General features: G+C 28.9%; 2 protein-coding genes across 6 annotated transcripts in view; one reads left to right on the top strand and one right to left on the bottom strand.

Annotated features, from left to right (window-relative positions):
* Positions 1-14,191: 14,191 nt before the first annotated feature.
* LOC111624724 (leucine-rich repeat neuronal protein 2-like) lies at positions 14,192-51,533 on the top strand. Of its 5 annotated transcripts, none has more exons than XM_023367653.1 (4): positions 14,192-14,317; positions 16,839-16,945; positions 17,092-17,161; positions 49,334-51,533. In XM_023367653.1, exon 4 carries the CDS (start codon positions 49,362-49,364, stop codon positions 50,907-50,909), a length of 1,548 nt encoding a protein of 515 aa, XP_023223421.1. In that variant the 5' UTR covers positions 14,192-14,317; positions 16,839-16,945; positions 17,092-17,161; positions 49,334-49,361; the 3' UTR covers positions 50,910-51,533. The 5 variants fall into 5 exon arrangements, with proteins under 5 accessions (XP_023223421.1, XP_023223412.1, XP_023223428.1 ...); XM_023367644.1 differs by having other exon boundaries at positions 17,092-17,176; XM_023367660.1 differs by lacking the exon at positions 17,092-17,161.
* Positions 51,534-70,277: 18,744 nt separating this feature from the next.
* LOC111624711 (F-box-like/WD repeat-containing protein TBL1XR1) overlaps positions 70,278-72,089 on the bottom strand; it is a 50,727-nt gene continuing 48,915 nt past the window's right edge. Inside the window, exons 11-12 of the mRNA XM_023367620.1 lie at positions 70,957-71,058; positions 70,278-70,889 (exon numbers count right to left, since the gene is read on the bottom strand). Coding sequence (XP_023223388.1) covers positions 70,860-70,889; positions 70,957-71,058 — 132 coding nt within the window. The 3' untranslated portion in view covers positions 70,278-70,859. The remainder of the gene's footprint in view (positions 70,890-70,956; positions 71,059-72,089) is intronic.

Here is a 72,089-nt window from a genome sequence, read left to right as displayed (position 1 = left end):
ATATTAAGTTTTTCTTTGTGTTTTATACATCACATTTGTATCTTCGCTTATTGATTATCCTAGTTACAGTTCATTAAATATTGTACGGCGCCAGTCGAACAAATTCAAACTTTTATTTATTTTAAAACGTAACACTTACGACTTACAGTAGGGAATTTATTTTTCGGAAAGAATGTGATCCATCATAATTAATTACGCTTTAAAATAAACTCCGTACTTTAAAGCGAGAGAAAATATCCTAGTTAGTTTTAATGTATGCAGTTATTACTATTCTTCTATTCTTTGTAGATCATATAAGTTTAATCTCAAATATTTTCAAATTTCGATTTATAGATCATTTGTCTTAGAGAGAGTGTATTTGACTTTTAAGTCTAAATTTCTTAAATTTCTTTTCTTTCTGAAGGCATAGGCATTATCGAATTCAGATATATTCGTTTGATCAATTCTTCCCCATTTCTGTTCCAATAACTACTTTCATCTAAGATCAACTCTATATAAAAACACTTATAGAATATTTCACAGAAACAATCTAAGTTTACATTGAAAATTTCGATTTAAAAACACTCGTTTTTTTCTAATCCCAGTTGATTGTACTAATATTCCATTTTTACTTTGCGTCGAAGCATTTTTCCCCTTCCTGTTTCCTTTTTCTCATCTTTATCCAGTGCTTATAGGATGGAAAACACTGTTTCATTCTAAAATACATTCTAAAAATGAACAGAATCCAATCCTATTCGACTTTTCAAACGATTGTCACAATATTTCATGCAATTCGCCTGTTCATGACAGCTCTTCTCATTTTCTGTAATGTTACTATGGCAACCATCCTTGTTTTTAGATAAGTTGTAAAGGACCTCAAAATATCTTTGGATATATTTAATAATGATTCTATTTTAAAAAAAGAAAGATTGGAAATACTGAATAGCAAATAGCTAAAGAAAGAAAATGCATATACAGTATTTATTTGTAAATACACAGCTTATATATAAATACTACTTTTTATGATAGAAAGATGTAGAGTAACGTGCATTTAAAAACTTAATAACAATAAAAAAATTTATCAAATTATTAAATTATGCGAACAGATATTCATTAAAGTATACATTTCGAGTAGCGCTAGTAAAAACTTCAAAGTGATCTTCTGGGTGTTGTCTTAAAGTTGCATCTCTGACTATAATAATAGCTGCCCTCGTGTACAAAACCTTACCTGTTCTTAGAATATATCGTGACATCTTTGTCACGTGATATAACGTGCAAACACGCCATCCCGAATAGTAGTAGAAGTGAAGTATAAGTCACCGTTGCGACGATCCAGTAATACATCAGCTAACTAGGTTGACTTTACCTGGTAAATGTGAACTCGGCTATTAACTCTATTTTCTTACACTTTAACAATTGGTCGTCTGTTGGTGTCGAAATAAGAAAGATATTTTTGTCATACCAGTCTCTGTGGGATTAAACTGTGCTTTGATGATGTGAAGGAATGCTGTGTGCGTGCAGCCTGAGCTGTGATCATATATTAAATGTTACTCAAAATAAAACAAGAAAAAGCGGTAGTTCATCACACTAAACACGATTGCCCCGTTTATTCGCATTTCAACGTAGACATAAGCTTTCGCTTGATTTACTATTGAGACACTTCAACATTTAGAAAAATATAACTAAAGCTTACACATAACAAATGTAACTGTCAGCGATGTAATGTAAACATAAATGTTTTGCTAATAATAGGTCTAACTTTAGAAAGAATTTGAGATTTTAACGTTCTGAAGACGTTAAGGTTAAGAAATTCTTCTCTAAAACTATGATTTAAACTTAATATTTTCTATATCTAAAATGTACTGTACAGCTTTGGTTTTTAACTTAATGATTAAATAAAATAATAATTAATTTGAAATTAGAAAAACCACACAAAATTATTCTAAAGAATGAAAATGGAATGAACCTATAATTTCGATCGTCTTCCCTTCACTTATGATTATTTTATTTAACTCGGATTGGGAGGTCCTCAAGTACCTTTACCTTTCATTCATCTTTAGTAGAAACATTCATAACTTATGTAGTGGAGCAGGCATATTCCCAAATAAGATAAAATTCCATTTATTCGCTTGGAACGATAGTCTATATTTATATTTGATAATTTAAAAAGTTTTAAGGAGGAAAAGTCATTGAGAGTACGAATCACTCAAAGAAACTCGTCTTAATGTTACTATATAAAATCCTTGATTTTAAAAAGGACAGAGAAAGAGGAAAAAAAGAAGAGATGTACTGATATCAAATGAGTTAAAGGTGATCTTGGTAAATGAGCGAAGTTCTGATTGCTTCCCGCAACCAAACTAACGAGAAAAGAAAAAGAGGATACTGCAGTATTCCCAAGTTGGAAAGTCTTCCTTCCAAACCGCAATTCCCCTCCATAGACTACTTCCTTCCTGATGAAGGTAAAGATGAAGTGGGTCTCGGGAGTCAGGAGACTTAACGCTGTTACGTAATTCTCCAGATGAATGTATTACAATCAATCGGAATTCCAGATTTATTTAGGTAAAACTATACTTAGCCTAATAAAGGAAATATTGCGATAAATTATGTAGTGCAGGAATGAATTAATTAATTGTAATAATTGATGTATGAAGAAGATTCATCCATCTCTTCGGGAATGTATTCTCTAGAGGAGAGTCCTTGAGTTGACTTCAATTACAATTGGCATACGAATTTGTTCATTTATTATCTCATTTTAACAATTTACATAATTGGCAATAAATAATTGTATTCGAATCCTATAAAAAAATTATGATACAAGCGTATATTACTTGTATATTTTACAAAAATATACGTATCTTTACTAAAATTTACATTTGATTGTATGTTTTTTTAGAAAATATTTAAAAATAAGTTATAAAATTGATCGGACTTACTGTTGTTAAGGTTTTAATATTAAAATATATCTACGTATATTAATTTTTACATGGGAAAGCTCAAGTAACACAGTAAATGAAGAGAAAAACTTACCAAAATAGGCGTATACTTCACGTTCATGGACATTTTGAGGCCAAGTAACTTATCATTTGCTGTGACGTATGATCAGACGGAAAACATTAGAAAGATTCCCTTCAAGGTATAAGTGTGTGCAGTCATTTACCGCTCTTTAATTGCATCGTGGGTGGAGTAAGATTTGGCCTTATCCTCTCCATTTATAGTTACAATCTCGGTGACAAACTAGCCAACCCTATGTGACGTGTGAACGATCGAACCCCCTTCGTTAGTACTTTTCATTAAGTTAATAGCATTCTTGTCAGCGGATTGAAATGACTTATGATCGATGAAGTCGTCTATTGTTCTACCTGAATATCTCCAGGTGTGTCCACTTTAAACACGAAGTAGATATCATGAGCCTATCTACTCGTGGTTATTGCTCCTGTAGGATTTAATAAAAGTTATAACTTTAATTAAACGTGTTACTTTTAACCTATTTATTCCATTCGTCGCTAAGTTTAATAGGGAAGTAAACCAACTTAGTATGCATTCTCTCTTTCTTACAATTAAAAAAAATACAAAACTATTTGTAATTCCTTAATTAATTTACAATGATTTAGGTAATAGGGAGCATGGAGAATATTAAAATAAATTAAAAATAGTAATATTTAAGGTCAGAATAGATTTTATCATTATAATAATCATAAAGAAATAATTAAAAAGGGTATAAAACTTTTAAGTTTTAAAGTAATTATGGTCATCGCGATTATTTTTATGCACAGATTTACTGAAAATAGAGTTATTTATTTATGCGAAACTTAACAGTTAAGTGTTGGCATCAGTATAGGAATCAGCATAGTCGCCGTTTCCATATTGAGATTTATATTATCAAGATGTCACCCTTTATATCTTTAGCACGTGAACTGCATTAGAAGCGCTTAAACTCAATAGTGAGTGCGTATCCCTGCTTCCTATCCCTTGAGGAAGCGACAGGTTGCAGAGAGGAAAGCCAACATTTACACTAAAGCGGATCCCCTTAGCAGCTATAAATGTGACGAACAACGAGAAGCTTGAAAGCTACAATGTGCGGTTTACATTAGTCGTTAACGTGTAAACTTTTATAATTATCTAAACTTGTATAAAATTAATAGAATGACACGGATACAAACTTTTCCTTTTTTGTTATCCTCTTTTTAAAATTTTATTTAGAAACCATTAAGTATATAGAAAGTAGTAAAGACTAACTCTTGGTTTCAATAAATCAATTCTTCTCTCTTTTATATACATTCTTGATCTGTAATCAAATAAAAAATTGGAAAGAAATGTATCCTTTCACTATTACGGAAAAGATTAAAGAGAAAATTACTGCCATATGTCCCAATGAACATTCCTCTTTTTGGTACAATGGTCGACATGGAGTTTATCAGTCCCCAGACCAACACTTAGCCACAAGCAAAAATAAAAAAAAAAAAAAAGTTAAGCTGAAAGTCCGACGGTTTCCGATAAAGAAAACTAGTCGTCGATTAGACTTAGCTGGATACTGTGGACATTTCTAGGAGCTTATCGCCTTTTTTTTACTTGATATATCCTTCGAGTTTTATCATATAAAAACCTTAATATTCGTTACAAAAATTATATTTCGGCATATTTTATCCTTAAAAATATATTTTTGATAAAACAATTTCTATTAATATTTAACTTAAGAGCATTAAAATGTTCTTTTTAAGTAGGGATTTTTTCTTATAATAGTTAAATAGCAAGTCAACCACCGATAATTGTGTTATTATAAAGTTTAATTAGCAATTTATTCGTAATGAGTCAATAAAGTATTTTGATTAAATTAAAAAAAAAGAAAATAAACTTTTTCTAATAACTTTCACTAAATCTCTCTCTCTCTCTCTCCTCCAAATGTACTCGTATTATAATAAATTAAGTATTATATTGATTAAAGTCGTAGATGAAAAATTAAGTAAAATACTATAAAACGAAATAGAAACAAACAAATGGTTTTTATTTTGTGGGATGTTCTCAATCCAATTGCACAAAACGTCTAAAAAAATGAATCATAACTCGAGATATTTTCTCCGGAGAGCTATCAACTCTATCAGAACAGAACGTTGCTTTTGTTTTTACATCTGAAGATAGTTACTTCAATGCCAATACTTCTGCCTTTCGTGTATTGCGGTTTCCAGTAGGATTTAGTTTCTTTGTTTTCCTAATTTATTTCTATATTGTCTCTGGCTTAAAGAAAAGAGGAAAAAAATAATATAATATTACCATTGTTGTAATCCTCAGCAGTATAAAAGAGCCACAAATTCTTCTTACAGTAATCTTTTCTTTTAATTTATTCACTGTTCCATAAGTTTCTATCTTCTATGGACTACTGCAGTAATTTAATTTCTACTTCTATTTTCGTGTGTATATTTGTAAATCCGCATGCAATCTTTTTCTCCTATCCATTTATAAGTTTAATGTTATTTTATCCATTGTCTTTTATAATTTGTAGCTGAAATCCCCCTTTTAGATGGCACACAGTAGTTGAATATTCTCTTCAATCGTCCTCCGGTTGATTTTTTCTCTTCCTCCTCCCGTTACCATGGTTACGACGAAACCATCTGCCGTTGTATAGAGCACGTGGTCATTCCTGTGGTCAGCAGCTGGATGGTTCATTTCTATGGTAAGGGGAAAGAACATATTCTCACAAACCAACAGACAGAAAAATATTATCGACATTGTCTCCTTTGTATAGATTATCAATGAGTTGCTTCCAATAATCTCTGCTACTCTTCATTAATTCTGTACGTTATCTTTTACTTTTTCATCTCTTCTTTATATTATTATTAATTAATTCTTGAACGTTGTCATTGAAAGTCATTAATAATGTACTTATCCTAGGAGATCATTTAGAGGATTAGTTTAATAGAGAATACCGTTATTTTAAATATTTTTTAAAAGAAAATGCGCTTAAGCTTAAGTTGAGTGAATATAAATTAGCACAAAACTAAAAAGAAAAGAAAAAACTTGTTAAAGCTGACAAAATTTTAAAAGTAGCATTAAAACTGGCTTCATAACCATCTGATGTTATCCATTGCACATTGACGAGAATATATTTTTCTTACGTAATATGTGCAGAAAAAATTAATAATATGATAAAGTTCGACGAAATTAACCTTTTACAACTAAACAGTGAACGCAAAGAAAACTTATCAAAGATTTGAGAGCGTAAGAAGGTAGTCAGTGTCTTCACCACCTGGTGCCAAGAGTTGTGTTGTTTCTACGAGAGTTAAGTTGGCATTGATTGAAAGCTGCTGTTAATCGGAACATCGATTTGTGTCCAAAGAGGAAGCAAAGTGGGAAAAAACCTTCTACCTCCAAGTTTTGTTTAATAGACCAACTGCATTTTGTGGTCGAAATTAGACACCAAACACAAATTAACCTATTGGATGTTCACAGCTCATCGAAAACTATTTTGATTAATTACTTTGCGTTTTTTCCCTTTGATATCGCCTATCGATAACTTGATTCAAACTTTTCTGTCTTGTAACTTGTTTTCTTTATTCTCTAAACAACTTCATTACATTGTAACTAGTAAAGTTGCATCAGTATCACGAAAAAAAAAAGCAGAAATTAATCAGTCAAACAGGTGAGAAGTGCCTAAAAAATCCACCCCCAGCAGACGCATAAAAGAGAAAAAAATGGGTGCTAATGTCTCCTCAACATCTGTACACAGCACGTGTGTGCATCACATCCTATAAGAGTATCTCTAGTGAATGGGTGATAAGAATGCAGCCATTAGTACTGTTGATGGAAGGTGCGTGCTATTTTTGCTAATTCCCTCTTATCCATTTATTTAAAAAGGGAATCTGTATACAAATATTATATTAAAAAAGCAAGAATATATTCTAAATTTCTTTTCTCCCATACAATAGAGCTTATTACAGAAAATTATATATTTATGCTTACAAATTCGACTTTTTCTTAACTTGTAAAGATGTTAAAAAAGCATAGCTTATACAGTATATATATATATTTTCCCAAATAAAACGTATGAAAGTTGTAGAAAATTTAACCGTTACACAGAAAATGAACTATTTAGATAATTAAAAATCGTATAAATTGCCCATTTTACGATTGAATAATTACAATAACGCTTGATCCTAATGTCCGCCTTATTTGGTTTGGATGCGTTAAGAGAGCAATACTCCAGGGATGATGAGCTGATTAAACCTTACCTTACAGATTACAGAAGAGTGGACACGCTTTCTACACGTGCTGTGATCACGTGGTACGGACAGAAAATTGATTGAGTCGGTATTTGCATATGCAAATGCAATACCCCGTTTTGGAGTAGCGCAGTCAATGATGCTGCAGGAGACAATAGCAGACATTGTTAGTAATTGGTGAAGTGAGAATTTGCTCATACGGAAATCTTTATTTCTGTTAGTAATTTTAAATTGCGTTGTATTAGATTAACTTTTTTTTTCTTCTTTTAATATAAAGGTATATAAATATCGATGGCATTTTGTATCTTCTAATCATTCGAGGTTTAATTACGCAAATTTAGTTTCGCATTTTGTTTTTTTTTTTTTTCTGATAAATTGTTAAAAATTTTTATACATTTAGATTATTCAATCTACCGTAAATAGTTTCATAGTATTTAAATTGAAAAAGTACAAAATTACATTAATTTTTCCTTTGCAAATAGAAGATCCATTTGTATGCAAATTATTCAATGTAGATATCGTTTAAGATCTGTTATTGCTCTAATAATTTAAAAGTTTAATTATTATTTAAATATTTTCGTTGCTCATTCTTTAAACAATTCTTTATAATAAAATTCATCTTTAAAATGATTGTTTAAAACAAATTTTTACCCGTTTTTAAGTTAAAACATGATAAATTTCTCTTCAACTTTCTTATACGGAATATATTTTTTTAAAAATAAAATAAAATAAACTCTAAAATCGTAACAATATATATATATATTTATTTATTNTGGCAAATTTGAGAGACTTTTTATTAAAGAATATTCGAGATTACGAAATTATTTATCAATTTTATTTTTAAATTTAATTTTTTTATACCTTTTTTTTTTAAATTCGGATTTATTTTCCTAATTCTACCAGATTGGGCGGAGTCATGAAAGCGCAAGCGTAATTTGGACGGAGTAGAACCGTAAATGAATGTAAATTACAAGGTTTAAAAAGATTAATAAGAATAATTAGAAAAATTTTCTCCAAACTATTAAAAGTGCTTTGTGTGTATAATTATAGGTTATCTTTAACTTAATGATGAGCTAGTCTATAATTATAGTTTAGTTAGTAATCAATTATTACTTTTGGATAATAAGTTGTTTAATTACTTTTTAGAATGCTCAAGAACAATTTTAGGAAAGTTCATCCGTGTAAAGATTCGAGATACGGTTGAGAGATTGCAATTATTCTACTTTGTCTAACTATACAAACCTTGAGGCTTCTTTCGGGAACTTTGCGATTGTAAAAGACTTGAGGCAAATCTCTTATCTTTGTTGCATTGTCATCTACTCTTCACTGTTTGTTGTCTTTCTCTCTAGATCTGTCAATCTGTTTGTTTATATTTCTCAACAATGTTTATGTTAAGGATTGTCACATACATATTTTAGTTATAAAGAATTAAAATATATTTTTTTCAAAAACAATCATTCTTACATTTGGTTTTTATTGATAAATAAATTTATATAAAAGGGGAGGGGAAATACGTTGGTAAATGGTGGATTTTTCTGTAAATTAAAGAAGTAAATGGATGATAAAAGAGAGAAGAAAGAAAAATTTAAAATTAAAAAATTCATAAAGGATAAGAGGGGAAAAAAGAAAAGAATAATATGATCAAAAATTAAAAATTTAGCAAGTAAAATGAAAGATTGAAGAGATGTCTAAATTTTTATTAAAGGTGTGAAATAAAGTAAAAATGAAGGATGAAAGTAAATGTATAAAAAGGATATTTATGGTATTGTTTAAGTACGCGACGATGCGGATAGGAATTTTAAGAAAAAATGAAAAAAATATATATATATATATAAGTATGTGTTTGTGTGTATATATAGGTGCTTTGATAGTATAAAAAAAGTACAGGAAAAACTTAGGAAGAGAAGAGAATGAAAGAATGAATAATAAATTGATCAAAAAATGAAGGAAGGAAAAATGATGAAGGAAGATGCAATGAAAGATGAAAGTGTGAGAGGAGGAAAAAAAAGATAGAAAAAAGACATCGACGTAAAGAATAAAAAAACAAGTAGGATAAGAAAAGAAGAAAAAGTTAAGCACATTTATATAATCAAAATATTTTTAGGTAATTAAATAAAATGCATAAAAAATAACTGCATAATTTTTTTTCCTTCGAAGAAAGTAAGCAATCTCGTTATTTGTTCTAGGTGTAATTAGGTGATCAGCTTCAGTTTAATGAGGCGGAGGTGACCAATAGTGTCGATATTATAACACTCACATCTGGCCAGATATTGAAAGTCTGCCACAAATGACCGTAAAATGGGACACTAGAGATACCTTTTGACCATAGTAGTGCTCCCTTGAGAGATTCTTCTACTTATGTCACATGAAGCAGGGCTGTAGAACAACTTACACCTTCTCTAACTCACTTCAATAAGTTTGTTTTAACGAGTTTTTTTGTTTAAAGAGCTGTTAAAATTAGTTATAAATCCGCAGTATTATTTTTATTATTTGAAGTTTATCCAGGAAATTAACGCTCTTAACACTTTTTAGGTCTAGTATAAAAATGAGTTTAATATCAGCTTATTTATTTATGAAATTAAAATTTTTTATGGTTTTAATTTTAATAGATAATGAATTTATATTATATTTTTAAGAAGAGCACTTTAAAAGTTTTAATGCACGAGATGATGTAGGATCGAAAATAATTGCGTGGGAAGAAGAAGAAGAAGGGGAAAAAAAACTATTATTTTAGTTCTATGTAGGAGTACAGTATCTATTACCAAGATATATTGTATCTATTACAGGAATCTAACGTTAAATTCTCTTTTGATAAGGAAAATTAGTGACGGAAACAATACAAAATTAGGAATAAATGAACAATCTGCACGAATTTTATAAATCAAGATAGTGATGAACCAGAGTTATGATTGCAGAATTTTTTTTAAAAAATCACGATTATAAATTTTTACAACGTGGTCTAATCAGTTCAATATAATTAAATTGGTTGAGAAATCCAATTTAACGTCAGAATTTACACTTTAATAAAAATTCACATCAAAGATAAAAATCATTTTCTGGAATCTAATCTTTTTAAAATCATCTTTAGATAATTTGATTGAAAATTTAAAATTTATAAATATATATATATNATTAAAAAGAAATATATATATATATATATATATATATATATATATATATGTATATATAGAGAGAGTTTTTTTCTTTTCTTCTTCTTCTTCTTCCTTTCGTTTTCTTCCACTCTCCCTCTCTCTTCTCTCCATCTTGTAAAACTTAAATTACTCTACTTTCGAACTACATTAAATCAAGGCGTCTAGACTGAATTTAATGAATCGCTTATTTCATTTTACCGAGTTTACCCAAGTTGAGAACGACTTCATCAAAGATATTTGATTTTGTTTCCTAAGGACATCATCACCTATCAAACACTAAAACTCAAAATTTATTTTAATTGCGTTTCTCGTACGGATTTTGACTTTCAAATATTTGTAATCAAGTATCATTTTATTGACATTAAGAAATATATCTGGGGAAAAAGGCCTCTTAACAATCACCCCATTCCAACGAAAGAAAATATGGTAGCAACAACACGATAAAATGTAGTTAAATATCGCGTGCTATGGATATTGGTAATTTTCTTAACTACACGTAGAAGAGGAAACGGATACTAGCATGTAGGGTGACTAATTTTAACATGCGAACTTATGCTTAAATATTGTCGATTTCGTAACATAAAAATTATTTATTTAATAAATAATAAATATAATTTAACAATATATTTATTTATTTATTTATTTATTTATAAATGCCTATATATATAAACGTAATTAAAAAAGAATGATGAGACGGGTAGCATCACGTGATGACTAAAAGAGCATCCTGACAGACTGAGACAAGTTTGAATGGGCTGAGGCAATCCTTTCTCTCTATTCGGTTTGCTAGGAATCCATTACCTTCCTTCTGAGTCTAGAGACTTACAATGGGAGAGAAAGCTAGTCAAAGAAAGGCCGACCATCTTTCCTAATGAAGGCGATTCGTCTCGGCATTCCTTTGTCTCGTCAACCGACCACTAAGGGGAAGTTTAATCTGCCTGTTTAATTGTCAAGTTTTGAATCATCCAAAACGAATTTTATCAAATATCACCAGTCAACCGAAGCTGTATAAAAGTATTTCGATTTTCCCCCTTCTTTCAGGTATCTATCTTTATATTAAGTATTCCTTAAACATACACGAAATATATAAATGTGTAAGTCCATAACTATGAATATCTTAAAAGTTAGATGAGAGGGGGGAAAAACAAGCAAATTTTTATCGTATATAAATATTTATTAAGGCCAATTTGTTATATATAAATGAATATTTTATGAGTGAAACACATTACATTGGACAAAGTTTTCATATTCATTATTTTTATATTTTAAATTTCCATGCCTAATACTTGTTCAAGTGGGTTAATTTTGGCATATCACGTAATAGTTTAATATTTAAATTGATAAACTATATAATACATTTAAATTTATGCATACGAATTAATAAAACATATTGCGCTTATATTAAAATAATGAATTCTTTACCTATTTGTTCGACAAATAATTTATTTATAATTTTTATGTTTTACTTTCACGCAATTTTCTAACTTTAGATAAATTACGAAGCTTTTAAATAAAAATTTAATGCTCTTTGGATTATTTTATAAAAGTCATTTTGAATTTATATTTAAATCTTGTTTAATATAAATGTAACTTATTATTATATAAAATGATATAATGCTTAAAATATTTTCTGTTTTTTTTCCTTTACAAGTTAAGCGCTTTATCGAGAGTGAGAGTATTTCTACAGATTATGATAGAACATACAAGCAACTATTTTCTGAAAATGCCCCGAGAAAAAAATAGTAGAAAGTAACATAAAAAAGAATCTTCTCTACTATACTTCAAAAGATGCTTTAAGATACAAAGATGGGTTGCCATAGTAACAAGAACTATGGTAAGGATTAAGTTCTGGCGAAAAGCATTAACTGAAACGGTTTATTTTCTCGTCCTGTTTGCTAAACCTTACGTTGTCCAAACAGAAGTGGGATGTTGCACACCTCACTTCACAATTCGATGAAGAAGTGGGATACTTCCCATCACCAACAGGAATTGATCTGACTTGCTTGTTCCTGATTGATTTGAATTGAAATCCTTAAAATCGCATTCGAAATATTTTATAAGATTAACTTCGTTCAACCGAACCAAAAAATGCAAGTCGCAAAGTAAAAAAATGTACTCTTTAAAATGGTCCAAAGCTGGGATCACCTCAAGCTTCCAGATGCGAGAGGGAAAGAAAGATTTACAGGGGCGACGTTATTTTAAAGCACTTGTCTGAAAATTTTAAATAAATAAAATATACACCCATCTGTTAAAATGTATATACAACATATATATTCAATGTAATATAAACACAATGTGGTGAATTTTATTTTTAAAATATAAGATTAAAAAATCATTTATTACCTTTCGCTATAACATGAGAGAAAATGATTCTTCTTCGCTGAAAGTTTATTAAATTTCTGTATGGACGATTAAGCATAGCGAAAGATAGAACTATCTACTTTAACCCACTGAAAGATTTATATAGTACTGTAAGTTGACTTCAATATTCACTATACTTGACTTCTGTTTTACTCATATTCCTTTCTGATACGAAGATGAACAACTTTATGATATATTGAAAGATTTCCCTGAACTTTACGGACTGTTAAACATAAAATGATTATTACTAACGCGTTTTATCTGAAAAAATTTTAAAGTTATTCGTCAATATTCTATTTTCTAAAACAAATTATGCATAAATAATGTTTTAATGCTTTAAAAAGTGTATAATATCGATAAGACGTTTAGACTTTAATTTAATTTAATTTTTTTAACTTCTTAAAATCCAGACGTAGGGAACAGATAGGTGGATTCTAAATCTCATCTGTAGCTTTATATATTCGTTTTATGGCACCAATTCACATACATTAACTAAATAATGTGTGTTTGTCTCCTTCTCCTAAAATTTATATGTCTTGATCATTAACGATTTAAAACTCGTCCTTACAAAGTGTCGTGACAAACATAGTTAATCCTTTTGTATTTTAAAAGATTCTTAAGCATCTCTTAATGCGTTCTACTTAACAAGAAGAATCAGAAAAGAGGTTATATACATGTTTATAATATGTTGATTTTTAATTAGTTTTAATGTACGAATATCGTGTCATTTGTGTGAATAATGTGATGTGCTGGAGGTATTTTATTGCCTCGGAATCATGTTTATGCAAGATATCCACTTTAACGAGTTAAATATAACCTTTCCCATATTTAGAAATTACATTTACTTATCCAAATTAATTTTTACACTATTAATTAATATGATAATGTCACCATGACGAAATATGAACAGTCTAGTCAATAAAATTATATATTCTTATAATATATTGAGTGTGCTTAAAATTATTCACGCACCAAAACCCACAGATAGTGAGTGCTTTTAGCTTTCATCTTTCTTGTCCTCTTATAAATTTCCTTAAACGACATGTAGTAAATTTACGACCAGAATACACTCTAATTCTCAGATATCTCCTGGAGACATAGGAAAATTATGAGCCCACATTTTCTCTAATTTTTATACAGTCATAAAATATGAATGGAAGGCACAACCCTAATTAACGCCCCAAGCTTTACACTATCTCACACTGTAACCAGTGATTACGAGAAGAATCACTTTACAGAACTTATTACCCGGATTCTCTCACAGATGTCGCTTAGTCAATTTTTTCCCCCTCCTTAGGGTAATGATGAATTAAAAGTATTCCTTAGAACAATTTGATATTCCAATGGGGATGAATGACATAAATAACTTCGATATATTCCTTAGAATATTAAATAATATTCAACACGTTTCAATTTCCAGTCAATAATTTCGCTTCACGCGACTAACGGTCCACACCCTCTACTAAAATGGAATAGTCTGGAGGAAGAAGCAAAGCACGTTCGGACTTCGTCGACGTTGCCAGTTGCCGATCGTCCTGCAAGCTAACGACTACGTCGTCCTTACGTCTCCTTGCTCAACGCAGGGATAACGCAACCACAATTCTTATAAAGGTAAGTAACCGTTCTATATTCTTGCCTTAAATGCATACACTTACATTTGCCTATACGCTCCTAACCATGGCTCGTTTAGTGTTATACACCAAAATGCAATTTTACACACCGAAGAAAATTTAAAGAGCCATTTGCACGATCCTAAATGCAATTGTATATTAGCCAATTTACGAAAATTACTATTAAGCGAATTAACATAAGATAATTTCTCAGAAAAGTATATACTTTGTATGTTTAATTGAGAAATATGTGCTCTTAAATGATCTGCTGTCACTAACAGACTTTTGACTCTTAAAGCTTTCATAAACTAATATAGGCCTGTTTATATAGTATTTGGTAATTGTTAGCTATTAGATAGAAAGAGAGTTTGAATTCCTGACAAATGCATTCCAGGAAATGATGCCATTAATATTAATAGCATCTTTCTGCTAATGATATTTAATTACAGAATTATAAGTAATATTATTAGCTATATATGAACCCTTAAGAGGGTAATTTTGATATAATATTTTAAACGGTGAAATTTTCCATTTTAATTACTTTACTGAGAGGGGGGAAATTAAAAAAGAAAAAAAGGATTGTTTATGAGAATGTTATTATATCTCGATTGTCCTCAAAGTCGACTTTTGATACAGGCACGACAATATGTCACAACATAATGTCATACCGTGTAAGGTCCATCCCACGCGTTATTCACTTTCTTGCGTTGTAACACGCAATACACGTTAGTGAGATAAATATATGCCATGCTTTTATGATATCTTCGTTTACGTAATTACTTAGTAAACCATTCCATTTTTATGATTTAAAAAAGAATTAGTCGCAATTTTAAACTTAGTAAATTGCATATTTTCACTTCACTTAAACATTTATGAGACTGTAAATGTCTTTATTTTATTTTATTTATTTTATTTTTTATTTTTATTCCCCCTACTTTAAATCGATTTCATAAATCTGTAAATTACAAAAAACGGGGCAAAAACAGGCACAAGCACGATTTGCAAATTTGAGAGACTTTTTATTAAAGAATATTCGAGATTACGAAATTATTTATCAATTTTATTTTTAAATTTAATTTTTTTATACCTTTTTTTTTTAAATTCGGATTTATTTTCCTAATTCTACCAGATTGGGCGGAGTCATGAAAGCGCAAGCGTAATTTGGACGGAGTAGAACCGTAAATGAATGTAAATTACAAGGTTTAAAAAGATTAATAAGAATAATTAGAAAAATTTTCTCCAAACTATTAAAAGTGCTTTGTGTGTATAATTATAGGTTATCTTTAACTTAATGATGAGCNTGTAATTGGGGTTCCATAATACCACCTTCTCCTCTACTTTTAATTACGTTATTTTAGTCTAATAGAAAATAAAAGAAATATTTTAGACCAGCAAAATAAACAACAGTTCTTTTAGAATAAATAATTTAAATATTCCAATAATCAAAATAAATACATTTCTAATATCCATATCAACTTTTGACAAACATTAAATCACAATTTATCAGATGAAGGTAAAGAAGAAAGGAAGAGAGAAAGAAGAAAGAAAATAAACTTTTATTCATAAACTAATTTAAAATCGACTTTCTAAGAATAATTCCAGGAAAAATAATTTTTCTTTCTTGGCATTAATGTTACGTTTCCAATCGATTCTCCTATTTGTCTCTATATTAATCACAACACTCGCTTTGCATTTCCAATCTCTCTTATTTTTTCCGAATCAGATTCGCTTTACTTTATATTTGTATATAAATATACGTTGTGTAAGGTATGCCGTAGGTATGCCAGTGCGTCGTATAGGTAAGTTTGAAAATTTACAATTTTCCTTTCATTCCAAATATTGGCGAACCGCAAACGTCTTTATTGCCTTGAGGTAACTATTGCTTTGTAATCATTTCGTTTCTGAGCTAACAGTTGATTGAATTAATATTCTTAGAGAGATACCATCTGTTGGAAGACAACCAAACTATCCTCCCGGCGATGTATAGAGTATGGTTATGTAAACAACAATTTAATTAGCCTAGTTCGTCAGTGGGAGACGAGTTGCATTTGTTAGTTTACTCCACAAAATAAAGCCGACTCGATGCTTTCTCCCGTAGAGAAGGATCGTTGGCGATCTCTATGGTTCGGAGTCAGAGTCTCTGTCAATTTCCGTTCTTTCACTCCATTCACTTCCTGCCGGAATTACCCATCATTCCCTGCGGACTAGTATCCCCTTCTTGCTCATGCGTCGATATTGCATAGTGGGCTTTTCAATCTTGTTCTGTGTGCAACTTTCTTCAATATATATATATATATATATAACATACATACACTTGTTTTCATTTTGAAAAAGTGATTCCGGTGAAAAATTTATATGCATAACTAGAACGGATATCCTATGTAAATTTTATGATATCGAAAAAATTGTTTTTTTTTCTCCTTTCTTTCTTCCTCCTCCCTTTCGCCTTTTCTTTTTACTCTCTCTTATCCTAGTCATTAAAATGGAATTTCTATAACACAAAATTGTTTATAAAATTGCAGAAGTTGAAGATGAAAGAAGGTATGATTTCCAAATCTTCTTACTTCGTTGAAGATAAATTATCAGATATCATCAAATTAACCGGAACCGGGCGATAAAATGAATCATCGTAAGTTTTTGATCGATTAAATACAGTAAACATCAGTTATTTCCATCAAAAGTAAAATAAAATGATAAATAAAAATCATCCTTGGGTAATATATAAATATGATAATGCCCATTTTTATTTGTGATATTAAATAAAAAAAATTATAGGCCTAAACGTATCCAGAATATTCTTATTGAAAACTGTACGAAAAATGAAAGAAATATATTTAGTAACGAGGTAAGTATATATTAGGTAGGTATTTTGAAATATTAATTTATAAAAGAAATGTGAAAATAATATAATATATATATTTTATATTCTTTATTCATTGTATTGATAATGTAATAAGTGTTGACAGTATTGTTTCCTTTCTATATGACTGTGATATTTTGTTTTGTGGTTTGTATAAGCAGTGATTGTTTTCGTGTATCGAACTCGTAACTAAATGACCACATATTGTTACTATGACAACATAACATGTAATATTCGTTCAATGATTGTTATAGAATTATCAATGAGGAATGTTCGATATCACATCTTTCCCAATTGATTATTAATGTAACGTTCAAAACTTAAATTACAGGTGATGATATATAAAAACAATACTCAATTCTCTAATAGATATATTAATTTCTATAATATATATATATGTATAATAAATTGAGTTTGTGTATTATATGAAAAATTATAGTTTTATATTTATGTCTAAAAATCATTTAATTATTTGTTGTATAAATGTTTTACTGGTTAAACTAAATTGATAGATTATTTATTGATAATAGTTTGCTAAATAAAGTAAAATTTATTTATTTATTTATTTATTAATCACATTTCTACTTTTATCTTAGTAAATGTTTTAAGAATATCTTGTATATTTTATTTTATAATTGGATTTGTTTTATTCTAGTTGGAGTCTTTAATATATATATATTTTTTTTCTGATTTTTAATAAAAATTTCCTTTACAAAATAGTCTCGGAATTGATAATTTTAATTAATGTCAATTGAGTTTTTAATAAAAGGAAATCCAATCTATTTTAGAAAATAGATTATTTTTAAAATTAATTGTAATGAACAAAAAATAAATAAATAAAAAAAGCTAATCAATTGCAATAAAATTCAATCAAGTATCATGAAAAGACAAGAAAAAGCAATCGATTTCAACAAACGTTAATAAAAATCAATTACAATTAATATAAATTTAAAAAACACATTATTTATAAGAATTTGATTAAATATTAGGACAATTTCAGTAAATTTAGATTAACATTTGATACTTTTTATATTTTTCAATTTTTAAATGCTTTAGGATGATTTATTTCCAAAAAACTAAACTAAAAGTAACACGAAGAGTAGGTCGTGTCCCAATTATATAGTCTGGGAGGGGAAATATGGGGTATAGCTAGAGGCAGAAGAGACTCGATTCACTACTTATGGGGAGAGAAGGGTCCTCAACTGCACAATTTGCCCCGAGCTTTTTAAAACCTCTTGCTTAGTTTTGTGATCTGTAACATGCTGCACTCGACGAGTTTAATCCATACAATTTCTTGAGGTTTTTTTCAATGATAGAAACCGGTCAATAGTGCAAGGATAATTATACGAAGATCTAATTTACGAAAATTTGCTAGTACACAGACTAATCGAAAAAATTACGGTTGGTGAAGAATTCACCACACATTCATCAACAGCATAAAATGTTAATTTATCAATTAGTAAATTGAATGTGATCAATAAAGAGCCGAGTAAGCTCAGGTACGATGCCATCTCATTAAATATGAATAGAACGAGAACGTGTGCAGACACCGCCCTATTCACATTAATGAAACGCATTATATACTTCCAGTATAATTGCATCTGTGTGATTTTGTCTATCAAAAATTGTCAACACAAAAATCAGACGAATTTCTAAAGATATTCATACATAAAAACGTATCCGGATAGTGCAAATGAAATATTCATGAAATGTCTAAGATCTCTTTTTTCTTTGTAATAAGATGCATTTAATAGAACATGTCGATGGGCAGCTCTTCACCATCTCTTCCAATCTCTCTAATTGATCTGACTGTTGTTTATTTATTCAACTAGCGATAGTACTTAGTAAAATATTTATTATTCTTAAGATTTAAAAGAATCCTTTATGAAATTGTGACAATTAATAAAATGAATTTAATCGCGTTGTTTTTAAACTTTTACTCGTCTTCAACGAAAAATATTTATATCTTAATGCATGTCGTCAATTATAAATTAATGTTAATGCTACTTGTTGGACTAAACTATATTTAAAAGAAAAATAATTTTATATAAAAATATTTCCGGGTATTATAGACTTATATCTTATGGAAATATCTAGATTTTTAAAACCAGATTTTTATTTTGGGAGCTTTAATGTACTTTGTTCCAGACTTTTCTTGATTTAGAACTGCTTTACTTTAAAAGTATTTTTTATTGTTCATTCTTCGGTTAAGTACCTTCTGGATTGAACTAGTTGATTTTTTCCCATAGTCTAACTCCGTACAGAAAATCAATTGAAGTGTGGTTTAAGAGGATTGAGGTGAGGTACACTGTAAGTATCAGAAAGACTATTGTTTTTACGGTACTTAAGTTATTAGCTAGCCACGTGCAGGGCAGTTTGTCTGGTCAATGGTTCTACGGTTTTAAGTCATTACAACAAACCATTTCTTCCATTATCCCTCTTATCCCTGTGGTCACGTGATCCGTAAATAAACGGCATTTTGTAAAGAAAGATGTTGGAAGGAGCATCTACTTCTAAGTTAATTACGGTAAAATTTCCCCTGAAAAAATGATTTTTACTTTATTCAATGTTTTCTATCTATTCTTCTATGAAATAAATCGTTATTTTTAAAATATAAGATTAAAAAATCATTTAACGTTATATTAAAATTAGTTTATAGAAATATATCAGAAAATATTTTTAATGATTTATTTGTATATTCTAAACCATAATAAATATATTTTTAAAATTCTTAATGATTTTATAATCTGAAAAACATGCTTAAAAATCTTAAAACTGTTTTTATAATATATAAAAATAATCATTATAATGATCATTACAGAATAATTACAGAATGGAGAGTTACGAAATGCAATAATTTGAACAAACAATTTTTTATTTAAAAAAAATCCATTTTTACTCTTTAAATCTGCAAAACATCTTCATATTTTCTCCATATGAATGATGAATTATCATGAATTATATTTTAGAATAAAAGCGGGTTGAGAAAAACACATTTTAAACTCCACGGTGGGAGATGATAACGTTTTCTTTTGTGATTTCGTTTGAAACCTTCACTCGAAAAAAATAAAAAATAAAATAAAATAAAATGCACGAGGTTAGCAGATGGTAGAAATTCGGAAGTAGTGTTGCATTTGGAATTTTCGTAAAATGAGCAAAGTAACACATGCTATACTTTAGTTTGCTTTCTCAAGATTGGATCGATGTTAAGCATACAGAACAGTACTTGGCAGATAATGAGATAGCTTTGTCATCACATATAAAAACAACAACCACTCTAGACTTTAAAAACAGCATAACGTTAATGCCTCGAGTGTATTTACAGCTGGAAGTATGATTTTGTGAACCCCGTTAAAAATCAGGACGGAAAATTATATTAAGAACAATCGCAAGAGAATATAAACTAAAGCTATATTTATGTTATTGGAAGAAACATAAGAAGGGTAGAAAAGAGAGGGAATCTTTGTTTCCATGACAACCAAGACTCATCAGAGTATTCCATTGAGAAATCACAAATAGATGTGGTAAAGCTATTGTAATGTGTCAGAATGTAGGACGGTTAATTTAGAAAACATACGAGAGGAAAAAAGGGAGATTGTTTTCTCTTAAAGATGTACTTATATTAGTTTTCTCCTAACAGTGATAACCCATTAAGCCGTTGATATCCTCAAATTTACTCTTTGACAAAAGAATAATTTTAAAAGGGATTATAAGGTTGAACCGCAAATATGTATTTAGATTCTTTTTTCACTTTTTTATAGAAAAATTTCGATAATAAAATTGCTATATTTTGCACTCAAAATTACCAAAAATTGCAGTTATTACGAAGAAAATCTGCTTTTTTTTCTAAACTAATCGATTATATAGTCTTAGAATTTAATTATTTAAGTCTGTAAACTGTCTGCTTATCTAAAAAACTTGAGTGTATTTTTCTCTCAGTTTTCATCGAAAATTTAGAATTATCCATTGAAAAATAGTTCATTTTCTTTTCATTTTATAACAAAATCTGAACTTTACTGAATCGTAAACTATATTCAGCAAAGTTTGTATTTAAAGTCGACACATTCTTACCATGAATGGTCATTTCTCGTTTCGCTCCGATTGATCTCACTGAAGCGACACACCAAACCATAAATGGAGGAGGAAAGACATATCAAGTGCTACAATCAGCTTCTATGTTACTGGTAATTGTAGAATCGCAGTAAAACACAAGTGTTAGTAGCTCCATCATAATCGTAACCCAAGGTTACCAACTACCGTGACACAATGATTGACTACCTTCTTTCTAATCAGATATTCGACTAAGTCCAAATTTCCAAAAGAATTTTTTCAACAAAAAACTTCGAATTTTCGAGTGTCTTTTTCAATTGTTCTTGCTTTTTTTGTTAGTTTCCCTCCCCCCTTCTTTTTTCTTTTAGAAGTAATCACTCAATATATTACAGTAGACTGCTGCAGGCATTTTCTAACTTTTTCCTTATTTGGAAAAGGAAACTACTTTTATTTACAACATGTACAGAAAGAGAATTATTAACTTGGAGGACAGAATTCACAATTGGAAATTGTTCCTGACTCGTTTATATACCCCATATATAGACAAGCTTCTTCATCCTTGCAGTCGTTGAGTTTGTCCAAGAGCCTTTTTTCCTTCTTCTTTTACTTTCTCTCTTTCGTCTGATTTAAGGAATCAAACTTATTGTCTGTGCTTTATCTAGCGAGTCACGGTATACTCGTGGTCACTACATCACTTCCTACTATCACTTGGGAGTTAAACTGATCCCGAATTGGAGTGAATTGATAGAGACTGGATTTAGTCCAGACTTTCAGATGGAGTAAATAGACTGTATTCATCCCAACTAGACAATGCTCTTAAGAGAAAAAAATTATATAAAGTTATTTATATATAACGCAAATTTATCTAGGCTTTAATATTATTTTAACAAAATTATAACTGCATTTTCTTTCCATTTATATAATGTTTTATATGCGTGCTTATGCGACATTTTCGCTTACTGTACGATTATTTTTTTAACAGAATGGGGTAGAAAATGTAATTTTATGTTACGAACTAGGTGTTAAATAATTTAAGAAGAGTAAAAATGTCAAAACGTTTCTTTCCGTTATGAATTAAAGAGAGACAGTTGACAACTCTAGCATTATTTAACATGTTTTTAAGTTTTCATACAATTCAAGGAGCGTAAGTGCCTTAAGTTTAAGTTCTTTGTGCTTTATTATCTCTAAATATAGTGCCATAATCTAGTTATTTTTATATTCTTTTCAAAACTTAAAGATATTAGGATAGAGGTCTAGCATCTTTTACTCTTCCCAGCTGTAAACCATAAGCGTCATACACGATCAATAATACACAAATAAACAACAACAAGCGTTATATATTTAAATCTAAAATTATTTTTAAAGAATGATGTTATTGCTACAATCAAATAGTGACCTAAAAATAACTAGGATAGTCGGCTAACACGTAATGATTATATCTAAAAAAATTGTTTGTGGGAAGATACTTACGTGCACATCTGATACCTATGTTAATATAAATTGGTTTAGTTTAAAATTTATTCGCTTAAACAAGCCGACAAACAGTCGCATATGCCACTTACCAGACGTGATTATCGAATATGACTAAAAAGTGCTCTCAAATTTAAATTAATGAATATTTATTAGGCAAATATTATTAAAGCAAAGTAAATTAATCATAATAAGATGATCATCTGGAGAGTTTTTCCTTCTCCTGATTATACTCCTGTCATTTGCATATGTGGTCCATGCCACCTGACTGTAGGTGTGGTTGGGTGTGGCGGTTAAAACAGTGTGAAAGCGCTAGACATCACTAATAACCAACACACGATAGAGACAAAAAATAAATATAATTTAACAATATATTTATTTATTTATTTATTTATTTATAAATGCCTATATATATAAACGTAATTAAAAAAGAATGATGAGACGGGTAGCATCACGTGATGACTAAAAGAGCATCCTGACAGACTGAGACAAGTTTGAATGGGCTGAGGCAATCCTTTCTCTCTATTCGGTTTGCTAGGAATCCATTACCTTCCTTCTGAGTCTAGAGACTTACAATGGGAGAGAAAGCTAGTCAAAGAAAGGCCGACCATCTTTCCTAATGAAGGCGATTCGTCTCGGCATTCCTTTGTCTCGTCAACCGACCACTAAGGGGAAGTTTAATCTGCCTGTTTAATTGTCAAGTTTTGAATCATCCAAAACGAATTTTATCAAATATCACCAGTCAACCGAAGCTGTATAAAAGTATTTCGATTTTCCCCCTTCTTTCAGGTATCTATCTTTATATTAAGTATTCCTTAAACATACACGAAATATATAAATGTGTAAGTCCATAACTATGAATATCTTAAAAGTTAGATGAGAGGGGGGAAAAACAAGCAAATTTTTATCGTATATAAATATTTATTAAGGCCAATTTGTTATATANCTTTTTAGTGATTTGTAAAATAGTAATTTAATCAGCGTTTAGTTTTAAAATTAATTTATTTCTTTAATTAAAATTGTTTAAATGTGTTTTAGAACTTTCGATAACCTCTCTAAGGCGATCATAATTCTGTAGAATTTTATTTAAAAATAAAAAGAAAGAGTGTTAATAAGCAAGAATATTGAATTTTTTAAAAGTTGTCATGCCAAAATTTATTTTTATAACTTGTTATAAACTGTCCAATTCTCTACCTTATAACTTTGTATGCATCATTTACTACAGATCTTTCGTCTATGACTTTTGCTCCTCTTACCAATAAATAATTTAAAGATTATCCATTTCACTCCCGACTTTCTTCTAAAAATGAGTACTTTAGATGAGCTATTCCTATTTCTCTATCTCCTTCGGTAACATAAAGCTCATTTACCTAGTTTTTGACATTTTTCAACTTAGTATAGATCTATATCTTGTATGTCTCCTTGTACTGTACAGTACACATCGCATTGAATGTTTTAGTAGCATATATCATTGTATGTTTTTGACAATATTTACTTCGATTCACATATTATATATTAATAAATCTATATTTTAATATAGGAATAAAATTTAGATTATTCTAAGTATTCACTTGACGTTATTTTCCTGTTTTAAATATTCAAAAAGTATAATTAAATATATCCAGAAATAACTTACTTGTCTCGTTCGTGCTTTCTAGTACTTGGCATAGCTTTTGTTAAAGAATTCTATTTAAGATTTCATGAAGTAAAGTTAGATTTATTTGTTAACAAAATGCTCTATAAGATTTAGCTACTTGTTTCTTAGAACTGAAAAAGCATTTGTTAACCAAATAGCATGTATAAGACCAGGAAAGCAAGAATAGAAATGTTTTAACATTGACTAAAGAATTAAGTGATTTGGGCATGTTAAAAAAAATAAACTTAAATATTCTGAATGTTTAAGATATTTAGCAGACAATTTAAAGATAATAAAAACTGTTTTTAGATAACCTATCATCTTATCGTAAAAGTCGATTTTTAGGAGAGAGTGCTGCGTCAGCCTTTTATGCCAGAGGAGAAATGCTTCTAAATTCACTACCGTCAGCGTACACTATAGATCAAAATCTCTATCTCTTTCTAAGGCTCATTTGAAATTCAGACTTTGGTAAAAAAAAAAGAAAAAAAAAACGCTCCATAGAAACAGAACGTTTTTTGAACGTCAAATTTCAAAATATAATTGTCGTAACGATCTAAAAGAAACGCTATCAAAGTCTAGAATTATTAATTCTAAAAAAAAAATCCTTCAAAATCAAACTAACGAGGATAAACAATCCGGAAAAATCCTTTTTAAACACACACACACACGACTATAACTAACCAATCGCATCTAACGTTGTTAATTACTTATTTACGTTTATTGGATTAAGAAAATTAACTCAATTCTTATTGGCCTATCTTCGATAATGTTGATACATTTATTATGTTTATTGGTTATTAAATGTTTCGAGTGTAATTTTGAAACGATTTACTTGATGGATAGTCTCATGCATAGTTTACAACTGTATAATGGTTTTAAAATTTAAAATATTCTAAAAATATTCTCGAAATAACTAACTTATAAGATTGATTGTTACTCTTAGACCGAGCTAATTAAGATCTAACTGTTGATAAGATAACCTAGTTTATTTACGAAATTACATTTCATTTATTTATTAATGGCATAGATTTCTTGATTTTCAAAAAAATTAGTAAATAATTTAAGCAAACGATATTTAATCTTTGAATATTTAATTATTTATATTAAAATTATTGACATTTTTGTTTAAATTCTGCGAATTTTGACATTATCATTTGTCTCATTTGAATGGATTGCCTACGTCACCAACTTCGGTTTTATCTAGAGTCTGTCCATTAAATATTAGATTGGATTCATTTATAAAAGGCGAAAAGAAATATATTTCCTTTCCAGCACACGCAAATCCCAGTAGGAGTGACAATGCAGAGTGTCACGATTGCGTTTTGCATGCTTGCACGAAGCCGTTAAGTGCAAAACGCAGTTAAACTCGTAATTTAGTTACTCAGCTGTGACAGAAAGTTGTCTAAAAATTCTTCTAATCGTTCTAATGGAAGATTCTTCTACAATTAAAACTCAAATTTACAAAATATTTATGTATATATAAAATAACAAACTGTACTAATCAACTCCGATTTCGATATCAATGCCATCTTTAAATCACTTTTAAAAAATTAACTTGACACTCCAAAATTCAATAGCCACTTAAAATAAAAGAAAATTTATATAGACTTCTTGCAACCAATTATACTCGTTTTTATATTATTCAATATCCAATCAACTTTATTTTATTTTATTTTATTTTTTCTCGCAGAAGTAGCAAAATTTATAAACACTAATTGGCCATTGATATTCATATAAAGTTTTAAAGTTTTAATTGGATAAATTAAGCTATAAAGTATAAAAATAATTAAATATTAATATTCTTTAACTTAAGAAAAACAAATATTTAACATTTTAATTATAGTTTTAAGACGTTTTTATGGGAAAAGATGATGAATAAATCTATCTAGAAATCGCTTAATTTTATTTAATATTTATCATCGACAAAAATAAATATCATTAGATTTATATAACGAATGAACAAATGAATCAACATGTGCAATAACATTATCGATAATGTTCGCAAACAATCCATCAGCCGGAACAATAAACACTCGATTAACCGGGTAAACAATTATTTTTGCTTCAGATATTACGGATATTATTATTTTCATTACTTTTGTACATCAATATAGCGTATGAGGCGGCTCGCTAACAATTAAGTTCTGAATAGAATATGATTTATTATCTTTAAATTTTAAGAATGCGGTAAAGAATTATTTTTAAAAAAATACACGAAATTAAAAAAAAATTGTTTTTTATGTAGTTTTAAATGTAAAACATTCGAGAAATAAATCTTATAACAGCTTTATTCTCGTTGTACAATTTATTTTTCTTTTTTTGTTTCGTGAATCGACTATCTAATTGCCTTCAATCAACACAACACAGCCATTAGTGGAATTGGAAAATTTTCTCGCTGTACGAACCAAAAATAAAATTTTCTACCTTTATAGATAAGAAATGTTAGAAAATATTACATTGATAATAAAATTATAAAGCATAAAAATAAGATATTTAAATTGTTGTTTTCTTAGTTTAATATAAAAAACTACATTGTTTGATCTATCTTTTCTGTCAAGTTTTTCCATTGTTTATATTAAATTTATCAAAAATTCGAATGAAAATGTCTTATATGTTTTCTAGGAATAAAAAGAAAAACAATATTCTATAGTAAATTAATTTGCTTAACTTTAAGTTAATCTAAGAAGTTTCAGAATAAAGTTCTTTAGTTTCAGACTGAGCAAACTGTTCACTTATAACAAACTTTGTTCAGAATTAGTTTAAGATGTTGATCTTGAGTTTAGTAAATCGAAAATTCTATTATTTTTTAGTAGTCTTTCGAACGAAATTTAACATGTAAAATCCTTATATTAAAATAAATATTTTAATTACTTAAGTTCATTATATTTTCGAGTTAAATTACTTTGACATTTTCTATATAAACTTACAAAAAAGTGCACTAAACATTGCTTTTGTTTGCTTTAAATTATTAAAATAAATATTTAAAATTTTTCAAATTATTATTATCATCTTTTTTACTGAAAAATGTTTTTAATATATTCGATTAAAATTATTGTTTAGTTTTACAAAGTGGAAACAAAACAGCGAAGGAATTGTAGATAGGTCTAATTATGTGATTTGCATAAATTAACGCTTTCGCGTGAAAGAATGATCGTATAGAAAGTTCTCAGAGCGAATAAAAAGTGAAATAATTACTAGCTTCGTTCAAGAATCGGGTTAGAAATTGTACTTATCTTTTATTATTTGCATAGTCGAGTCACGTGGTTGAAAGGAAAACAGTTCTTGATACCAAAGCGTGACCTTGTGTTGTGTCACGAATTTGGCGTTGGGAAATTGGTTTTTTCCAACAATCTCTGCATCCGGATAGTATTTTGTTGATCGTGGATAGAAGAGTTGAATTACTGAATTGTAAATATCTTTTCCTCCTTAAAAAAAAAAAACCAACTTTCAAATGAAAAGAATATTGGATTTCATTTGATTGTTAAAATTGACTCCAATTGTGAAAGATAAATTCAATTTTAATCTACTTTACGTTAATTAAAGTCAAATCTCCAAAAATCGAATTTAAAATCAATTTTTCTTATTCTTCGACTTAATGATGATAATTATCTTTTTTTTTTCCAATTGGATTTACTGAAATTCAAAGATCTTATACATAATTTTTTAATCTTTTGTGTCAAGAATACTTGAATGGATTGCCTACGTCACCAACTTCGGTTTTATCTAGAGTCTGTCCATTAAATATTAGATTGGATTCATTTATAAAAGGCGAAAAGAAATATATTTCCTTTCCAGCACACGCAAATCCCAGTAGGAGTGACAATGCAGAGTGTCACGATTGCGTTTTGCATGCTTGCACGAAGCCGTTAAGTGCAAAACGCAGTTAAACTCGTAATTTAGTTACTCAGCTGTGACAGAAAGTTGTCTAAAAATTCTTCTAATCGTTCTAATGGAAGATTCTTCTACAATTAAAACTCAAATTTACAAAATATTTATGTATATATAAAATAACAAACTGTACTAATCAACTCCGATTTCGATATCAATGCCATCTTTAAATCACTTTTAAAAAATTAACTTGACACTCCAAAATTCAATAGCCACTTAAAATAAAAGAAAATTTATATAGACTTCTTGCAACCAATTATACTCGTTTTTATATTATTCAATATCCAATCAACTTTATTTTATTTTATTTTATTTTTTCTCGCAGAAGTAGCAAAATTTATAAACACTAATTGGCCATTGATATTCATATAAAGTTTTAAAGTTTTAATTGGATAAATTAAGCTATAAAGTATAAAAATAATTAAATATTAATATTCTTTAACTTAAGAAAAACAAATATTTAACATTTTAATTATAGTTTTAAGACGTTTTTATGGGAAAAGATGATGAATAAATCTATCTAGAAATCGCTTAATTTTATTTAATATTTATCATCGACAAAAATAAATATCATTAGATTTATATAACGAATGAACAAATGAATCAACATGTGCAATAACATTATCGATAATGTTCGCAAACAATCCATCAGCCGGAACAATAAACACTCGATTAACCGGGTAAACAATTATTTTTGCTTCAGATATTACGGATATTATTATTTTCATTACTTTTGTACATCAATATAGCGTATGAGGCGGCTCGCTAACAATTAAGTTCTGAATAGAATATGATTTATTATCTTTAAATTTTAAGAATGCGGTAAAGAATTATTTTTAAAAAAAATACACGAAATTAAAAAAAAAATTGTTTTTTTATATAGTTTTAAATGTAAAACATTCGAGAAATAAATCTTATAACAGCTTTATTCTCGTTGTACAATTTATTTTTCTTTTTTTGTTTCGTGAATCGACTATCTAATTGCCTTCAATCAACACAACACAGCCATTAGTGGAATTGGAAAATTTTCTCGCTGTACGAACCAAAAATAAAATTTTCTACCTTTATAGATAAGAAATGTTAGAAAATATTACATTGATAATAAAATTATAAAGCATAAAAATAAGATATTTAAATTGTTGTTTTCTTAGTTTAATATAAAAAACTACATTGTTTGATCTATCTTTTCTGTCAAGTTTTTCCATTGTTTATATTAAATTTATCAAAAATTCGAATGAAAATGTCTTATATGTTTTCTAGGAATAAAAAGAAAAACAATATTCTATAGTAAATTAATTTGCTTAACTTTAAGTTAATCTAAGAAGTTTCAGAATAAAGTTCTTTAGTTTCAGACTGAGCAAACTGTTCACTTATAACAAACTTTGTTCAGAATTAGTTTAAGATGTTGATCTTGAGTTTAGTAAATCGAAAATTCTATTATTTTTTAGTAGTCTTTCGAACGAAATTTAACATGTAAAATCCTTATATTAAAATAAATATTTTAATTACTTAAGTTCATTATATTTTCGAGTTAAATTACTTTGACATTTTCTATATANCTTTTGTAAAATTAAATTAATTTTCTTCTTAAGGAAAGAGTATTAAAGTATGTTCATTCAACTGTTAATGTGGCTTTGGCTGTCAAATAAATTTTCAGAATTTTGTTAATATTTTGAAAGGAATTTTTTCTTTAACATAAAGAAATTAATAGATTAAATAAGTAATATACTGATTTCCATATTAAAAGTATGAACGGGGATTAATTCTTAAGTCACGGTTGATAAAACTATTTTATCCGTTTGGAAATGAAATCTGTGTCCCTAAAACGAATATCTTAATTATTCTATGTAATTTTATAAATAATATAAATAAATTATAGGCTATTCTGACAGAGAAATGATTAATATTTATTACGTTATAACAATTTTTACTGTAGAATTTGATGGTTAACGACAGATGTCTGTTTTCGAATTGGTCATTTATTCTTCCTTCTAAAAGATAAATACAGTAAATTGTATTTATGGTAAAATACAAAACACAACTGTTTTTCCTCCATTTAATGAATTAAATACGTTCTAAAATCGTTTGTTTGTTAATTTAGATGCCCTGCACGATTTTTATAATGTGTTTTCACTCGAGAATTGTTTAAAGTTAAGTAGAACTATTCAGATAACCTATCTGTTTTTTTATATTTTTATTATTTTTTTTCATAATTATTTCTTGTACAGTACAGTCGAATTTTTTCCCCTCTTCTTTGTCTTCTATTAAATAAAGAAGTTCGCTCGAGCGCGGTACTCCTCACCCACTTTAGACACAATCTTAGAGGTTTGTCTTTCTGTGTTCCAATTACCGTTGACGTCCCCGTGGCGGGTCCAGTTTTTTGAAATTTTGTGTTCTTAGACACGTTCCGACGGGGAACGGAAGTGAAAAACGTGCTACAGGGGACCTCTTAGATGAAAACGTGAATCAAATGTTAAAGTTGGGAATTTCGTCTCGTCTACGTCTGTTTCCACGTTTAATTCGGCTAATGGATCTACTCAATTCGTTTTTGTGACAGACGATGGAAATAAATTGTGTTGCGCAGGTAAGTCTCTCTCTAAATACCTTCCTCAAACTCGACGTCATTCAATCTCGTAAATAACTAAACGAAAGTAAAGAACAGAAAGAAAAAATAAAGGAAAAAAATGTATATATATATCTAAAGAGAGAAAAAGAGAGACTCTATCTCTCTACATTTAAATCACAATTCTAAGCTTGTAGTTCTTGCAAAAAACTATATATTATATACAACTGCTGTTGAGTTGATGGTTTAAGGATAACACCAGTTATTTTCCTCTGTGTTGCCATAGTAACAAACTAGATTTTTCATTCTTTACAGAAATACGGAAATATTGTGTAATCCTTAAAATTCCTCCTTTATCATATCTAAAAATTCTAAATGTTGAGAAATGAAGAAATGTCCGGCTTTTATTTCTATTTTATAAATTTAAATTTGCATTTTTATATATATAAAAAAACACGAAACTATTTTTCCCCAACTTTAAAGGTATTATTTGTAAAATATTATTTTTAAAATGTAAAAAAATAATATATTGATATATGAATCTCTAGTTTTTATATTTGAATGATGAGCTATATTATTATTATTATTATTACTATTAGACTTTTTATTATATGTATAAATATATATATTTTTACTTGACTGTGTTGTGAAATTGAAAATGTTATTTATGATAAAAATAGATATAAATTTTAATTAAAAAATATTAATAATATATGTATTTTTTCATGTATAAATTTATATTGGTATGTGTGTATATATATATATATACTGTATATGTCTGTGTGTGTGTTGTTGTTGTTGTTGTTTTGGTCGATTCAATTTATTAATAAAAAATTCTAGAAACTCTTTAATTTTAAAATTAATTAATGGAAAAAATGAAGAAATAATGTATAAATAGAATATACTTATTGAATGTTTGCGATATTGATATATGGGAAAAATGAAATAAAAATGTGGTTAAATATTGTGGGGAGAAATTGAATGATGTATCATGCATCCTGGGGAATTTATAAAATGTCAGGTGAATATTATAGGGGAAAAAGTGAAAATATGGGGAATTTACGAAAAACGAATGAAATGTCAAGGGAAAATTGGTAAATGTAAGAGATCAGTTGAATTTTGTCAGAAGAAAAAATACCATATTACTAAGATACACAGATATATCTAAGAGTAAATCTGTTTTATAATAAAAAATATCAAGTATAAATATTAAAAAAGTTCAATACAGTGAAAAATGCTTAAACATTTCTGTAGAAGTCAAACATTAATTAATGTTTTATGTTGTGTTTGTCTTGTGTTTTTAACAAAAGGGGTAAAAATCTATGACTTTGTGTATGTCTTTTGTGAGAAAACTAATCTACTTAAGTGATTTGTATGTTATTTACAATTTTAAAAATTTATGAATGTATTAAAATCATGAAAGTTTATATATAAAAATTTATTGTTTTTCTTAAAGGAACAGATGTTGAGTACATGAACTAAATAAAAGTTAAAAAAAATTGAAATGAATAGAGTTCACACAATAGCCAAGTTCAATCAATTGAATAGAAGGTTACATTGTTGAAGCTTTGTTCAAATTATTATACTTAAAAACAAAACTGGTGTTATCTAAATTGACTTTGTGTAATTACTTAAACTAAAAAAAATGTTTTAATTTAAGATTAATAGTAAACTTTATCTAGATTTTACTCAATTTAAGAGCCTGTGTAAGGTTCTAGAATTCTTACTTTTGTATGTATCTAACTCTAAAGTACTTGTTAATTTATTACTATTTTATCGGATAGAATACATTCAAATTGATTACTTATACATTGTTAATTCACTGTAAATATATTAAATGGAACATTAATTTATTATATTTATAAAATACTTTTTAGTGATTTGTAAAATAGTAATTTAATCAGCGTTTAGTTTGATCGTGAATTTAAGTAACACTATACAAAGGTATATGTATCAAGATAAATGAATAACGACGATAATTATTTCAGTAAAAGCTTTGTAAATATATGTAGTTTTTTTTCTTTATCTCTTAAATTATTCCAAAGTATTTTTAATTAAGTTGTTTACTGAAGATACAGTATTAAATTTTATTTTAATTTGTATAATGTGTAATTTAATATTGTTAAATATGTAATGGAGTACTGTTTTAATTTAATGTTGTATATGTTAATAAATACCTGAGAACAAGCTTCATTATGTATATTTACTTGTCATTATCATGTGTTTACTTGTGTATAGGCCTATACTATGTGTATGTGTTTATGTGTGTTTTGTGTTGTCTCAGTCCAATGGGTCAAAAAAATTAGGCCCTATATAAAAAAAAAATAAAAATTTGTGTTTTGTGTACTAAAAACGTGTCTATGTGTTTTATGTTATATGTTTATATGTTATATTAATATAAAAAATACATGTTTTATGTTTTATGTTGTTTATATGTTGTGGTCAAATATATATGTATAAAATATATAAAATTATAATAACAAAAATTCATATAACAAATTTATTATTTCAGGTTGTTTTTAAAAATTAATATAAAATATGTATTAGGTAGGTATTTTGAAATATTAATTTATAAAATATTTTATGTAAATATTTAATTAATTCATATATTTTAATTTATTCATTTTTAAAGCTTGTTTTTTTCTTTTTTTGTTTGAAATGATTCATAGGAAAATTTCTTTTAAATAAATAGTTTTACAACAAATATGAAAAGTTAACTGTTCATTGAGTTAGAAAATAATTATTTAAAGCTTAAAAATTGTCATGTTTATGGTTTCAGTAGGACTATTTGTAAAAGTGATCCTAATCTTTGCAGACAGGCTTTATGTCATGTGTCTTCTCTAACACTCTAGTGGGTAAATAAATAATTGTATCTGCAACACTGCTTAATATATAAGGTCATAGGTCATAAATAAAATATTCTACCTAATAAGAAAATCACATTAATGATGATTGAGTTAGAAAAAAACTTGCTCTCTAGAATTATAGATGGAGGTACCTATTTTTGTCATTAATAATTAAAATAATTATGCTTATATACATGATTTGGCTTTTTATCATACAAGTATTTATTCAGCTCAATTTATGCATTTTATTATTGATGCTGCATTCGTTTATTTTCTCTTTGATCAATATAATGCATTATTTTGCTTTACATTTTTTATTATTAGTATTGATATTTAATTTGTATTTTATAAATTATATAAGTAACAAATTATATGTTTAGTAAATTGATTTTTTTAGCATTTATTTGAATTTTATCATAAATATTTTTAAGGACATCATTTTAAAAAATAAATTAATTTTTCAGTAATTTATAAGTAAAAAGTAATCAGTTTTTTTTCACGTAAAATATATTTTTTTAAATGAAAAAAAATTACAACTTTTTCAATAGATTTTTCATCATTTAATATAAACTATTTATCTCATAACATTAATATAATTTTAACTTTTATTCCTCATTAACGAAGTAATATATTTACTGCATATTTTATTTCTTTCTAATCTTAGCTATGATCTTTTAAACTATCGAAATCACGTTAATTAGATGCGAAAAAAATGATTTAAAATTGATTAAATTCGCATTACACTTTCCAACTATAATAAATATTTAATCGATGTTAACATTTCTGATAATGTGTTAAAGCGGCGATAATTATCCAACACAAACATAATTTAGAAAAATGGTCTTATATACGTACTGTACTGTACATTGGTTATATATATAAGTCCCCATCTCTCTGCTTAAAGAACTATCAACGAAAGATATAAAACGGGGGTATACTTTGTCTTCCAGAGATAATAATTAGTTATTGCGTCTTACACAAAGTCCTTCTGCTAGTTTGAGATAAGATTGTGGTCAGAGATATCAGCTTTTCAAAGTCCGAAGATAAACTCTCAGACCAACCAGAAATCGTGAACCTGCTCTACCGGAAACAATAGGATAAGACACTAACCGCTCCTGATACTGTACTGCCATATGGTTCGACGGTCTCCCACAAAGTTGCTTCATTACGTATTCGTACAGCACATTTCTGTTCGTTGCCTATAAAATCTGCTTGATATTTCGTAGTTTTATGTCGGGAGACATCGTTAAGTGCGCACCCCAGCTTTGCTTGTCGTTTCAAAGATTTGTTAATGTTGAATTGGCACTTGACTGAGTAAAAATATGCCACTTTTTTTTGCAATTAAATTTTTGCTTATCTGATATCATCTGCAGGTCATTTTTATATATATATATATTTTTTTATTGTCCGGCCCGTCAACTAACTAAATGTACCGTATTTTAAAATTGACGTTATCACGTGATTCAGATAGCGCGGGAGTATATGTTAATCGTATTAGCGGTATTTTCCCAAGAAGCAGCCATCCATCCATCACTTAACAAAAGATTATATTAAGATATAAGATTATTCTACTCTTAATTACATTTTCGCTGCCGGAAGATCACTTTAAGCTTGTTACATTTTCCGAATTTATCATACCTGCTAGTATATTATACTCGGTGACTATATTAAAACTCGCTGGGATAGTTTATAAACATTTTATATAAAAAAGAAAACCTTATTTATTGTCTAGCATTATTTATGGACCCGTCCCTATCTTTTTCCCACACATGACATTTTTTGGTAGAGTTACGACGTTTAAGAAGTGTTATTGTCGTTCTGGGATTGATCGAATTCACCCCCCAAAAAAGTAAAAAAATAGAAAAAAACTTACAGGAAGTTAAAGCCTTTAACATTACAAAAGAATAAAAAGAGAGAGAGAGAGAGAGAGAGAGAGAGAGAGAAAAAAAAAAAATATCGAACGGAATATTCTTCAAGAATTAATGCTCGATACTGATGATACGTGCTTTTTAACCGTACATTTTTCAATTTGTACAAGATATTCGATCTTTTCGCCATTGGCATATTTTCTATTTACGTCCAATTCCCCACTCGACAGAATGGGAGAGTGACAGGTAATCACGTGACGCTATCTGACATCGCATGCTCACTTTCATTACTATGGTAGCACAGCAGTCACGTGGTATTCCTCGCCTTGACACAGACGTCAGTTTATCTTGTCAAGTTGGAATTGTGTGTTGGTGAGGATGTTTGGTGACACAATGACCATTAAGTTGTTAAAGGAGATTAGCTTGATGCCATGAGAGACAAATTATACCTTTTTTTTACTTCATTTTCTTTATTATATATAAAGATATATATATATATATACCGGAGATCTTAACTAAATAAATCAATAGCGTCAAAAAGTAAAAGAAAAATTACTAAAATTTTTATAGAAGGGTTTTTCTCTATGTACAGGAATTTTATCCTGTTTGGATAGGCATTCTATTTTTTTTGTTGGGATGGCCGTAGCGAAAAACTACCTATTCAAACGTCAACTAGAACTGATGTCTTCGTCAAAGCCCTCATTTTCTCAGAGTATCTTTTTTTCTTTTTTTGTTTCTTCTTCTTCTTCTCCTCGAAGCCATCATTCAGAAGGCTCCTTTAAGACAAAGAAATGCTGGTAACCATTTTCAAAACTCGACGGGAAATCCTTTAAGATTGGATGATGGCCAAAAATCATTTGGCAACTAATTCTCCTCACTTTCTCTCAGTTACAAACCGAGCGTGACATTATCGGTTATATTCCGTCACCTAACATCTCACTAGAAGTCGCATCTACTCTAATGCACTACAGCAGACAAGAAGTGCGAAGTTGAAAGATGTAGTTTTTCTGCATTAATGGTAGCGAGTGAGACAAAAGGAGTAATTACCGCTGCTACATGGCACAACTAATGATTTACGTCAACAATTTCTTGTCTCTTAATGACTTTATCTTCTCTTTTTTAATTAGTTATTTAACTTTAAACGCATTTTTTCCTTTAAAGAAAAAAAAATATATATATATATATAGCCTATATATTTATTTGAGTATGTAATAAAAAAAAGTTTAACAATATTTAAGTGGAACATGCACCTATTTGAAATTCTTCCACGTTTGTAGTCACCAGAAATGCAGTGATTGGACAATAAATCACGAAGTTTCGTGACACGTGATGCTACCCACACCGGGTACAAAATACAGAACACCTGTTAGGCGTGTCGGGCATGCGCACTAGACGGTATATGATATTCTGATCACGTGTCAGATTAATTCCGTAGAATCTCTTAGATTGAAAGACCCCCTTTTTTTCATTTCTATGTCTTTTCTCTAGATCGATAGGTGCTGTGACTGCTCCTATTACTAGTAATATGATCTTTCCTCATTTGCATTTTTTAAAGTAAGGATATTTCACCCTATCTGATGATCTAAACGTTTTACTTCTCTCTGATTTAGTGCCCGATTCCATAAGTTTAAATATAAATCTCTCGTTTAGATGATTATCTCTAAAGATTTGTGAGTTGTATACACAGTTTTAATGTTTAGATTTTCTTCTCGAATATATATATATATATATTTTTTATTTAAATTCAGATTTAAATATTAGCTACTGAAAAAAGTAAACAGGTTTGTCAGATTGTGATATTCTTATATGATAAAATATTCTTTAAATTTTTTCAGCACATTTTCATTTATGCGCCTGAAAATCGACTTTTCCTTCATGATACGGGTATAATACGGAGAAGTACTTGGAGCATTTTCTTTCAAAAAGATGACAGCTGTCGTTGTCATATACGGTTACTTCATTCGTAAATGCTATCTGAAAAGTGGTGTTTCATAAATATAAAAGTTTTAAACGTTATAATAGTTTTTCGTTGTATATTATCTTATTTAATTAGGCAAATTGCTTCTAAACCCGTTCCGAGTATAACAAATGATGTTTATGCATAGAAATTATACACTCTAAGCCTTCATCCTATTGGTTTAAATACTGTAAGTTGCCCTGTTATAATAATAATAATAATAATAATAAAGTTTCATAATTAAAATTTTCCATTGTTGGTAACTTTTATTTTTATTCAAATAATTTTTATAAAATTGCAAAATTTTCTTGGTTTCAATAATTCCTCTTATGTTTTTAATGTGTTTCTTCATTAACTTTAAGAATACGTAGCTTAAATCTAGATATTATCCTGAATATTTATGCTTTTAATCTTCATTTCCTGGAAGAAAGAAAGGATAATGAAGTTTGGCTAAGTACTTAATGTATGAGTAAATTTGCATGATATTTAAGCATTTTCTATAAAGGAAGTCATGTGCAATAATTTAATTATCGTTATGCCCACATTAAAATCGATATGGCTGCCAATAACATGCAGATATTACACTGAATCCTAGTCAAGATTTTATTTTTATTTCTGTATTTGAAGTAGTTTAAATTAATATATACAGTATATATTTTTTTTATCTTACCAATTAACCTTTTTGCTTTACGATACATATATAGGATCTAAAAATTACTTTTATATCTTATATTAGAATTATGAAACAATTTACATCAAATACACGTATATAATGTCAATAAAATATTGCAAATATTAAAAATTATATAATAAAATAAACAAAATTTGGAATTAATTCTTTTAAATTTAAAGCATCTTCATCTCTGGACTGTAATTTGAGTTTAAATATAAAAATTCTATCATACTTCAAACTATAGAGATTTTGGTCGGAGCCCAACATCCAGAAAATTCCCAATTCAAATGGGAACGATGTAAATCGGGCATAACTCTATTCACAGATCTCTCTAATACGTTGGACTTTTTAAAACTTTACAACGGAGCAAAATAAATTTGGCCTATAATCTCTCTTAAAAATATATATATAAAACGAAACAGAAAAATTCAATCTGTTTACTTAGTTTCCCCTCTGTCTCTTTTCTATAAGTTTTGTTTATCTAACGGAATTTTTCCAATCTCGACTTTCAAATCCTTTACGCTTTTTCTCCGTGCAATCACACAAGACCAATCTTACCTTGAAACAATAGTATTTGGGATGAATCCTATTCAATCCCCTTTCAAAGAGATCGAACGAAACAGAAGGTACTTCAGATATTGAAGCACCCGAAAAATATTGGCAAGATAGATAAAACTCGGTGAATACTGGTTTCTATAAAGAAGCTCCGCAGAAATCGGTCGAATGCAATATGTTTGGTCGTGTTTAGACCTCCTACCGTGAATTCTAGCTCTTCCACATAGAAGACACCAATAGCTTTATTGCAACTGTATCTATTGTCCAAAATATATTTTCCCATTCAACCTCGATTGTATCCTCGCAATGCGAATTTTTCCTCACATCAATGAAAAATCTTCACACCTACAATCACCTTTTTTTTCTTCATCGCCACCTATTTCAAATGAGATTCGATTTTATTTCTCTTGAATATAAACTGTCATCCTATATAAACACACATTCACATACATACACACAATATAAATATATAGTTTTTTTATTTTTTCCTCTTCTTCTTTCAGGTGATCTATGGATTCATCATTTTTCTGGAAAATAGCTAAAAGATATGATTTTCAAATGACGTAAATTCGATCGCGTCTCTAGGAAAATTTATTTTCTGCCGAGATAAGGTGAAATTGTATTTTCATTCTGTTTAAAACGATTTTTGCACGGCGGAGTAATAAGTTTCGGTGTCGTAACCGATTTGGTTTCGCAGGTGACAGAATTTTCCAATGTTTTTGCCATTATCTAAATGAATTCCTACTCCACGTCATCAAATTTTGCATCGTAAAAATTGCTATGAAAAGCAACAAACATCGTTACGTCACGAAAATTTGTTCCTACGACGTAACGTATTCTGTTGTTTGTTTCGTAACGGCTGTAGGAGGAAAAAAATGCATTGTTACGGAATCAACAGAAATTCACTTTCACTAAAGAATAGTGTTGCTTTCGTTACAAACAAGTTATTGTTTCGAAATATAACAAAAAAAAACATTGTTATTATTGTTACGACATCAATACTATCGTAGTTCTGAAGCAACAAATTTGTTGTTATAAAAAACAATTTATTACAAGAAACAAAAAACGCTGTTATTTTATTTTAAAAAATCTATTCTTACGAAGCAATAAATATTATTAAATCAGAGAAAGTCATTAATACGTCATATAAGATATTATTGCGTCACAAAAATGCATTGTTACGAAATGATAAATATTGTTATTTCGTAACAATCAATTTTATGACGTAATAGAAGTATTTGTCATTTTCTTAAGAATGGATATTATTAAGTCATTTCAACTAATTATTGCGTAAAGACATTGTTTGTATTATCGAAATTCATTGTTACTGAGCTTAAATTGTTTGTATCAACGAAATTTATTGTTGCATCACAATAAATATTTTAGAGTAGGAAATTCATTAATGCGAATCTGTAATGCCAATGATACTTATTACTCCGAACGACAGCTAATATTGTTACGTCACTGAAACTTATTATTACATGGCAATCATTATTACGTCACCGAATGTCGTATTGCATTGTTTAATCAAACTACACATAAACATCAAACACTATTACGAAATATTGACGCAATAATATTTGATGACGTATGAATGGCCAAAATCAAGTTTTTATTAAAGTCATTCTTTTAAACGAATTTTCATTATTTCAACCGCAATTTCGATTAGAAAAATAAAAGAAAAACGGAAAGAAAAGTAATCTAATCCATATTGATTGGATCTAAATGATTAAATTTCACGAAAAACTAAAGATATAATTAAGTCAGTAAATTACTATTTACGTCTCTTAAGTAATCAGTATTAGAGCTGTTTTAATGTAAAGATATTTAGAAAAGAAAATATCTCTTTCCATCTCCTATGTCCATCTATTAGCCAAAATACTAAACGAAATGAATAAAAATTATGCGAAAAAATTAATAAAATAGTTTGCAAGGTTTATAATATATTTCCATACTCTTGCATGAAACATAGGAGCGATCGATTTGGATAAACGTTCGATATTTAGTAACTTTAGCCTGGTCCTCTTTTGTCAAATGAACATCAATTAGATTGTAATTGCCCTTAATTGTGTAGTGGTAAAGAACAAAGGTTTGATTATAGTAAATAACCCATTTAGAATTTCCAAACGTAGAACATAAGCCAAAGACAAAAGTCGATTTATTATAATTAAAGGTATCAGCTACGTCGATCAATACTTATTGATGTCGATAGGGGGAAGAGGGAGGGAGAAGGGAAAAAAGTACTGCAGCTTCGTTAGCGCCCTCTGTGGGAACAATCTCTAATCTCCACGCTTTTCTTCTTCGCCTTTACTATATATATATTTTTTTGTTTTTTCCCTTCTTCGTTCCCAACATGTAAGTCCAAAGACTTAGAAGTAAATCCGTAGAGACGGGCTGACAACTAGCAATTCCTGTTTCTCATTAATCTCTTTCGTCACGTCCATAGCTTAAGCCCGGTTCGAAATGTTGTGTCCTTGCTTTCTCTCGGCGATAATCATGCGAACAACGTCATTGATCCTCGCAACATAACTACTTGTCAAACATAATAACATTGTGTTACTAAGAAATTGCTCTACTAACAATATTACTTTCTCTTTAAGTAATGGAAATTGGAATACGGTAAAAGTTATTAATGGTATCTGAGATACGACGTCCTCACTCTTAAAAAAAGAGAGAGATATTTAAATTATATAAAATGAATTTGAATGCATTTTAGTAAAGATTTCGGTCCACTTAAATTGTGTTTTTCCTATTGCATTCCTTAAAGAGAAAATCGTCGTTGAAACTCTCTAAATTAAATTTTTTTCCTCCACTGAATGTTATGACATAAATACGTTTCGAATTTTGTTTTTTTTACATATTAACGATTAGTAATCGCTTTTAATTATACGATGTTTGCTCGAATGTTTTTAAATTTATACCAAATCTTTATAAAATTTCTAGCTTTTCTTTTTAAATTGAATTTTTTAAATCTTAAAACAGCTCAATTTAAATGTACTTGAATAGAGAATTTACGTAATTATTTACGGTAAATTCATACTTAAACTCTAAATAAATACGGTAAATACGGCTGTAAGAAAGTGTGCCAATGTTGGGAGGAAGTAAAAATCTTAACATCTCTCGAAGCTAAAGCGCAATGTTTAGGTAAGTAAAAACTTATATAATTTTTTAAAATATCTTTTTACGACATGTAAGCGTTAAAATTTACGCTTCTTTACTTCCTGTAAAGCTATAATTCATCGACAAATCCTTTAATCGAAGAAAATCTGTTGGAAATATATATAATTTTTTAAAATATTATTTTACGACATGTAAGCGTTAAAATTTACGCTTCTTTACTTCCTGTAAAGCTATAATTCATCGACAAATCCTTTCTAACTTGCAATTGACCATTTTCGTGGATTCCAAATCTTCATAAGACTTTTATTAACCATCATCTATTACTTACAGTATTTTTATCTTCTGGATGCATTATTTATTTATCGTTTCGTGTACAATTCCTATCAAGACAAATTTATTATTTTTATCTTATTTACTATAGTATAAATGACTAGACAATATTACGCGATTTTTCTCTGTTTTATGGGTACATTCACTTTACCATTTATACAATAAATTCATTGGATATTTTATTATATAAAATTATTTAGAGAAGAAAGGAGAGTAAAAATTGATACACATTTTGATAATGGCGAAAATACACGCACGTATATATATACGTTAGTCGATTTTATGTATGGACATTTCTATTGGCAATAGTAAAATTTTCTAAATTAGATGGCATTTGTAATATTTTTCTGATTTATTCGCCATTATCCTATTTCAACTATTAAGTTAAAGAGAGCAAGTCCTGCAGATCACAAAATCAATGCTTTAGATACCAGGAAACATCCGAAATTTACATGTAACCATCATCACACGGGCTTGATCCATGTAACCATAAACCTTATAGTAAATGATTGTATCATAGAACTTCAGTGAAAAGAAAATATCCCAATTCCCAGATAAAAATTCCAACACAAATAAGTGATAATATGCCGACTATTCTCTAGATTTATTTTTGGAACATCGAATACATTGCTAAAGTTCGTTCAACCGTTGATGATCCTAGAAATAAACAAATTACTCTCTGGACTATTTTCTTTGTTCTTTTATTGTCTATCCTTCACCTTCTGACGTCACCATTTACGTCAAAAGTGAATGACATCCGTTTGCCCGGAACGAGTTGGGACTTTTGCCAAAATTCTCTTCCTCGTGTTCTGTAGCAATGACATCTTTTCGTCTCCTTCTACACCTTCTGTCTAATTCAGATGCTTCTATATTGAGATGCCGTATAATGGATAAGCACCAGTGACCAGGGGATAATTTCTCATCAATGGATATATTTATTTGTTCTATTTTCACCTAAAAGCGTTACATTAGTAAGTAGTTTAAGCTATAATATTAAAATTAACTTCTATTTTTCACTCTGTCTCTTTCTCGCTCTCTCTCTCTCTCTCTCCGTCTGTCTTCTAAATCCGATCCGGCAGCATCCGCTTCTTAAATAGAATTGTCTTATTTAAAGCTTACATTACTACTAGATTACGAATCAAAATTAATATTTTGTTCAGTATTTCGTCAATCGATCGAGATACTGCCATTTTGTAAGTCCTTGACCCTATTAAAACGCTTTCTCCCTGTTTAAATTGATAACTTAATTTAACTTAGATGGCAGAGGATAAATCAGCTAACATTTAAGCAGCTCCAAAATTAAGTAAAACTCTTTGTTTGGCACATTAGAGAGGATTAAAATGAATGAATGTCCGTCTACCAGATAATATAAAATCAAGTCATCTACCGATACTTCCTTGTTTTGATGCCCGTGGATAGAGACGAGAAGAATAAGTTAACAATCCTTTCTATCTTGCAAGCAATTAACTTTGCGTTAAACTTGTTACCATGACGACGGCAACCATGTTTTTCACTTTAATTACGGTGCCATGTATGAACATTTTTCAAAGGTTGTTTTCATAAGGGCAATTATTAGGCGAGGACAGACAACAAACGGGAGACTTGTATCTAGTCATTAATCTTGTTGGTATGCCCATACGATCATTGAACATACTTATTCCATCAAGTTATTCTCAGGACAGAAAAAAATACGATTAATGAATGAATTAGATTCATAATACAGAAAAGTTGATAACAATTGCAAGGAAAAAAATAGGATTGAAATTTATGAACCATCTACCCAGGTGTGATGTTACATGCGCGTTAAAAACGATGAAAGAATCTTGAAAAATTAGAAAAAAAGTTAAAATAAGTAAGTAAATGAATCTCTTCTTTCCTAAAATTAATATTAAAAAAGGTAGTTACAATTTTGAATTGTGTTGCTGCAATAGGATAAGCCTCTCTACGTGATTTGCAAGTAAAAATTTCTCGTCGAACAAAAAAAAAAAATGTTTATATAATTAAACCCTTTAAATCAAACTTTCTAGAATACTTTTTTGTATTCACTTTTATTTAATGTATCATAACAAATAGAGAAAAAAGAAGAAGATGGTAAGATTGTGATCTGTTTAATAACATACATCACTTAGGATTAACGATGGTTACAAGACAATAATTCAAATTAAAAAACAGTACTTTCTCTCGATAATTACTTTTGTTAAGTTAAAAATGGCTTTTCTATCGCTTTTTTTCCCCTGCATAAAGATTATATATAATGTAGGATAAGTGGGTGTTTAAGCCATTTAGATTAGTTATATCCATCATTCATTAGCATCATGTTGTACAGTACATTAATGGGATCTTTGCGAGATTTATGAAGAATGGGATAAATATATACTCCATTTGTCGTAAAGACAATTTATTATTGGCATTACGTTATGTAATTGCAAGCGAAATATATTTGTCAAAATTCGAAAAATATATTTGTAGAGATTTCTCTTGTAACTTAGTTTCATTTAGAAAAGGGGCGTGCGTATTATATAAAGGTATACAGAAAGATACATCAGCAATACTTATCTTATCATATTATTCAAAGATTTACTTCTTTTCGTTTCCTTTTCTTTTGCTTTTTTTCATTTATTTTCGTCCGTTTCGGATCTATTGTTGTCTTCTGATTCAAACCAAAATGAATGCTCGACATAACGGCGCAAAGAAAAGGAAACAAAATAAAGAATAAACAAAAAAAAAAAAAGGCAGATGTGTTCGCATTTCCTGCAGGCTTGTGAACATAGTAATCAGTAGAGTGTTGGAAAAAACATCTTTGCTGTTGAAACTAAACATACATCTTCAGGCGTTCAAATATTTTATGGGATTTCTCTATCTAACAGATCGCAAAATTTCCTTTTAACTATAATTTTTTTACATTTTTTTTTCTCGAGTCATTTAAGAAATGGTGATTTTTATTCACGATCAAATGAATTAAATGCTCGTCGTAATTTTTTTAATATACTATTTTCTTCTTTTTTCTGTAAACTTTCGGAACTTCAAAAGCATTTAATACAGTTTTAAAAAATATACTTCCCTTTTTAGTTGGTTTTTTAGAATCTTTGATTGAATAAATATTTTTAAAAAAGTTATTTTTTAAAGTTATTACTATGAAGTGTATATTTGCTGATTTTTATTAACATTTTAAATATATATATATATATTTTTTTTTTTCTTGATTTTTTATTATGAAAAAGCTAACAAGTTGTTCGACACTTAATTAAATTAAAGAGAATTAACAAAAGTATTGTCTGGAAGATGTTATGTGGAAAAATTCCCTTCGTCCCCTATATTCCCTCACTAGCTCAATTTATATCCAGGAGGGATGGGAGTGGTCACATGACGAAGGACACGCCTCGTCTGTCTCCGGGCATTTTTCTTTTTTTCTTTTTTCCTCTGTGTGTAGTGCAGTAAAGTGCAGCTCAGCAAGTTTGTCTCCGAATCGACCCACCGCAACTTGCCACCTGGCGTCCGAAAATGGAAATTAGCAGGCCAACACTCGGGATGTATCCATTGATTGTTGGCAGCTACAAATGAAATAGTTCACTGTATAATTAGGCAAGTGGGGGCTTGTAAAGTGCGACATGTTTCCCGAATGGTATTAATAAGATTTTCTTCATGCTACTCTTGTTATCGATTACGATAGGTATAGGTATAGAGAAGGAGAAAACTTTAATAACGCAGATGTTTCCGATGTAATATATATATAAATATCCCAGCACCGATATAGGATTGTCAATATTTTATCCGAGATAATTCGGAGGTTTGCCAGATATTACAAGTTAAGCAGAAACACAAAACCGCTTTTACTTTTGCTCGAATAACTTTCAGAAACCATCCAACAAATTTAAAAAACGAAAAAACATGTACATTCTTCCAGCTTTTCTATGCCAAAGTTTGCTATCTAATCTATATCTTTAAGCAACACAAATTACCTATACTTAACGAGCATCAGAGAAAACATCAAAGGCATCACCCAAATAATAGTTTTGAATCGAAACCAAGTAATGACCGGTTACGTTTCTTTTTGTAACAAGGCTAATAAGAATGTTTATAGGAAAAAATCTGGTTATTAATTTGCAGCCAAATGCACCCGTTTGCAAGGCAAAGATAAGATGGAAATGGTGGAGCTAATTAGGATTCAGTGCACACTCACCATATTTACGATCACATTGGCCCAGTGTCATATTCAACCTCGATTAAAGTACTGCATTTCTCCCTCTCACATCTGTCGGGGACATAAACGCTATCCTATAATAAAGGCAAGTATTGAATCTATAGAAGAGCTAATCTCTGGAGCAATGTCATTTTCTACCTTAATCCCGCTTCTGAGTAAAGTTCCAGCATCTTCCACACAATACCAATTTTACCATTAACGATTATATAAATGATACAGAACCGTATCCGAAAAGAGAATCATTTATCTTTTTTTTTTGCTTTCGATTTATGTTGTAAATACATATTTTTTTCTTATATGAGATTTTAATAAACATGACACAGTGTAATAACGATTGCTGCATATAATTAACCTCTCTTGGCACAAGTATTCTCTGAGGGTAAGTAGTTCTCTACTCCAGAGAGATTAGCGAGTGAATGAATATTGATGGGATAAATCCGTCGTGTGTTTGGGAGTTTGCTAAGTGAACTCGTAACCTACTATTCGTATTGCAATTACCGAAGACAATTAAGCTTAACTTCTCTTGTTTGACACGAATGTTCAATTCCTATTGGTAAATTACAAGATAGGATTTGATAACACGTATTGAGATATGTCAAACATCAATTTGCTTGTATGTACATGTTTGAAATGCTATTTTAATTATGATTTTAGCCTATAGTAGTCTTTATAAAATATATATTTTGTAGTATATAATATTTTAAGAAAGTAAAGAAAAAATTTTTTGATTATTTTCTTAACTTGATGTCAAAGAAGCTAATGATTTTTTTCCCTCCTTATTTTGGAATTTGCACTAAGAACAATCTTTTGTATGAATCCAATTAACGCATGCGACATTTAGATAATAGGCGATCTGGAATGCAGAATTCATGAAGCGAATGTTAAGAAGGTGCCGATTAAAGTGTTTTTCACAGCCACTTCTCGTACAAAACTATGTTCTGTGGTATTCTGGATTAATTTGAACGTGAAGTAGTAGCAATTAACCTCTAGAAAATGTCTTACTATAATATTTACGTTCGGAACATTTTTAAAAGTAAAATTTCACGTCTTGGTGACTCTTAACGCAAATATACTCATATTTTAAGTGTTAGAAAACTTCGACATTTATATTTTTTGATAGAATAAAGGCAAAATATAATTAAATCTAATCATAAAGTGATATCTAGATTAATACAAGGGAGAGAACACTTATTGTTCTAGCGCCCGGAGCTACAAATCATGAAGAGCTTAGCTAGAGTACAGTCTTCTTATATAGGAAACATTATCTGGTTACACATAGTCTAAATATTTCCTGTCCAAGCGGTTATTATTTATAAGATATTGCCAACAGCAGGTTAATATGAAGGAAGGTTATTCGACTTGTCCTGTTTAATACACTATTGCCTGCTGACATCTCGAGAATGATTTAACTGGTGCTACATTTAATACAGCTGAATTAGAGTTATAAATAAGCTAGGTTTTCTGCCTATTGAAATTCTTGAAAATCTACCAAGCGAGATTAGAATTTATAAGAAAATTGTAATTTAGTAATTTAGAGGTGACATTATTTATTAACTCATTCCCTCGAGGTGAACTAAACGGATGTAACATAAGCAAAAATTACATGTAGCTTAAATGTTTTCATTTAGTTTCAGAGAATTCGAACGTATTATAATTTAATTAACATTAAAAAAGTTACCGAAAGTATTGACAAAGAAATGACAGTGTAAGTATTTACATGGGTAATATTTTTGTTCTTACAACATGGTGCACTAAAGCTTCTTGTACAGTACGTGCTTTCAATATTTAGAGTGGATGGTTCCTGTCCAAATTACCCTCACAATAGATGCCCGATACGACAGTGAAGGACTCTGAGTCACTGATCCAATACTTTTGGGAATTTATCGAAACGCTCGAAGATTGCTCCACATGTTCTCTTCATATGTAGATATAGAGAAAGCTGACGTAAGGTGGAGGAGAAAGAAAAGAAGGGAAAAAATCAAATAGAATTTCGGAACTTAGAAGGTTTAAATAAAAAATTATTGTCCGGAAGTTTTTTAAATCGTAAAATGTATCTATAGTTGAAAAGATACAATCGATATAATGTGATCACTCGAAAATGTTCTATGTGTCTTCCATTATCAATGTCCGTTGGTAAATGGATAGAAAACCATAAGAAACGACAAACAAGATTAGGAATGGGTGGGATTTCAGCTTAGGGTAGATAATCGAGCAGTCGGGGACGTTGAATGACAAATGACTCTAAGGAGGAGATCCATTGGTCGCTCAGGTAACGCAGTAAAATGAGTTGTAGACATTGCCATCAATTTTATGGAATATACTCCTCTTAAAATCGACTTTCTCAAAATTGTACAAGTTTCTTTTTTTCTTTAATTATAAAGTATATTTATTCTGATATCTAAAAATATTATTTTAATAAAAAACTTTTCGAGGAGTAAGTATCACTGACATCGGTAGAGGTACTGTAATATTAATGTTTGTTTTAATTCCTTCTGAAGAGGTTTAAATTTCTCCAGAGGAAAAAGTGTAAAAGTGATTTATGAGTGTTTACCGAAATTGAAAAAAGTATTTTTTCGATTGAAACGAATTTTTTTTTTCTCGTTAATTGAAGGTGTAGTAATAAAAATCAGCGAGAAATCTTCTGTAAATGTCAGAAGATAAGAAATATTTTCTGTAACTAATATTGTCGTAAGAGTCGTAATAGTTTATTGTTCGAAATATTGACATATTGATAGGAAATCCCGACAAGTATCTCGCAAGAAACGACACGAATATGAAGAAAAATCAAAACAAACAGAAAATATGACGTCGAAATGGTTCCTAACGACTATTTTACTCTCGTCCGCGTCCTATCCATCACCATGCTGCGTCAACTTCATATGTTGCTTGTCAACGCTTAAGATTTATATATATTATTTTCTTTAGTGTTATTTTATTATTAACCTAGTGTTTGACGTACTTTATTGGACTTGTCTACTTTAATTTTTTGTTTTTCGACAGGTAAAACTGCGGGATTCTTTACAACGCCATGTTAATCGCCAATGGAAACCCGCAAAAGATCGCCATCTTGTGTGTGTTCGTTTGCTGGACGACTGCAGTTCGGGTGTTCGGTCCTTGTCCTTTTCGATGCATCTGCGACGACGTCGAATTGGCTGTCAGGTGTGATAATGCCGGTCTCGACGTCGTTCCCATCACTCTCAATCCAGGTCTCCGAGAACTGTATCTTGGAAACAACAGGATCAAGAGTATAATGTCCTCCTTTTCTGTTTACAATGACTTAGAGTATTTAGATATGTCAAAGAATCAGTTGGTGTCTCTTGGAAAAAACAATTTCGAAATCCAGAGGCGCCTCCGTATTTTGCACCTAAACGACAACATGGTCTCTTCATTGAACAATCATACTTTTCGGGGTTTAATATCTCTCCAAGTTCTTCGACTGGATAAGAATTTCCTCTTAGAAATTACGGCTAATGTGTTTCAAAGTCTTTCATCCTTGGAGATACTCGATTTATCTCAAAACAGAATATCTAATTTGGCTCCTGCAGCTTTCAGTGGACTATATCAATTAAAGAAATTATTACTAAGGGACAACAAACTGATGCAAATACCAACAGCTTCCTTCCAGAGAATCCTAGGATTGCAGTTTCTCAATTTAGGATTAAATTCCTTTCAAGCTATTCCCGGTAACGCCTTCTTTCCTCTTGTAAGCTTGAGAACTTTAGTTTTAGATGGTTGTGGAATTCAAATGGTACAGCAAGGGGCCTTTAAAAGGTTAGATAATTTACTTACATTGCACCTGGAAGATAATGAGCTCTTCTCTGTGCCTGTGGATGCTTTGGGTGACATTGGGCGCTTAGAGGAACTCCATATAGGACAAAATAGGATGACACATTTTAAAGCTCTATCTTTTCAAGGATTGACATCTCTGCGAATTTTAGTTGCCAATGGATGTCACGAACTCGAAAGGATAGAAAAAGGTGCATTCGAAGATAACACACGATTAGAAAAAGTTGTTATTAATCACAATCCGAGTCTAGTATACGTGGATCCCAATGCATTCTCCCATTTGAATCATCTCCGATACGTCAGCCTAAGAGGTAATGCTTTCTACACAATACCGGAAGACCTTTTACCTTGGGAGAAGTTGGAATATTTCGATTTGAGAGACAACCCACTGACATGTAACTGCAGTTTGCTATGGTTATGGAGTATGTTACGATCGAAGAATTTTTCTTCGGAGTCTCCTGGAGATACGACGCGTGTTTTGTGTGTAAGTCCGCCTCACCTTAGAGGAAGACCATTGTCCGAATCCAGAATGGAAGACCTAGATTGTTATCAGAACACGAGAAGGCAAATAGTGACAGGTACGGTGGCCGCCGCGGGAATTCTAATATTAGCTACAATAACTTTGGGATTGTGGCATCGCCAGAAAATAGCTAGAGCTTTAGAAAAGAAGTGGAAACAGGACCAACAGGAAACGCAATATCAAAGATCCGAAACGCCAGAAAATCGATATGGACCAATGACACGAGTTGTTCGTCCAACTCCGAAAATATCACCGATAACTGAACTATAGCACGTCCACCTGGGATATGCAACTTCCTTCGCGATTACAAAAAAGAGATTATTTATAGAAAAGTTGTATTTGACGTTTGTCAAGATGATCCTGAATTGATACCACGCTGCTTCTTCCTAGTATCTGCTCAGCGATGCAATATTGTATCAAAAAATTAATGATGATTAATTCCATCAAAGTAATTCCCTTTATCAACTTTTCCAAATCCTTTTCCTCTTCCTGAAAATTTTCCTAAACATTCCCATATATTTTTACTTTATAGCAATAACTTGTGTCCTATCTTATTTATTATCCTATATTCACTTTCCAAATAAAGGTATATTTATTGTATCATAATTCTGTACATATTAATTTAATTATTTTAATTTCCAAAATAAGATAGGACACTAAGTGATATAGTTAAAAAAAACCTTCCTACCTCTTATACCTGTTACCTAATGTTTGAAATCAAATTTGTGTATATTTCTTGCCCACTTGTCTTCAAATTCTCTTCCCTCATCTATCAAAAGATGGAACAGTAATTTATAGGAAAAAAATGATACAAAACAAAATAGTGAAGTATATGCAATACATTGATTTGTGAACGATTTGGGTAATTATTAAATTTTAATAAAATGGCCCAAATAAATTTTAAGTTTCTTTGTTTTATTCATTTGATATATTTGCAATTATTTAAATTATATTAAGATTTAAAGCGAAATTACGAATTATTAACACTCCGATGGCGGCGTATAGTTATAGTACGGGTTTAACAAATTATTTAATAAATATTAATGTATTTTCATAAATGTATATTTCGTTTACGAAAACAATATATTTTAAAATAATAAACTTCAACAGTTATACGAAAATATATTTAATTTAAACTTTCAAATTCAAAATTAACGGTCAATTTACAACGGTCTCGAAACTGATTGGATAATTTAAACGATTTAAAATTAACGGTTATTTTATTAAAATTATTTACTCTATCTATAAAAATAAATAATTTATAATTTATTTGGTAAGTTATTAAAATAACATACATTTTCTCAATTCGGATATCATATTTTAAACAAGATAAGCTTTAATATTTGAGTGTAAAACTGAAAATATAGACTATGTTCATAAATAAAATTCGAATCGATCATTATAAAAAATTATAGGGATATAAATAACCGGAGCATCAACGAACACTAAGGATAATAGAATTAAAGTATTCGAACTCAATTTTTTAGGATCGTCGAGGGAATAGACCCTCCTGTCGCTTTCTGCATGCAAGTTTAATGTTTGTACTATACAATAGATAAACTTTATTTTATTAATATCAAGTTGGCTTTTTCACACATAACACACATTAAACGAGTGAATAGCCATCGGTATATATTAAAAGTGACATCATTCAATTCCAGAAACAATGAAAGATCTCTATAATATCCTTCGACATGCTTGCCAGATGTCGCATTAATCAGCAGGCAAGAGAAGAGAACATGGTGTATTGTGTGGACAAATGACAATTTAATTTCTGTCACAATCGATAGAACGAAAGGTTTATAATTCCCACAGACGTTATAATACAGATATTGTTTGCTTTAGAAGGTTATTACGGCATATCTCCATTTATTATTTACATATTAAGTTCAAGTCAAGCAATTATCAAAATAATTACTTTAACAAGTTCTCGAGATATTTACCAGTATTTATTTGATTTATAAAATGGGATCAGCGCGAAAGCAGACTGATAGATGAAACACATGGGATCTTAGCTATGGACCTAAAGGGCTATTTGGTTAGCCACAAAACCCAGAAGGCTTACTCAACAATATTTTTAACCATTAATAGTCACAATAACATATTAAAAGAATTGCCTCCTATTTAACCATTTATAAACACGTATATCGCTAAAAGTAAAGAATTATAAGTTCTTTAAGCTATTTATATGATGTTTTTTCTCCTTTTTTTAATCGTTATTAATTAATTTAGATATAATTTACATTAAAACTTTGGTAAAAGTAAGTTTCGTAATATTTATCGTTGTAGAGTACACGACTACGACCTTTGGGATGATCCTAGTTGCCATAAAGAGACTGCTTTCTGTACTTAAGTACAATAGAAGGCGTTAGATTCTCAGTTCGGAAATTTCAACTTGAGAGCTTTAACGACCTCATATACAATCCACAATAATCATTCTGAAGCCCGTGCAAGCAGAAAATCTTACATAGTTGGATAAAATTCATTAGGAGTTCTACCCTACAGCGTTATTCTTCAAAATTCTCGATTAATAGAGGAACTTGTTAAGATTTGAACTAATTTAAAATTTTAATATTATTTTAGCAACGTAACTGCACATAATATGCTACAGTTTTTTAAAAAATCCTGTTTGAATTGAAAATATTTTGGTTCTGATTCGCTAATGTTCTTTTCTTTTTAGAATAAATTATTCAAATAACGACTGAAGAGAAGTTATTTTATTTAAAGATGATTACCAAAAAATGTATTTTAAATAGAACATATTTCATTTGGGCAAAACACTTTATCATTTTGAAACAGAATTTATATATTAGAGCAAGATATAAGCTACACACGTTTACACATAAAAAGGTGATAACAATGAATACTACTCAATTTAGTTAAAAAGAAATTTCAGCTTTTTTTAAAAATTCTTTCTAAATTTTCTGTTCAAACAGAGACAAGGCGATGAGAAATGAAGGCTAAAGACCATTCTTCTTCTTGAATGTGAAAAATGAGGAGAACAGATTTTGCCAGAAGAGAACAACGTCAGGGGATACAGGACGAAATCCATAGTCGACAAATTTTTACTTGAACAAATATTTGCAACCTCCAGACTGTATTTTAACAATGAAAAGAATGAAATTAAAGTAGAAAAAAGATTGAAATTTCTATTTATATGGAGTTACGAAATATCACATCTCCTATATAAAAATCTATTTGAACAGAAACTACATTGTGACAAGTAAACATTTATAGAGCGGATCCGTGTCAATTAATTCAAGCTTAAAACCATTTATTCACTATCTATAACTTATAAATTAGATTGGTAAATATATATATGGTAATGAATTTTTTCTTCTATCTTCTTTCTCTAGCAGACCAGTTGCTGCATCCAGTACAATCGATGAAACATACTTTCACCTAGTCCACATTATGCAAGATAAAAAGAAAAATACAAATTTTATCACGAGGAAATAAGAAAAAGTTCAGGATGCGTGCTCTATCGAACAAGGAAGCGTCAATTTCTCCCTCTTTTTCACGCTCCGCATCCCGTGAGTCTCCCATTCTTGCTTCCATTGTTATCAGTGTTGACGTAATAAAGGTGAACGAATCAATGCTTCTCTATTGTTCTACTTTTCCTTCCGGCCTCAGCATCCCTCCTTCTGTCCTCTACCGGAGGAGAACGCTGATAAGCGCTATCCCTTTTTTTTCCTTCTTCTTCTTCTCTCGCTCTCGGTCCTCCCGGAGTTGAGTGTTGCACAATCAATCCTCGTCCTTAGAGACTGCAGAACTCTGTCCCAATTAATCGAGTCTTTTGTATTGTTTTCCATCCATTTCGATAGAGGTCGTTAGAAGGTGGGGTCCTACACCCAAATGTAGATACATGCTGATATGTCTTCTCCTCAGTCTATTGTCAGTTGACAGAAGAGGTCTTGTTTCTGTGGGTTGTGCCACGTGTTACTATAATGACTGATCTCCTGTATCATTCACTAAGAACTTAAAAGCAAAATTCCTGATCTAATTAAGATAAGAAACGATTCATTACTTATTAATTATCATCTTAATTATGGTTCGAATTGGATGATTAATTAATTTCTAATTTTAAGCATATATTTTTCTTTTAAAAAACTAATATATAATATAACAATTTAGAATTTAAAAAATATATCTTTTTATAAGATAAAAAAAATCAAAATCGATATTAAATTTATTTTCAATTTATGAACTGAAATCCAAAATTTACTTTAAAAAAATAATAAAAATTTATACATAAAAATAACAATTGTATTTAAATAATACGATAAATATTAAAAATTTTGATTACTTTCATTAATTTTTTTTTCGATTATAAAATTCTTTCGATACAACCTAAGTTTATGATAATGCTTTATAATAGCAATATTATTATTATTATTATCATCATTATTATTTCTTTAATATGATTTTTTTAAAGAATAAATTATTATTAATTTTTTAGTACATTTAATCGAATTTTTATTAGGTGAATCGAATTTTAGCAGTAAGCAAAAATGGCTTTTTGTTGGAGGGGGATAAAATATAAAATTATCTACAGTCACGTGGACGACAATATAAATACAAATGGTTTCACGAATGCGGATGTGGTGATGCTAGATTGGAGAGCATTTTTACGACATCCATTCGATTTTTATATCCTTTTGGTGATATATATTAGCCGAGTTTGTATTTCTTGTTGACATTTTTTTATTTAAAGTTAAAAAAAATTTTGTTTGAAAGAAACACATCCGAATTTATATTCCAGATTGTTTTCTACCAGAGATACAAATATGGAGAATTTCAACAAACTTGGCAATAAAATTGGCACAGAATTCTATCATCTTTATATTTCTAAAACGTATCTTTCCAATAAAAGTTATTCTACATTGTTCATTTAATCAAATAAACTTTAAACGTAGTTAAGTAAACATAATTAAGTAAGAACCGTGTTAGCTTTCTACCTAATTAATTATAGAATTAATTGGAATATAAACATAATTTAAAATGATTTTCAGAATAAATAATTCTTTATTTACGATCCTTAAGATATGCTGGAAATTTTTAAAGATATTTTAAGGTAATTGTTTGAGTTTAAAAAACACTAAAAAAACTCTTAGTACAAATGGTATAAAAAGCCGACACAATGTAAAGAATGATGTTGGATATTCTGGTTTTCACTAGTGGAAGTATAAAGTTCAGCAAGACTTAAGGAAACCATAATACTACAAAGTAGACTTAAACCACCTGTGGAAAACCTCTCAAAGTCCACTTGAAGACTTAAAATGTGTTCTGCCCTGACCCGGAGAAAGCTCAGTCAGACTATCTAATGGAATAGAATGCGGATCCTGCTCTTACACTACTACACAAGATGGTCTTTGCTAACATTCCAAGCGTACAATTGGAAGATTCTTCCTTCAAAAAGACAACACCGGAAAATCGGTTAAGTATACTCCGAGATCTGTATCCTGCATAAACAATTTATTCAAAATTAATCAAAATCTTACATTATTTAATATGTTTTTCGTCGTTTTATAATTGAAAAAAATATAAAGACATATAAAATTAATTAATAAATTATCTAATTTTTAAGATAATTTCTTTCACGTAAAAAAATTAACAAAATAATACATACGTGATTGAATTATATAGATTTTTTCATTATATTTTGTTTGTGAGGGAATTGGATTACATTGAATTTCTATTATTTCGTTTATCAATGTTTGTTTCCGTAAGCAAAGTTTCATATCATCCGCATGTTTCCAAACATGTAATGAATACGTCTGTATAGTCACAGCTTCGTATCATCCTATCCTTTCGTGTATATAATGAATATGTCTCTATAAATGTAACTACACAGCACCGCATCCTTCCTGCACACCATGAATAACTGTATATGCATTGCTATATATTATCTTGGTCATATGCATAACAAACACATCCCTCTTCCTTCCATATATATTACTTAAAAAATTAAATTATCATCGTCGAGTGATAATTATAAACGTAATATTCTATTATGATTATCACTCGACGATGATAATTTAATTTTTTAAGAAATGTTAGTAATTTTGATACGTATGCAAGTACACGTATAACAATTATTTGAAAATGAATAATGCTGAAGATGTTCCATGCTCCATAAGTTCCCTTTAATCCTTAATTATCCTTCAAAATTTAATTAGCGATTATGTAAAACATACATAAATTTTGTTTACTTAAAAAGATGCGGTCTATAAAATATTAAATTTCAAAAAATATATAAATAAATAAAAAAATTTCTAAGAGTAATATTTCGTTTTAATCCCAGAATCAATTTATTTTAAAAAATCAATATCCTTTATAAATAATACATAAATATTATTAAAAAAATATTAGATGATATTATTCAGGGAAGTTTCTGTTTTACAATTTTATACCTTAAATATTTTATTTTTAATCCTTTTAAAAGTTTAGAATAATATTTTTGATATTTTATAAGTAAAAAAAAAAGAAAAAACTTTTTATTTTCCTTTTAATTTCAAATATTTTTATTTTTATGTAAAACAATTAAATATTTTAAATAATTAATAAGCTTTTAAAAACATAAGCATTAAATTATATCATTTTTTAAATAATTTATCTAATTAATTCTTAATTTTCATAAATAATTATAGCACAGCGAAGTAAACACCATAAAAAAATTTAATTTTTTAAAAAATAAAGTTTAAAGTATAAATTTAACATTTTATATAAGCTTGATCGATTATTTATACATTAAAACATATAATTTTTAATATTATCTGGCTTACATTTATATTATTTTTTGTATAAATTAACTTAATATTTTTACATAATCACTTTCATAAAATTTCTCATTAATAATTTATTAACTAACTTTAAAATGATTATGTAAATTTATAGATAGGAGAGAGAGAAAATAAATAAATAGAATTAAAAAAAAAAAAAATTTTACAAGATATGCATATAACAACCGGTTGATGTAGTCAATCTTCCACTTGTTATCGGAGAAATGATATATTAAAGTGGTTATTTTATAAAGAAAAATGGTATTTTACAAAAAGAAACGATGACAAAAGAAAATCGAAATAGTTGAAAGATTAAATTAAAGATATGTAATTTACTAACAATTCTTTTAAAGTAATTAACACGTTTCAAAACCAGAGATTTGTAAAACATCAAAAAGAATCGGTATCTCTTAAGACAATCTTAATAAAAATTTTATACGAAGTAGCAATGTATAATACCTTTAAGTAATTCTTAAATTATAAAAAAAAATGTAAAAAGTAAAAAAAAAATATCAAACGTCGGCAAAGAACTAAAAGTTCTAAATTACGAAAATTCCTTTATAGGTCATTACACTTCTTTAGTCTTTAGTTTCTAGTCTTTGAGCAATCAGATCTTTTGATACGATGCACTTCTTTCGATTGTCCTTACATAGTGAAGGAAATTAAGATTTTCTCAAGCAAATACTTATTCCGCAATGCGACATACAGCACAACCTCCTCCTCTCTGGCCTTTTTCCAGAACATGTTCGACTTTAAACTAAAAGTTGGCAATGTGTTTCTTGAATAACTATCAAAATTTCAGCTTTTGCTTATAAATTCGTCGAAGCGTGAATGATTTTTTTCCCTCAATTTGTCTCGTTTATAAGAAAACATAACAAATTTTACTCTATTATCAACTTATTATTAGTACAACAACGGTCATGTGCCGGTTATGGTAATTTGAAACCTTATCTACATGCACAGATAATTTCACCAAATTTCGATACGAGTAATGACGTAAATCCTATATAGGATTATTAATCGGATATAATGTTTAATTCTATGCCTAGTTAATGATGTACGTTTATCTAAAATCATTAAACAATATATATATATATATATACACACACGTACAGTACAGCTGGAAAGCTGACATTTTAAGAACACGTAAGTGCTAAGAGGCTAAACTTAGGAAATGTTTAAAATATCAATCATTATTAAAAGTTTAGACAATGTACTTTATCTATAGGACCGCATCATATTAATTGAAATTTGAAATTGTATACCGTTAAGGAATTATTACGTTATTTTTAAATTAAGTTTTAAATTAAGCTTTAGTAATTATACTAAAATTAATTTATATTGCATTACTTCCATCGAATTCATCCAGTTATTCGTGATTTGTAAGCAAACTACATTACAAACAAAGGCTAGTTATTATAATAAACTGTGCATTATATATTCTACGATAATATATATAATAACTTACATCAGATATATGTTTATAGTTCTATAAATATATAAAGTCATTACAAGTTTCTATACATTTGCATCGTAGGCACAGTATAAAATTTTATATAATAAATTCTCTATACTTAAAAAAGAGAGAGAATTTACACTTTATTATATATATATATTTCGACAAGGATAAATATATATAATAAAAGATAAATCGATTATGGAAAAGTTAATATTATGTAAAATCTAATTTCGCATTGAATAATAAAGAAGGGTTAGAATAGGATAGAAAAAGGAGAAAAAATTGCAAAAGGTGCAAATTGCACAGCCTATTTATTCTGCTTATATGTGCAGAACAAAAGTTCAAATCCTTTTTTCATCATTTTTGTTAAGTGAGGTGTCGAAACCGTTCTAATCTTCTCTGATCAGCAAGGAACTGGCTTGATAGCGACTAGTGACAGATGGATGTATGAAAAAAAATATATAAAAAAAAATAAAAAATAAAAAAACGAGAAGATTACAAAAAAAACTGAAATACTGTATAATGGAGTTACGTCAACAAAAGTAAACGAAAAAGAATTTAAACGTCGTCAGCATTATCGAAAATCTCAGTTCTTCTATCTTGATAGATCAGGATCCAGGTGTTTCTACATCATTAGAAACTTGATAACATTGTTGGATAAAAATTGAAATTCTATGCCTTTAAAAAAATCAAGATCTAATTTCGTTTTTTTTCTATTTGTAATTTTATAAATTAATATGTATATATATGTTTTTTATTTTATCATTATCGTGTATATTCATGTTATTCACGAACGTTTATTTACTTTATTATTTCTTTTCAATTATAAAGCATTTCCTCTGGTTATTAAATTATTTTAAAATTTATCAATATTCAATTTGAATTCATCTCCGCTTTTGATTAAATATGCAAATAACAATCTTCTTTATTTTATATAATTTTGTGTAAATAAATTTTTTTATTAATAAATATTTATTTATATTTCAATTATAATAATTATAATAATTATAATAATAATATGCTAATAGTGTGTGATATTTACGTTATTATCTGTATACTCTAAGGTTTCTTGAGTGTAACTTGTTTATAACAATGCCCTAATATTCCCCAATGAGTTATAGGGAATTTCCTTAAATTCATTAATATTTATCAGGGAATTTTCTTAAAAATTTATGATAAAGTCGATAAAAACAAAAATTAATTTCGTTAAAGTAGGCTATTAGTAAATTAAAATTAATTAAATCGCAAAAAATATATCTTAGAGTTTAAATTAAAAATGGAATTTTTTATAAGAAACTAGCAAATTCTTTTGTATAAATAAATATACACACGCACACACATCATGATGACCTTTCAAACAAATAATACAGAAGAACATAATCTTTTCTTTTTATTTATTTATTTAAAACGTGTTTTTTTTTAAAATGTAATTTGCTTGTATATTTTTCAAAAAGAAAATTTAAATATGTATACATTCATTATAAATATATAATCAACAACAAAAATTCTGTTTAATTTTAAAAAAGTTTTAAAGCATTTATCTTAAAACAGATCCAAGAGGAGGGAAAAATAATAACAGCATGAAAAAATTAATATTTCAAAAATCCCCAAGAGTACGAGAATAACAATGAGAAAATACCAGGAGTTTTTTTAATTGTGAAGAAAAATTAATATCGGAAAATCCCTACATTAGGGAGGTTTCAATAGGGGAAAATACCAGGACATTTTTTTAATTGCATAAAAAAAAAGCAAAAAAATGGTCTTCTACGACTTCATTCTAGAATTCAATATTTAAAATGAAATTTAAGTTATTTAATGAAAGTTTCGAAGTAGAAAAATTCATGAAAAGTTTAAATATAGATTAAGAATAGTTAAAGCAATCATTAATAACATTATCGATTAATTTTTATAAAATTAAAGAATTTTTAAATCTCTCAAGTAAGATAATCTTGTTTTTTTTAATGCTGTGATATCATTATAAGCGTTTTCCTATGTGATAAATACTTGTTTACACAAAAATCGGGATTAATTAATAAAATGGGTTTAACTCGGCAATCTATTTCCCGCATTTTCTGTAAAAAAAAAACCTTTAATGACGTGGAAAATTAACTTTTGAAATTCTGCGACACCGCAATTTTCATTTAAGGGAAATCCCCCGAATTGACAAAAATATCCCTTAATGAAGTGAATTTTATCAGTGACAGCGTATTCCCTTGATAGATTTTCGAATACCCAACCGAGGCGATCGTTTATGCCATTTCCACCGTTTACGTCACCGGAAGTCCTCAGGAAACGACGGAAGTACGCTCGACCTCTGTGATTATCAGTAAATAATTGAACGACTAAGTCTACTGCAGACTGGACATAAATCTCTGTCAGGTTCGATACTAAGGTCGAAGCTCAGAAGGTCTGTCTTCTTACTTTGTGATGCATCTTTGTGTGTATATATATATATATACAAGAAAAGATAGCGAGATTTTTATTTATCGAACCACCTCCGCTGAGTTACATCGGTATTTTTAATACCCATTCTCATTTTCATCCATCATATTGACAATAAACCAGATCCATTTCTGTCAATCTATCTCCCGCACTCCTTTTAATTATTTAACAAGCACAAAGCGTAGAATAAATTAAAACCAGTTTCTAAAAAAATATATCCAAGAGAAAAAATTGTTAGAAATATTTAATTAACTTAAAATTAGATTTGTCTTATCTTTGTTTATCATTTTTTTAAAACGATTTTAAGATTAAAATTACAGAAAATATTATAGATTCCAGGAAGGAAATTAAAGGAAATCTGCTTTAAAAAAGGTATAAGCATTTTTATACCTTTTTTTTTTATTTAGGGATTATTATGTATATTTAAGCGAGAATTTCGTTATAAAATTATAAATTTGCATAAATTTCGTTCTAGATAAGAAAATAAAATAAAAATAATAATAATAAAATTATTTTTCGATAAACATAATTCAATAATAACAAACGATATAGGGATGAATAATGGTTATTCGATAATTCGATTATTTTCTGTTTATGACGATTATCAGCTTCAATTTTATCATCATCATCATCACCACCCCCTTTTTTTTTAAAAAAAAACGTCATAAATAAATAATAGATAATAGAGGATATAAAGTTAGATATATTATAAACATTAATTAGTCTAGAAAAGATAAATACTTATTTATTTAAAATTTTATTCTTTAATAAATGACACAACAGGGAACGAAAGTTTGTTTAAAGCAGTTATTATTCAGTTAAGTCATAGATATAAATAAATATCGCATAAATGTCACAGTAAATGTATCATTAGTATAAATCACAGATGATGAGGCGAGGTTTATAAATTAACAAGCACAATAATCAAATGTAATGAATATCAAAGTTAATTAGTGTAGAAAATGAGAATTTTCTTGGTGAAATTTTAAATTTGATATATTAACTTAAATTATTTCACTTCTTAAATAATGATTAAATATATTTTGAACCTTTTATATATATTTTTATTTTAATTAATTTACATTCTCTTAATTTCGCTTGGAATTATTATTATTTTTAATTATAAAATCACACTTAAGAGTCAATCCAGGTATAACTCTGACAATCAGGGATGATCTTTCTACACATTTTTATGTCTGTACATAAAACACGTATCTATGTTAATAAAGCGTTAAATTACGTCTCGAAATGTATTTAATTATTCAAGGAAATCTGGAGATACTCTATACATTACTAATTTACATCCAAGCATTTTTACTTACATACTATAAAATATTTAAATAAATCTAATGTTAATTTACATGTAGTAGACTGGCTTATAAGNTTAATTTTTTAGTACATTTAATCGAATTTTTATTAGGTGAATCGAATTTTAGCAGTAAGCAAAAATGGCTTTTTGTTGGAGGGGGATAAAATATAAAATTATCTACAGTCACGTGGACGACAATATAAATACAAATGGTTTCACGAATGCGGATGTGGTGATGCTAGATTGGAGAGCATTTTTACGACATCCATTCGATTTTTATATCCTTTTGGTGATATATATTAGCCGAGTTTGTATTTCTTGTTGACATTTTTTTATTTAAAGTTAAAAAAAAATTTTGTTTGAAAGAAACACATCCGAATTTATATTCCAGATTGTTTTCTACCAGAGATACAAATATGGAGAATTTCAACAAACTTGGCAATAAAATTGGCACAGAATTCTATCATCTTTATATTTCTAAAACGTATCTTTCCAATAAAAGTTATTCTACATTGTTCATTTAATCAAATAAACTTTAAACGTAGTTAAGTAAACATAATTAAGTAAGAACCGTGTTAGCTTTCTACCTAATTAATTATAGAATTAATTGGAATATAAACATAATTTAAAATGATTTTCAGAATAAATAATTCTTTATTTACGATCCTTAAGATATGCTGGAAATTTTTAAAGATATTTTAAGGTAATTGTTTGAGTTTAAAAAACACTAAAAAAACTCTTAGTACAAATGGTATAAAAAGCCGACACAATGTAAAGAATGATGTTGGATATTCTGGTTTTCACTAGTGGAAGTATAAAGTTCAGCAAGACTTAAGGAAACCATAATACTACAAAGTAGACTTAAACCACCTGTGGAAAACCTCTCAAAGTCCACTTGAAGACTTAAAATGTGTTCTGCCCTGACCCGGAGAAAGCTCAGTCAGACTATCTAATGGAATAGAATGCGGATCCTGCTCTTACACTACTACACAAGATGGTCTTTGCTAACATTCCAAGCGTACAATTGGAAGATTCTTCCTTCAAAAAGACAACACCGGAAAATCGGTTAAGTATACTCCGAGATCTGTATCCTGCATAAACAATTTATTCAAAATTAATCAAAATCTTACATTATTTAATATGTTTTTCGTCGTTTTATAATTGAAAAAAATATAAAGACATATAAAATTAATTAATAAATTATCTAATTTTTAAGATAATTTCTTTCACGTAAAAAAATTAACAAAATAATACATACGTGATTGAATTATATAGATTTTTTCATTATATTTTGTTTGTGAGGGAATAGGATTACATTGAATTTCTATTATTTCGTTTATCAATGTTTGTTTCCGTAAGCAAAGTTTCATATCATCCGCATGTTTCCAAACATGTAATGAATACGTCTGTATAGTCACAGCTTCGTATCATCCTATCCTTTCGTGTATATAATGAATATGTCTCTATAAATGTAACTACACAGCACCGCATCCTTCCTGCACACCATGAATAACTGTATATGCATTGCTATATATTATCTTGGTCATATGCATAACAAACACATCCCTCTTCCTTCCATATATATTACTTAAAAAATTAAATTATCATCGTCGAGTGATAATTATAAACGTAATATTCTATTATGATTATCACTCGACGATGATAATTTAATTTTTTAAGAAATGTTAGTAATTTTGATACGTATGCAAGTACACGTATAACAATTATTTGAAAATGAATAATGCTGAAGATGTTCCATGCTCCATAAGTTCCCTTTAATCCTTAATTATCCTTCAAAATTTAATTAGCGATTATGTAAAACATACATAAATTTTGTTTACTTAAAAAGATGCGGTCTATAAAATATTAAATTTCAAAAAATATATAAATAAATAAAAAAATTTCTAAGAGTAATATTTCGTTTTAANTTATCTTTCTCACTTTTCAACACCATTTTCTCTCTCTCTTTTTCCTTCCTTTAATACAAGGTCTTCAGTTTATTCCCTCATATTTTACATAACGTATTAAGTTTATTCGATCACATTTTACATAAGATCTTAAGTTTGTTGTTCGTATTTTCTTAAACCACAAATCATCACTTTATATGTCAATATTTTAAACAAAAAAAGGAAAAAAAAATCTCCAATATCGACTTTTATTTTTGGAAAATTTTATTTTCACTATTTTCCAAAAAGAAGAATATTCTCTCTGTTGGATGTAAACCTATTAAAATATAAAATATTTACGGAATCCTTTTTGAGTTTTACATAAACAACGGATAAAATGGAAAGAGCAGCGAGTGCTGAATGATTCCCAATTTGCAAATTGCTCTTTTACATCTCGTGCTAATGTAAACGGAGGCTATTTTTAAATATTTCATTACCGACATAATTCCAAAATATCATTCATTAGAGTACATTTGCAACGATGGAGACATCTCAACCCTATCAAAAGTCGAGGCCCTTTTTTTCCATTAACATGAATGTTGTGTCCATAGAAGCTATATAGAATTACAAATTTCTTCTTCCAGACAATTACTAGGACAGCTTTTCCGATGCTTCATCTGTCAGTGTCACGTGCCACACACGTGACAAGACTCCCAACTTTGTTTTTAGAGATCATAAAACTGTTCTACCTTTTGCAAAGAATCTTCTCCACCTATTAAACGCCCAAAGTAATATTCGTTCTTAATAGAGTTTATACTGGAAATTCTCCCGAGTTTATACTTTAAAGAAGAAAAAAGAAAGAAAAAACAAATTATCATTTCATAATACAGCGAGTTTAGATGATAATAGGTCCTTTATTAGAATAAAAAGTACAAAATTTCTTATTCTTCAGCGTGTGTTTATGTTTATGGATAGGGAAAAGATTGCTCTTAACGTTGAAAGTTCGTTAAAAGAAATGTTGAAAAGTGACTCACGTGACCTTTGCCATAAATTGAACCTTAATAAAATAAACATGGCATGTCTGCTTTGCTTTTACTCCGAAACAATTATTAAACTCTGCCTACTGTTTGCTAATGTTCGCGTCGAACGTGTACAGTTTACGCGATGACTTCTGTACAACAATAAGTCATACAAGGCTGGTCACATATGAAAAGGAGGAGCGAGTCTAAAACTATTACGTCATAAAAAAACTATACGTAATTTAACTACACTTTACGTTTTTTTAACACCAGAAAAAATCGTAAGAGTACGAATGAATGAAAACACGTCATAATCGGAGCACGCGCCAGCATGAAATGTACAAAAATTGTCACGTGAAAAACTCGATTGAATGAAAACACATCGCACGAGTTTCGACGAGTACGAGATCGGAAAGGGAGGGGGGAAATATAAAAGAAAAGAAAAAAATAAGGAGGCTTGTCACGTGGAACGATGGGCGCGCTCTTCAGGTGAATGAAAAAATTGTCACGTGGGGAAAAGTGGATTGAATGAAAAGACGTGGCGGGGTTCGATGGGCGCGCTCCCAACGCGAAATGAAAAAGGCGATCACGTGACGGTGAAGAGTACTCCACCCACGGGAGAGGCAGGAGGAGGACAATTACCAGGATGTATCTTAACAATATTAGCGCTATCTTTGGGAGGAAGTCGGAATTGGAGGAATGGCCACCTGCCAGTTATGGAAATGAAGTTCGTTACGTTACGACAATCAGCTATTGATTGACGCCAATTCGTTCCGAGTTAATTAGCAGACAATTGGGGATTCTAATGTCTGCCTTATATGAACTATCCCTTCTTGTTTTATTTTAATTGCTTTAAGATACTTTTATAGATTAAATTACTTTTCCTTAATTACTTCTAATTTCCAAAGGCACAAATGTCATTTAAAACGTAACAAAATTCTCTTTTATCAATTTTTAAAACACCAAATCCTATTCCTTAACAATCCAAAAGTTCAATAATTATAATAAATTCGATTCGAAATTAATTTAGTTAATAAACTTGATAAAACATTATTATTATTTTTTCTTTTGTTTTTTAGAAAAAAGAAAGGAAATATTTCGAAATTCTTTTTAAAAATATTGATAAAAATTTCAACATACCATTAAGATTGAAGATAATTTGTTATATAAAAGAATGAACAGCATTAAATTCCCTTTCAGCATTTTTAAAATATTTTCTTATATGCCAACAAATATATCCCTTTGATGTATTTGCATAATGGATATAAACATTGTCTCGAAAAAAACATTCATAATATTCTCTAAATTAGCAATTTCTAAGAAGAAAAAAAAAAGAAGTTTAAAAAATGATAAGTATCATTCTCATCAATTATACAGAAAAGAAAAATTGTATATATATTAAGGGGAAAAAACATTTTAAGAATTTTTCTAAGTTTATTGCTTAAAGGAAGTATTAAAAAGGAAAAAAATCGACTTTTTCTTCTTAAGACGTCACAGATCACGTGTGGATGTTGTTCGGTGACGTAATATTCGTCATCTTCTGTTAGACAATGTACAGTAGAAAGGTCGGGATACATTGTTGTTTTTCTTAATATTACAAGATACTATGGCCATCTTTCATGCTGGCAATATATCATTTCCTCTGATGAATTGTCTGTCATGTCGAAGGGTGGCTTAGAAATGGGGAAAAGAAGAGAAAAAATGGCAATAAAGCCTCCTCCACTGGCTAAAAGTCACGACACAAATTAAACGAAAATAACTTTTTATCCGTGATGATATTCTCGTAAAAAAAAGAGCAGCTTTTTGACATTCGCCACGTCATTAATAATTATTTAGAGTTTATAAATTAATTTTATATATACATTTTTTTTTAAGTATGTGTTGCGGTTTTTATCTTCTTTTTATAGCCTTTTCTGTGTATTTTTTTCCCCCACTTCTTAAATTTTGTGGCATAATTTGAAGTCGCAATTTATTTTATGCCTTTATCTGTTTAGTATTTTTTTTTAATTGTAAGAACTGCGTTTTATGGCGAGGGAAGGGTCACGTTAATGGGTTTCAATACGCTAGCGAGTTGTCGACTAAATTTTTTTCCCCCTTCGAACTATAATTAGATGAAATTTATGCAAGAAAATTTGTTTGGTTGGTAGACTGCTTTAAAAGTGTTTAATGTGACGAACGTGATATTTTTGCAGTTTTTCTCGCTCTCCTTAATTCTATTATTATTATTTTTTTTTTACCTTTTTTTGGGAAAATATTTCGTGAAAGAACGGCGTAAGAGATAGAAATTTTACGGTTTGAATGTAGTAATGGGCGGATTTTCGCAACGAGGGTTGGTGTCGCTATGCCGAATTTCACGCTCGAAACGTCACAATAGGGAGTTGTCGTTGGCTCTGACGTAATATGAAAATTTTGCGGAGATTGGTTTACGCGATATTCAATTTTGTAACGTGCATATCATCGGAAACTAATGTCGAATTTACGGATGAAATGCCATTGAAAGGGGAAATAAAACGCGAAAATAGAATTTTATACAACACAAACAATTTAATAATAATAAATACGGGGCTGCCGGGATGCAATTTTTAATTTATTTCATTTAAAATATATGCTCTCCACCTCAAATTAGTGGCTTGTCCCTATATATTAATATCATACTTTCCTACTAGCAATGGAATCGTGCAAGTCATTAACTCCTTTCAGGGGAAAAGTTTTGAATTAAAACAACGTGACTTCAACGGAAATTCGTATATAGTTAATTGGGGTCTCCTGCCCCCAAGCTTTCCATATCCGGTTTCAGCTTTCATTCAACTCCGTTCTCGAACTGACGACAGTGGAAATTTATAAGTCTACAATTTTTTCAAATTGCCGCCCAATAAAGTACACGAACCCGTTAATGAATTTATAAATAATTTAAAATTTGATTAATTAATTAAACAACAATCATTGCTAAAAACAAATATAAAATTTAGGTTCTGATCATCTTAAATTTCCTTTCCGGTAAAATAATAATAGGAGGAAAAAAAAACAATAAAAATCAATGTCTAAATTTAATTCCATCGATCGATTTTTCCACTTAACGAAGATGAAATTTTTTTCGTATCCTCCACATGATCTACTTATTGTTCAATGTCAATGTGGCGCCATATGACGACGTAAAATTAAACTACTGGAAAATGATCATAGCATTAAAATTTATCAATCAATTTTAAGATAAATTTACTGTGATGACACACAATAAAGAATCTGATAAGTTTAATGCAAATAATTTTTTTATAACTTAATTATTTCAACATTTCTTATATTAGGAAAAAAAAACTGATTTAATCTCTTCTTAAGACAAACAACTTTTTGAAGTGTGTATTTATTATTCAGTTTAACAGCTTTGTTAAGATAGCAGCATTTAATTTTTTTTTTAAATAGGTTTAAAATTCTTAAGGACCTTTAACAGACTAATAAATCAGTATATGTGTGCTGTTCTTAATTAATATTCTAAAACTTTCTGATGCTATTCATTGTGGAAACTATTCACAAAACAAGAGGATGTTTATGAATTTTTTGAAAACTTTAATTTGTTTTTAAAAGGTAGATCATTTTGTATAATAAACATCAAAATTTTGAAAATATTAAAATGAATTACAGAGCCTTAATGAATTAACATTTCTCATATGACAAAAGGTACATCTCGTGTTTACTCTGTAATACAACACTGTAGCCATTTCAATAGAATTTTATTAAATCTGAAGATTGAGCATGTTCAAATCTATTATATGCTGATTAATGTCATTTGTTATATTTACTAATTATAATCTGGAGTTTGCTTTCAACTGCAAACTTAGTTTCCACATCAATTAGTCCACTTTGTTATTGAAAATTTAATATAGGCTATCCATAAGAATTTTATGCTGTTAATAACTTTGAGGCAAGAAAAAATTTTTAAAAATATATTCTATCTGACACTGATGGAAGTTTCATTTTATTAAGGGACAGAATTTTTTATGGCGTAAACATATTTACTGCATAAATTATAAAATAATTAAATTTAATGTGAATTTAATTTATTCCTAACGGCTTCATTTTGCCTGAAAAATGACTTACCACTTTATAGTGTGTGGCTCTACCTTGCTTGTACTTTTTAGGGAATTTGATGTGTGACTATCAAATACTGGTAACAGACTGTGATGAGTTTTTTCTTTAATTCTTATAAAATCACAATGTACATAATAATCTATCCCCTTCACCATTTTGCACTTCTACTCAAAAATACACCTTTTAATGGCATCTTATTTGTGGGAGCAATTTGTTTCAAAACTTTTTTTTTGCTGATGCCAATGCATTGTCATTCAATGAACCTTAATTAGATTAAGTTATTGATAAAACAATTTTTTGTTTGTTGGATTAAAAAAAAATCTACAAAGTCCCTCCATTGCTGTAGTAAATATGCACAGAATTGCATCAAATCAAAGAAATTGAAGAAGACAATCACATTGCACAAAATGTTAAAAATTATATAATGTATGTAGGTCTCTAGGACTACAATGATGCAAAAAAACTTTACAGTACGAAGAATAAGTGGTACTTTCGCTTTTTCATTTGTAGCAACCGAATCCGTGGTGTGTCATCCTGCAATAGTTCCTGCTGTTGACAGTTGAAGAGTAGATTGATGAAGCAATTTCCTGCAACATTTCACAAAAAAAGTTTTTTCAAGCTTGCTAATTAATATTGAAGAAAATTTTAGAATTAATTTCATTTTTTGAATTTAAAAGCAGGTATTTTCTAATTTAATCATTTTCCTGGCATAACTGTTACATTTTTCTTTCCTTCCTTTCAAATTTCTCCAATTATTATTTGGAAGTAATAAAAAATATCACTAAATGGAAGATTTTGGTTGAATGCTTCAGTATTTTACAAAAGTTTCCACAAAAACATATGCAACATTACAAGGACAGAATATGTTTAGATAAAAAATGACAACTGTTCTTTTTCTGAAGTTCAATCTATAATACAAATGTTTAATGACAATAGCAATGGCATCTCTTCATCTTTGCTTTTTTACAAATTCTACATTTCTGTCCATTTTATTCATTAATTATGGCTAATAAGGCACTGTCCACTGTTACATAAAACAAACAACCACATTACATGCCGATGAAACACTTATGGGTCCGACTTCATCCTTTTTTTTTAATGAAATGATTGGCTGTTATTGATGCGAGGGATGAGATTTGGATGAGACCAATCTGATTACGACAGAAAAAACTACATTGTAGTATTCCATCTATGCAACCAGTGATGTTCAGTCTTTGTTTTTGTTTTTTAATCCTTGCTATAATTTACGTAAATCCAGAACAAACACCTGTAAAAATAATAAAGAGAATAAGAATATTGTCTGGAAAAATTTTCATTGAGAATTTAACACTTACACTTCCATCTGATGCACTAGCTCCCACTTTATCACCTCTGGAGTTCCAACAAACTTCAAATATTCCACCTGTACCTTTGTAACTATGAATGAGGGCTCCATTCTGTAAAAGAGAAGTCTTGAAATTTTTCAGGTAAAATTTTCATAAAATTTACTTAGCTTATTTGATATAATAAAATTAAAACATCCAAACATGAAGGAAAGTCTAAAGATGCATTTATTGAGTTTAACAACATATATTATTAAGTATGAATAATTTAGATTTAGTTGATAGCTCATGTATTAATAAAATTTATAGCTATATTTCAACTTATTACTACTTGCAAATTTTACTTGCTTTTATAATAGTAAAAGAGAATTTATTCAAATTGTATATAGGCAATCATAGCTACAATAAATTGAAATGTTAGGAAATGTCAATTTAAAAGATACATTTATTTAATATTTTGTTTTCATAAATATTACATTACTGCTGAAATATTTATGTTGTGCAATACCTAGAACAAGGATGGCAATTTTTTTCAGTCAACAGCATTATCTTTGAAATAATTTAGGCATTAAACAATTACTTTTAAAGAAACAAATATACTTTAATTAAAATAAACTTTAAAAAGTGATTGAGAAAAGGCTAATGATATATGTTCAGTTTAGTATAATAATAATAATAACATGCAGAAAATGTCACATCATGCCAGAAACTATACAACACATCACTTCTGGGTGCAAGCTCTTGGCACAGACAGATTATTTACACAACATAATCAAGTAGCAAATATAATACACCAAGAGCTTGCAAAGAAACACAACTTGGTAGACATTCACGAACCATACTACAAGTATATTCCACAGACAGTATTAGAAAACTACACGCACAAAATGTACTGTGACAGAGCCATAATCACAGATAAAACAATTTATCACAACAGACCAGACATCACACTCATTGACAAACACAATAAAATCACATACATTTTAGATATAGCCATTCCAAACACTCACAATGTACAAAACACATGCACTGAAAAAATTAGCAAGTACACAGAACTTGCCCAGGAAATAAGGCATCTGTGGAGGATGGATAGGGTAGTTATTGTACCTGTTGTTCTCTCCTGTACAGGTGTGATACCACACACA

The sequence above is a fragment of the Centruroides sculpturatus genome, unplaced genomic scaffold, assembly GCF_000671375.1.
Source record: "Centruroides sculpturatus isolate CEXI.00-Female unplaced genomic scaffold, Cexi_2.0 scaffold133, whole genome shotgun sequence".
Taxonomy (NCBI): Eukaryota; Metazoa; Arthropoda; class Arachnida; order Scorpiones; family Buthidae; genus Centruroides; species Centruroides sculpturatus.
Note: the sequence above shows the minus strand (reverse complement) of the source record. Positions and strands in the feature narration are given on the sequence as shown.

Bases quoted from the DNA above. Each gene is read 5' to 3' on its own strand.
- LOC111624724 (XM_023367660.1), top strand. From the start codon at position 49,362: ATGTTAATCGCCAATGGAAACCCGCAAAAGATCGCCATCTTGTGTGTG.